Source organism: Miniopterus schreibersii (genome assembly GCF_964146895.1).
Source record: "Miniopterus schreibersii genome assembly, chromosome: X".
NCBI lineage: Eukaryota > Metazoa > Chordata > Mammalia > Chiroptera > Miniopteridae > Miniopterus > Miniopterus schreibersii.
In genome coordinates, this window is record NC_138104.1 from 18,697,788 (window position 1) to 18,769,876 (window position 72,089).

The window sequence follows — 72,089 nt, forward strand, 5'->3', positions numbered from 1 at the left end:
ATTTGTAGGAAAAAAGCTTTAAAATGCAAACAGATTATAAATAATTTATACTTTGAGGGGAAGTGGCATGAGAAAAAATTGCTATTCTGAAAACATAAAAATGAGCTAAATTTATCACATGCAGCATCAACATACAATATTTACAAGGGCTCTCTCCTTCACTTTCATCATTGGAAAATTAATAAACCCAGTTGAACTCATTCTTCTAATTTTCATTTATTTAGGTGCTATTTTATATTTATTACAAAATAATAACCTTTAAATCTCTGTGTGCATTTTCTCTAAAGAAACTAAGTTAAGCACATGTATCAAAAAGATTACATGTGAAAATATTAATTGGATCTTTTCTCAATTTTTGCTCAGAAGCTATTAAATGCTATACAAAATGGAAACCAACTGCAGTTACACATCCCTAGTATTCTCTGCTGTAGTTATAGAAAAGCAGAAGTATGTTCTCTGTCTCTATCCAATTGTTATAGGACAGGAGGGGCTCGTCTTTCCTGGTTGCTGCTGGGGTGGAGTTCTTGTGATATCCTGAGAAAAGGAATTTTCTGAGACTCACATGGGAGGATTCAATACAGTAGAAAGCTTTATTTCTGTGGAAGTACACCCCTGGATTTCCAAAGTCCCATTTCCCTTAGTCCAGTCATAGAAGAAATGTAGCTGTGGTTTCAGTAGAGCTAAAATCAGAACCAGTGTCTAGAGTTTCCTTTCAATGTTGGAGCCAGGTCCAGTCCAGCATCAAGCTAGCTTAGCTTGTGTTTCCCCACTGCAGTCCATTAGTCCATTGCATGTGGGGTCCATATAGCCATGGGCCATATAGGCAAATGCAAGAAAGCCAGGAGCCAAACATCCCATGAACATCAAGAGTCCCAAGAGAGAGTACATTTTTGTTTAAGGAATAATATATTCCCAAGTTTCATGGGCTTCAAATGGCCATGCCCATTCTGGGCAACCATCTCTGTCCCCGGGTTTGACTGACAGGCAGCACCTTCCCTAGTCCTCCCAACTTTACTTCCCTATGTGGTTCCCTGGGGAGTGTGAAATTGCAGTTTCCTGGTGAAGCTGCCTGAATGACATGCTTATAATGTCTGGCTTTCTCCCTTTGCTACTGTCCTACTATTAATTACTAGCTAATTACAATGGTATCACAATTTTTTTCAGTCTCCATTTCTCCACTGGTTCCTTACACCTTCAAACATATCTAAGTTTCCTCATTTTGTAATTTGTTTTAGTTGGCACTGATCTCCTATCTAGGAATTGCTCTAGTTTTCAGAATGATCAAATTTGCAGTATATGTGCTCTTTCCCCATTTCTTTGCAATCCATTTCTTTTAAAAAATTGAGATGCAATTCACATACTATAAAATTCACCATTTTAAAGTGTACAATTCAATGGTTTTTACTATATTCATAACCATCACCACTATCCAATCTCAAAACATTTTCATTACCTCAAAAAGGAACCGTATACCCATTAACAATCCCTACCCAATCTCTCCTCTCATCCTAAGCCTGGAAACCACTAATTGCCTATTCTCAACATTTTATATAAATGTAACCAGACAATATGTGGCCTTTTCTGTTTGGCTTCATTCAGCATAATGTTTTCAAGCTTTATTCATGCTGTAACACGAATAAGTACTTCATTTCTTTTTATAATCGAATATTCCATTTTATGGATGTACCATATATTGTTTATATGTTTATCAGTTAATGACACTGGGGATATTTCCACATTTTGGCTATTGTGTGGACATATGTTTTCAATTACCTTGGTTATACACCTAGGAGTGGAATTACTGTGTCATATGGTAATAATGTTTAAAATTTGAGAAACTGCCTGTTTTCCAAAGTGTCTGCACATTTTTACATCACTACCAGTGATATAAGAGAGTTCCATTTACTCCTTAGCCAATTTTTGTTATTATCTGCCATTTGGACAGACACACCTGGTAAGTGAGAAATGTATCTCGTAGGTTTGATTTTCACTTCTCCAGTGACTGATATTGAGCATCTTTTCATGTGCTTATTGGATATTTGTGTATCTGCTCTGGAGAAATGTCTATTTAAATCCTATGCCCATTTTTTTTTTAAATATATCTTTATTGATTTCAGAGAGAGGAAAGGAGAGGGAGAGAGAGAGACAGAAACATCAATGATGAGAGAGTCATTGATCAAGCCCACAACCGGGCACGTGCCCTGACAGGGAATCGAACCCTGATCGCCTGGATCCCAGGTCGACACTCAACTGCTGAGCCATGCCCGGCTGGGCAAATCCTATGCCCATTTTAAAATTGGATTATTTGTCTTTCATTATTAAGTTGTAAGAGTTCTTTATATATTCTCACACTAAATTCTTATCAGATATATGATTTGCAAATATTTTCTACCATTTTGTGGGTTGTTTTTCACTGTTTAAATAGTGTCTTTTGAAGCACAAATGTGTGAATTCTTATGAATTCTAATTTATTCAGTTTTTTTCTTTGGCTGTTTGCACTTCTAAAGTCATATCTAAAAAAAGTATTGCCAGCTCAGCCAGCATGGCCCAGTGGTTGAGCACTGACCTATTAACCAGGAGGTCACAGTTTGAGTCCCTGTCAGGGCACATGCCCGGGTTCCGGGCTTGATCCCCAGTAGGGGGTGTGCAAGAGGTGGCCCATCAATGACTATTTCATCATTGATGTTTAGCTCTCTCTCTCTTTCTCTTTCTCTCTCTGAAGTCAATAAAAACATTAGAAAAAAAATTTTTTTAAGTATTGCCAAATCAAAGGTCATGAAGATGTATGCCTATGTTTTCTTTTAAGAGTTTGATAGTTTTAACTCTTACATTTAGATCTTTAATGAAATTTGAGTAAAACTTTGTATATTGTGTGGTAAGCTTTCAAATTCATCCTTTTCCATGTTGTTGAAAAGACTATTTCTTCCTATTGAATTGACTTGGCATACTTGTGTAAAACTAATTAACCATAAGTATGTGGAGTTCTTTCTATACTTTCAATTCTATTATACATACATGCACACACACACACACACACACACACACATATATCTTAATGCCAGTACTAAACAATCTTGATTATAGGAGCTTAAGTTTTGATATTGGAAAGTGTGATTTCTCCTGATACCATTGCAATTAGCTATTTATTAATAATAGAAAAGGAGAAAAGGGGGAAGGCCAGAAATTATAGGATTGTCATTTGGGTAGCTTCACCAGGAAGCTGCAACTTTGCATTCCCCAGGGAACCACCAGCCTATTCCCTACAAAACACTGGGGGATGGGATCCAACAATGGGAAAATAGATGCATGCCCAGTAAAACTGAGGTGATATAGGGACGGTAGTTGCCTGTTAGTCACACCTGGGAACAGAAGTCATTGGCTAGAATGGGAGTGGCCACAGCAAGCACGTAAAAATTTGGGAATACATAATCTCCTAAACAAAGAAGTTTGTTCTTTCTTGTTGCATTTGACTCTTGGCTTGTGGGGCTCTATTGCTTTTGGCTTCTTTGTACTCAGTCATATGGTCCACGACCATGCAGACTCCACATTCAATGGACTAATGGATTGCAGTGGGAAACACAAGCTAAGTTAGCCTGATGATGGACTGGACTTGGCTCCAACTTGGAAAGAAAACTCTGGACATTGTCACTGATTTTAACTCTGCTAAAGCCCCAGCTGCACTTCTTCTTCTATGACTGGACTAAGGGAAATGGGACTTCAGAAACCCAGGGATTTAATTCTATACAAATAAAAATCACTTGTTCTCCTGGGCGAGTCTCAGAAAATTCCCTCTGTCATAATATTGCAAGAATTCTACCCTCACTAGCAACTGGGGAGATAAGAATCACTCCCCTCCATTAACACTCCTACTTGGTTCTTTTTTAAAATCGTTTTGAATATTTTTGGTCCCTTATCTTCTCATATGAATTTTAGGATTACAACAAAAGGTATCTGAGATTTCAGTAGGATTTGCTGTGAACTGGAACATAAATTTTGAGAGTATTTCCGTTTTAACAATAATAGACTTCCAGTCCATGAACACAGGCTGTCTTTACATTTACATACATCTTTAATTTGTTAAAATGATGGTCTTATAGTTTTTATGGTATAAGTCTTTCACTTCCTTGGTTAAATTTATTCCCAACTATTTCATACTTCTGCTAAATTTACATTGATTTTCAGATTGTTCATTATATAAGAATTGCATTGGAATACAATATAATTGTATACAATACAATTTATTTGTGTATATTGATCTTGTATTCTAAAACCTTGCTGAATTTGTTTATTAGTTCTAATAGGTTTTTTTGTTTTGTTTTGTTTTTTGTTGCTTTTTTATGGTGTTTTGTGTATGAGGTCAGTTTTCATTAAAGATAACTTTACTTCTTTTTTCCAATTTGAAGGCCTTTTATTTCTCTCCCCCCACATACACACACTCCCCAATTCTCTGGTTAGAACCTCTGGTACAATGTTGAATAGAAGTAGGAAGAGTGGGCATCCTTTTCTTGTTTCTGATCAGTCTTTCACCATTAATTGTGATGTTAGCTCTGAATTTTTCACCAATGGCCTTTATCAGGTTGAAGAACTTCCCTTTTGTTCTTAGTTAATTGAGTGATTTTATCACGAAAGGGTGTGGATTTTGGTTAAATGTTATTTCTGCTTCTACTGAGAAGATTGTGCTTAATGTTATTAATATAATGTATTGCATTGGTTGATTTATGTATGTTGAATCAACCTTGCATTACTGGGATAAATCTTGCTTGGTTGTGGCGTATACTCCTTTTTTGTTTTGTTGAATTTGGTTTTCTAGAATTTTGTTTAGAATTCTTGTGTCTATAGTCATAAAGGATATCAGCTTAAAGTATTCTTCTCTTTTTCTCTTGTGATGTCATTGTCTGAACTTGATATATTCATTTCCTTTTAACCTCCCATTGTTAAGTATCAAAGTTCATTCACCTTCCATTGAAATCGTTCTAAGAAAGAGGGCTAAATCCAATGTCCACATCTTTTTTCACTGTCTCTGAAACATTTGTCATTTTAAATTTCCACCTCTTCAAAATCTTGTCTTCTATCAGCATTTACCCTTTGAGAGCTTAGTACAGTAATACTTCTTATTTATTTCTTGTCACAAGGATAGGGAAGAGAAAAGTTGGCATTTATGATCAGAAAGGTTTTCTGAAGAGCTGTGGCCAAATCACAGAGAATCTCTGCAACTATTTTGTCCATAATAACTAAAAACAAACACACACATAAATGAAAAACCAGCTTCCATTAAACAGTAAATTTTGCTTCTTCTATGCTAGGCTCTGGAATCAGACTTCCTGGATTCACATTCCACTTCCCTATATCTGTGCCCTTTAGAAAGTCATTTAACCTCTGAATCTTAATATCTCATTTGTAAATAGAAATTACAATAATAGTGCATAGTTTGTAGGGCTGTTATAAATTTTATACATGATAATGCATACAAAGTCCTTGATGTACACCAAGTACTTCAGAATAATTACTAGCATTATCACAATCATACAATCTAAGAGATCCGTGCATGCATGGGCTATGCAAACAATGTGATTCAGATGTTAAGGCATTGCTTCCATTGCTTCTCCATTCCCAATTCCCTTTCAATCTTCTTGTTCTGACTTCATGACTCAGGCTTCTGAAAGATGAAGGCTCGCCCGCCAGGAGTGGCTCAGCGGTTGAGAGTTGACCTAGGATCCAGGCGATCGGGGTTCAATTCCTGGTCAGGGCACATGCCCGGGTTGCGGGCTCAACCAATGACTCATCATTGATGTTTCTATCTCTCTCTCTCCCTCTCCCTTCCTCTCTCTGAAATCAATAAAGATATTTTTTTTAAAAAAAAATATGAAGGCTCAGTGCAGTATGCCAGTCTTACTTGTATCTGGGCATGGAGAGGAAGACTGCATGCTTGAATGTGCTCAGGGGAACATGCATTCGCTTTTATTCGACCAATATTTACTGAGCACCGATACTGTACCAGACAACATGCTTGGGGAAGAAAATACAGTGATGAATAAGATATATATAGTCCATGCTGCCATGCAACTTACCTTTATCAAAGACAGAGCCTGAATATTATAATCTAGTGTGGGGTCGACAAACTTTTACTGTAAAGAAGAATATTCTCAGTTTTGCAGGCCAGACAGTCTCTACTGCAACAATTAAACCATGAGGTTGTGATGCAAAAGCCGCTAAAGAGAACACATAAGTGAATGGTATGGCTGTGTGCCGATAAAATTTTATCTACATAAACTGGTGGTGGGCCAGATTTTGCCTGGGTTATAGTTTATCAACCCTGGTTTAAATACACAATTATAAATAAAGGAGATGGAATGAAAAAAAAAAGCCCCCCCCCCTTTTGAAGGCAGGCCTACATTTACCTCAGCCTTCATTCTTTACTTCAAAACTAGAATGGACTTGTGAAGTTCAGTCTCCTTCATGGCTCTGAATTCTGCACAGTGGTGGTGGAAAGAAAACTGCATGTTCTTACAATAATTAGGGAATTGCTTGTGACTAAGGTACATAAGGCTTGCCACAAAATTCTCTTACCCCTTTTATGTTGTTAACAAATAAATTGGTCTCAAACCTATGATAATCTGAGTTACAATTTCTGTGACTTTTCAAGTTTGTCTCTATGTAGCACAACATTATGTCTATTCCCCACCCCAAAACTGGTCTCTGACAGTTTGTTTCTGAGGGAGCCAAAGTAGACAAAACACATGTTCTATTAGGTTTAGTTCCAAGAGTAGATAAAGTTTGTATTTGCTTTTTTTTTTTTTCATTGGCTATAAAATACATAATTTGAGCAAAGCCAGTAACAAATAAACTACTTGGCACTTCTAAAACATTTCTGAAACACTAAAAGTTACTTTTTACCCAGAACTGTTGAGAGAGATGTGGAACCTCTGAAAAGGGTCATTTTAAGCAGGGCACTGAAATAGTGACTATATAGGATCATTTCTTCTTTAAAAAATCCCTTTTAGATGCTATTGTTTTGAAGCAACATGCTTTGTACCCTGGCAACTCCTTTTGATACACAGGTCCTATTAGCATGCTGAAGTTTTGAAGCATTTTAGTTCATTTTTTGATACAGCATAAAAGTCTTTAGGACACGATCATCTTTGTTTATCTGTTCTGATTCTTGTTAAAAGGTTTGGTGATGCAGCTATATAATGAGATCTTTTTGTATCATTTTCTCTTTTCATTGTCATGTTTGAGATAAGCATAAAGTACCTGAATTTTCTTGCTTAATATACTCTGTGATACAGGGTGGTTTTCTGTAGTGGTTTGACCTTTTCAGGCTTATGCTTGTTAGCAAGATGGGAGTGCCTACTTTACAGGGTCCTGAGAAATTAGTTTGTGGAAAGGGTGCCACCTTCAGGTAACAGTAAGGAACAGGAAAAAAACCTTCACATACTAACAGCACACTAGAGGAGGTTTATATCTGCAGCAAACTTCTATATGCATTGTTTTGTTTTAAATAATTTTTGTGACCCTAGATTTCCCCATTCTCCAGACTGTAATTAAAACTTTGTTATTACTAAGAAAAGATTCCAGTTAATAAGTATTTGTGCATGTGCTTTACACTTGATGCAAATTCAGAACAGACAGTTACACCTACACCCACACCCACATAAGTTTAAATAATAAACCACTGAATTTTCTACTATCTGTTCACTAACCACATATTAAGAGAGGAAGAATTCAGAAAGTGATTTCAAATACTCCCGTCAACATCCTTTAATATTTACCCTCAGAAGAATCCTACTTAAAATATCTTATTTGAGACCAACAATCAGCAGAGAGATTTCTAAGGAGTCATGTACCATTAGTTTGATTAAAGAGAAAAAGTTCATATTGCATAAAACAAATGACAAAGAAAATATTAGAAAGGTGCTTGGGAAAATAATGGTGGGGACACTGCCTTTCCTTTCTGAGCAAGCATTTATAATACAGTACTGGCTGATTGTTTATTACCCAGAGATAGTGGATAGACTGAGGAGACAACTGAATGAGTCTAAGAGGGACCAGAAACTGAAGATGTTGAGAGTGTGGGCCATGGAAGCCAACTAGACAGTCCTCAGAAGTGCCGAGTGTATGTAAGGAAAAGCAGAAACAATTCATTTCCACTATAGGCCTCCCTGTAGACAGTTGCATTCAAAATGAAATTTCCCCTCAAACAACTTGTCCTTAATTTCTCTTGCTAAATCAGAAGTAATGGAGAAGTAGAGAAATAACCCTCTTTTAGGTCAAAGCAGTCAGAATATGAAATGAGTTGCTTATAAAGGCGGTTAAGTTATCTGTTATGAGTGGGTCCAGCTGTAGGTCAATTAGAAGCCCCTTGGGGGTAGTAAGAGCACATGGCCCAATCAAACTCACCTCTAGACTTTGTAGCAACTAAATGAGGGATAATGAACAAATAGGCTACAATAGGAAAGTAGTAGAAATAAAATATTTTCCTAATAGAGATAGGCACTGAATAAATTTAAGACTAAATTAAGTTAGTCTATCTCAAGTAATTCCCCTATCTTCTTTAAGATAGCAGATCATTAAAAACAAAGAAAAAAATATTCTGCTACATATAGATTCAGTCTTCTGGGATAAAAATGAATTTGATTTAGGAAACCAAACAGTTTTTTAAAATTAATTTGTAATTGAAATTCACAGCAACAACTAATGCACTTTCTAGTTCAAAATTCTAAAAATAAGAAAACTGATCCTGCTTTTTAATTTAGATAACATAAATGAAGAGATCTTAACATCAATAGACCTCTATAATTAGAAATGTATGATGAAAAATAGGACATTTTCTAACGATTTCACATGATGTCTTTGATAAGGTTTGCTCAGTATATGAAGAACTGCCGAACGCAATAAAAACAGGAAGATGTAATGCACTAAGCATTTTGTTTTTCAAATGTTTTCCAGATATCTTTTCACCCATGGCCATTGACAACAAATATAAATTTCAAAAATTACATCCTCTTAACACGAATAGACGTTTCTCCAGAGAAGATATATAAATGGCCAAGAAACACATGAAAAGACGCTCAACATCATTAGTCATCAGACAGATGCAAGTCAAAACTACAGTGAGATGTCACTTCACACCATTAGAATAGCTAGAATTTTTTTGAAAAAAGGAAAGAAAAATAAATGTGGGTGAAAAATAAATGTGAATAAATTAGAACTGTCTTGCATTGCTGGTAGAAATGTAAATTGGTGAAGCCACTGTGAAAAACAGTTTGGCAGTTCCTCAAAAAGTTAAACATAAAGTTTCCATATGATCCAGCAATTCCACTCCTAGGTATATACCCAAGAGAAATGAAAACATAGGTCTAAAACATACATAAATGTTCACAGCAACATTACTCATAATAGCCAAAAAGTGGACACAAACCAAATGTGTACCAACTGATAAATATTTTATGGCCATACAATAGAATGTTATTCTGCAGTAAAAAGAAAGTACTGATTCATGCTACTACAGGGACGAACCTTGAAAGCACTGTGCTAAATGAAAGCCAGACATAAAAGACCATATACTATGTGATTCAATTTATATGAAATGTCCAAAATAGGCAAATCCAGAGAGTGGATTAATGTTTGCCTAGGGCTCGGGTTGGAGGCTGGGAGTAAATAGGGAGTGACTGTTAAATGGAGGTATTTTTCTATCTAAATTATTTTAGACAGGTAAGGAGGAGGTAAAAGGCTCTTCTTGAGTCTTTTGTTTCTTAAAAAATAACCAGCTTAAAATAATCACTATCCCAAAAGGCATATTTTGGAGTGGCAAATTCTGTTTACCCTTAAATGTATGCTTATTTCTAATCTCTTTAATTTCAGAGAAGTGTAATGTCTGAGTGAAAGTTTTCCTTTTTGCCAAATATTTTAAAGGTTTTTCACACATATTATCTAATTGCTTTAGCTAATGGTTCTTGTAAGTTACAAGTTCACCGGCAAAGTATGAAAATTTCAATTCCTTGCCAGTACTGAATAGTGAATATAAGGAAATTTGAGCTAATTTGATAAAGAAGCAGTATTATCAGGGTTTTTTGTTTGTTTGTTTAAATTTATTCGATTGCTAATAATATGGAACTTATTCTCACAGGTTTACCTTTTGTATTTCTTCTTTTGCAAATTTCATATTCTTGTCTTTCAAACATTTTTTGTAATGGAATATTGTCAGTTCTCTCATTTATTTGTTAGAACTCTACATAGTAAGCTTATCCACCCTTACTCTATTATATGTTGGAGTGTTACCCATGTTTCACTAGCCTTTGAGTTTTGATTATAATTATTTGTGAGTTTTTTAGATACAGAATTTTTAAAAATGTAGTCAGTTCTCTTTGTCTAATCCCATAAGGTTCTTTCAACCTTGGTTACTATGATTTGGAATGAGTTGGCAACCAATTGCTCCGTCACTATTTTCTAGTTTGAAATGCCACCTTTACAACATATAAAGTTCATAGACACAGATTGTATAGACAGTATCTCTTTATTTTTGTATCAGTTGCACATTGATTTATTTCACAAAAATATTTTCAATCTGGCAATGCAAGGTCTCTTCATTACTATTTTCAAAATTATCTTAGCTATACCACTAAATTAGAACTTAGAGATGACATTTATAATCTATTTGTCAAATTCTCCTCCCATCTAATAATGTGGCTTATCTTTTTTATTTTATTTATTAAGGATTTTGTCTTTATTTACCAAAATAAAGTTTATAGTTCACATTTTCCAAAGTTATTATAAGATATTGTATATAGTTTTTGACAGCATAGAAGCTTTTTAAAGATAGTATATCTTTTTTGGTTGATATTTATTATTTGAATACAGTATGTATTTTCTTATACAATATTATATATTTTAGAACATGATGGTTAAATGAATTGTCTAAATTCACAAAATTGCTATGCATTTGGGGGGAAAAATCCATCCCTTCATGTAGATTTGTGTACTCTTTCTCCTTGCACATTCACTTGTGTTTCCTTTATATAATCTGAAGTATATTTTCTATCTAGAATGGCTATTTTATGAACATAAAATATTGGTTTTGGCCAAGTATACTATTTGACTTTTTCTGGATATTAACATTACAGCACCTGCTTTCTTAGTATTATCCCTTGATTAGTTTGTATTTCTCCCTTCTATTTATTTTTAAGCTTTTCATCAGGCTTTAAATATTTCTTCTTTGTTAAATAAGAGAAAGAGATGGATTCTCTGTGTCAGTAGTGGAAGAGATATTAATAAAAATAATTTTTGATTTATAGACTGAGTAACTGGGTGGATTGTAACACCATTTCCTAAGCTAGGAGACACTTAAGGAAACAATAGATTTGGGAGGTTTGGAAATAAAACAGTGTTGGACATATTAAGTTGGAGACAAAGATATTTGGGTAGGTAATTGGATATATAAAGTCTGGACATCAAGGTTAGAGGTTAGAGCTGGAGATATAATTTTGGAAGTAGCTAGCTTAGAGATGGTATTTAAATCCATGAAACTTGATATCGTCACCTAAGGATAGGGGTCTATAGATTAAGGTCTAAGGCACTCTAACATTTTCATGATGAAAATAAGAGGATCCAGCAAAGGAGATAAAGAATAGACAGCAGTAAAGAGGAAAAACAGGAGAGTGTGTTTTTATAGAAGCCAGGAGGAGAAATTTTCTTGAGAAAAAAGGAGTAGACACCTTTGTCAAAAGCTGCTGATACAGCACTGTCCAAATGAAGTTTCTGCAGTGACAAAAATGTTCTAGATCTGTGCAGTTCAACATAGTCGCCACTTGCCACCAGTGGCTTTTGAGCACTTGGAAGATGGCTATGGTGACAGAGGAATTGAATTTCTTTTAATTTAATTCTAAGAGCCAAATGTGGCTAGTGGCTGTCATATTGGACCATGCACTCTGAGTCTTTGAGAAAGATGAAGATAGAAATTGCTTATTTTGTACATCACTTTCACTAGAATGGTAAAAAGTTGGGTCAGAGTAGGCTGAAATGTGAATGAGAGGGAAGAAGTTAATTTGACTATTCCATGTTAAGAAAAAAAAACAAGTTGCAAACTTATGGGTGGAGAAAGATCTCTGTTTTATAATAGCATAGAAAAAGCATATAAAAACTGAAAAAAATATATACATACTAAAAATAACAATGGATTATCTCTGTGTAGTGGGATAATGCTTGATTTTTTCTTCACACAATTTTTATATTTTCTAAATTTTTACAATAGTTATGTATTTCTTATATAATTCTGAAAATGCAATAAATAGTATTTTAAATGCAAACATCAGACATTGAACAATTTGAAATAATTATTTTATGTTTGATAAAATTGAGGTATTTGAATAAGATTATCTTAATGATGTTAAACGTATCAGGCCAATACATTATATTTTTAGAAAATAGAACTAGAATTTGATCAATTCAAAGAAATGACAAGGTCTTTAACCTGCCATTAAATCATTAACTGTGTATAATACAAATCTTTCTGAAGTTAAAATGGTTATTTTAGTACATAGACTCAATGTGATTAAACTGTACAGTTCCTTCAACAATTTTAACTTTAAATCTAACTTTTAGTTTTTTACAAACATGGTGGTTTAGGGACTGATCTTTTGTCAGTATATAATTAAAACTTTAAATTTTTGAGAATTCTTGAACAGTCTTGAATATTAAATAAGATTCATATTGTCACAAATTATGGAATCTCTCTTTAAACAAAACTGCCGCTGATTAATAACTATCACCAGATACCAAAAAATCTCCAAATATCATAACATTGGTATTGTATGCACATACTTCATTGTTGATTAAACTCTAATCTTTTCCTAGAAGATTTTTAACTTCATATTTATTTTTCATTTCCCTGATCACTGATATACTTTTGTATGAAGTGTAATGTTGCTTTATTGCCTATTATATGAAAGGGAGAAATTATATTAAAATTTGATTAATTTTGTGGTCTTTTACTTTATTAATCTGCAAAATGAGTTTGTTCCGAGATTGTGGGCTAATGGAAGGTGTGTGGCTCATGAATATTCAAGATGATTTTGGTTACAAAGCTACTGAATTTATTCTCTGCTTATAATAGTTTTAAGCAGAAATGAGAGAATGTTATCAACTTGAGTACAATAAAGGAAAATTTTAAACCACTTCAAGGTGCTTCGCACAGCATCAAAAATGTAACTTAACTTTGTCTCTCCTCATCAATGTCCAGAATTCTCATACCTACACTGGCAGAAAACATAGAACCAAGGCTCAGCTTGATCCTGAAATACACAGGAAAGAGGATTGCTGTCCATGTCTTCTCTAGATAATTCTCCTAACAGATTGTTAACCCAGGTTCCACATCTGTTAGTCTCTTCCTAGTCACTTGATTGAGAGCAAGCTATTTAATTTCTCTAGACTCATGCATTCTGTAATAAGAAGATAATACTCTTATCTACCTTATGAGATTTTCATGAAGATTGTAGCATAGTATGGCCTAACAAATGTGAAGTTTTTCACAAGGCAATAAGTACAAAATATTATTAAGAGTGTATGTAGAGTTTCCTTTAAAGAAGTACCAACACTAATATATGCAGGATGTGAGCAACATGACTCTTACCATTCCCCCTTTCTTTCCCCAACAAACATTGTGAAGATACCTTTGGTCTTCCACCACCCAAACCCTCATGAAAAGGCAGGCTCAAAAGAGCTCTCATGATACATTAATTTGGGTGGGAAATGGACAATGTCTTGTAAATTATTGTCATGGTCAAAGGAAGATAAGAAACGGGAAATGAACCTCAAAAGGTTTGTGATAGAAAAATTAGTAAATATTTTACAAACCCTTTCCCTTCTTTTGAAAGATCAAATACATTCCACTTTTGTGATAAACTTGTCAGCTGCCTGATTAATTCATATTAAATGACAAAGTGTTTTTCGTGGAAAGATGGGTGCCCAAATTCACTTTCTAATGATGTTTATGAACACCCTCACGTATACAGCCAAGTGAAATGCTGAAGTACTTACATGGAGAATTTTGGTCTAATCTCTTATTTCATAAAAAAATAAATATAATAACTTACAGGGGAATTTTTCAACTTGAATTTTATAAAAACATCAATTTTTCATTTTAATTTGCATGTTCAGACACATGATGAAAAATAGATTTAAAATACTGATACTACATAATAATATAAACAATATACATTTTAAAGTGATTAGTCATTAGTCAGAGGGCCAAATGAGAAAAAAAATTCTTTTCTCCAGCTTTATTGAGTTATAATTGCTAAACATGGCATATATTTGAGGTATACGATGTGGTGGTTTGATATATGCATACAATGTAAAATGATTACTACAATCAAGTTAATTAACACATCCAACACCTCAGTTACTGTGTGTGTGTGTGTATCTAGTGAGAACATCTAAGGTCTACTCTCTTAGACAATTTTAAGTAAACAATAGAGTATTATTAACTATAGATTAGGTCCCCAGAACTGATTCACTTTGTAACTGAAAAATTTGAACCCTTTGACCACCATCTCCCCATCCCCACCCCCATCTCTGGTAACCACTGTTTTACTCTCCGATTCCATGGGTTTGACTTTTTCAAATTCCACCTATAAGTGAGATCATACAGTATTTGTCCTTTTCTGTCTGACATATCATTTAGCTTAATATCCTCCAGGTTTATCCATGTTGTCATAAATGACAGGATTTCCTTTTTATGGCTGAATAATATTCCATTATATATGCATGTGTATATGCATATATATAAATATACACACAGACATATATATCTCATTTTCTTTATCTAGTCATCTGTTGAGAGGCACAGGTTTATTTCATATCTTGGAAATTCTGACTAATGCTGCAGTGACCATGGGAAGGCAGATATCACTCTGAGATACTGGCTTTATTTTCTTTGGATAAATATCCAGAAGTGAGATTGCTGGATGATATGGTAGTTCTATTTTTAATTATCTAAGGAAACTCCATACTGTTCTACCTAATGGCTGTACCAATTTACATTCCCACAAACAGTGCACAAAGATTTCCTCTTATCCACATCATTTCCAACATTTCTTATCCTTTGTCTTTTTAAAAAATGTGCTTTTATTGATTTTTAGAGAGAGAGGAAGGGAGAAGGATAGAGAGATAGAATCATCAATGAGAGAGAAACATCACTGATCGGCTGCCTCTTGCACGCCCCCTACTGGGGATCGAGCCCGAAACCTGGGCATGTGCCCTGATCGGGAATCAAACTGACCTCTTGGTTCCTGGGTCAATGCTCAACCACTGAGCAACACTGGCCAGGATCCTTTGTTTTTATTATGATAGCCATCCTAACAGGTATGAGGTGATACCTCACTGTGGTTTTCATTTCATTTTACCTAATGATTATTCATGGACCTGCTCATCATTTGTAGATTATCTTTTAAAAATGTTCATTCTGGCTCTGGCCAGTTTGGCTCAGTGGTTAGAGCGTTGGCCTGTGTACTGAAGGGTCTCGGGTTCGATTCTGGTCAAGGGCAAATGCCTCAGTTGCAGGCTCGATCTCTGAAGAGACAGTCCTTTCTCTATTGTGTATTTTGGTGCCCTCATCATAGAGTAAGTGACTATATGTCCATGGGTTTATGTTTGTGTTCTCTACTGGTCTATGCATCTGTTTTTATGCCAGTACCATAATGTGTTGATTAGTGTTGTAATATAGCTTGAAATCAGACAGTTTAATGTCTCTAGCTTTGTTCTTCTTTCTGAAGATTGCTTTGTCTATTCAGGGTCTTTTGTGGTTCTATACAAAAATAAATAAATAATTTCAAACAAATTTGCCTTCTTTTACAATTTATACATGTTCAGACTAAATCAAAGGGAAATAAAAAGTGTAAAGGGGAAAGGTCACTGACAATTCAGTGATACCTACCATTAACATAAAATATATTTTTATAGAAAAACATTAATTTACATTTGTTGACAAGGCAACTATATAATTGTACTACTGATGATTTGACAAATTATTACAGAGAAATGATTCAAGTAAGAATTACTTTGCCATTTTGTGGCAAGGGTCTTATATAACTTCACTGGAAAGAAATTATTCCTGAAGTTTAAAAAAAAACACTTTAATATACTATTTCTGAGTAAAATAAATCCTGATTGGCATAGAAGAGGTTCATATGCTTTCAAAAATTAATCAACAAATGAAAGCATATGTCCACACTAAGACTTCTACATAAATGTTTATAGCAGCTTTGTTTGCAACAGCTAAAAACTTAAAACAACTCAAGTGTCCATCAACAAGTAAAACAATAAATAATTGTAGTATAGGCAATTAAAAGAATGAATTATTGATACATGTAGCAAAACATGAATCTCAAAATAATATAAGTAAAAGAAGCCAGAAAAGAAAGAGTAGATTCTGTAAGATTACATTAAGATAAAACTCCAGAAAATACAAAAATACCAAGTGACCTACAGTAACAAAATCCAGAATAGCAGTTGCTGTGTGGGAGAGAAAGGATAGGTTATAGATGTAAGGTGCTGTGGCTAGAGAGTGACAAGAATGAGGTATTACAAGAGGCACTAGAAAATTTCTGGAGATGTTGGATTTGTTTATTTATTACTTTTGTCTTGATTATGGTGATGGGTTTTTAGGTGTGAACATATGGCAATATATTTACCATATTGAACAGTTTAAATACAAATATTGCAGCTTATTACATATCAATCATACCTCAATAAAGATGTTAAAAACATGTTTTATGTCCTGTTCATCTTTGTTTTTAAAATTAGGGGAGGGGAGGAAATTATAAGCCATTGTGATTTCTGAAATTTTCTGATGTTTTTGTGCCTTTGTTATGTGATGCTCAACAATCAGTTTCTTTGGGAATATTATACAGGTTCCTCCAAAAGTGTAGAAATGAATATTTCAGGTCCTCTGATGTTACTTATATGCTACCCAAGTTATCTTTTTAAATTACCATTTTCTGAGTCTTGTGGCTTCAGCATTCCCTCCTTTGCCTTTGTGTGAACATGTGCACACAAGTTCACATGCGTGCACACATGCACACGTGGTACACCCCATTTAGTTTCCAGAGCACAGAAAAATCCTTGCATTTCTAAGAATTATTTTTTTTTCTTTCTTTCTCATAGTCTGCTTTCACGTTTGAAATTTCACAAAGCCAGCTGACTCAGGTAGTACTGAAATTTTCATTTTGAGACAAAGGATAAAAATATAAAAAGTTTCCTCTAAATGGATGCTGAAGTGTCCAATGATTGTTACTGCAGGTTATGTTACCAGACCCAACCACTTTAACATAGATGGGACCTTGGAACACAAGAAGTTAAATGAACAAGTTTGGTTTTTTCCATGGCTCATTACAAAACATTCTTGGTTTTTGCAGAGATAAAGCTTCTCATTTTCATTTCAGTTTTTGTAAGTGCCGAAATTTTTTCCCCTTGGTAATATGATAATGTGTTAGAAATATATATATAAATATTCCTTTGGAACAGATGGGTAAAAAGAAAACCTTGCAAATGTTTTGGACGAAGAAATGTTTATGAAAATTTGAGGATCCATTCTGAATGTATTACATTTCCTGGCAAGGTTTAGAGAGAGCCATCAAAATTTTAAATATCTTTATTGATATATAATTCATATTGCATACAACTTAACCTTTTAAAGAGCGGTTCAGTATTTTTTAGTAGATTCACAGTGTTCAAAAATCACCACTAATTCCAGGATATTTTAAACAACTTAAAAAGAAACTATTTACACATCATCAACCACTCTTTATTCCTCCCTTCCCTCCAGCACTTGGCAAACATTAATCTGCCTCTTGTTTCTATACATTTGTCTATTCTGGACATTTCATATAAATGGAATTATAAAATAAATGGTTTTTTGTGACTGACATTTTTCACTTATTTTTCACTTATAATGTTTCCAAGTTCCATCTGTGTTGAATCATGTATCACTATTTAATTTCCCTTATTTGCAATGTATGTATCAGTACTTTACTCCTTTTCATTGTCAAATAACATATCACATTTTATCCTTCAATTAATGGATATTGCTGAATAATAACGCACTGAATGGATATACCATTTGTGTTTGTTCATGAAAAATTGATGGACAGCCCTGTCGACTTGGCTCAGTGGTTGAGTGTCGACCCATGAACCAGGAGATCGGGGTTCGATTCCCAGTCAGGGCACAGGCCCGGGTTGTGGGTTCGATCCCCAGTCGGGAGCTTGCAGGAGGCAGCCGATCAATGACTCTCTCATCATTGATGTTTCCATCTCTCGCTCCCTCTCTCTTCTTCTCTCTGAAACCAATAAAACATTTAAAAAATAAATTTAAAAATAATGATATCTTTCCTTATTTTAAAAAAAAGTTGATGATCATTTAAGTCATTTCCAATTTATTGACTATTATAAATAAAGCTGTTAGAAACATTTGTTGTGAATGAAAGCCCTCTAATGAACGTATGTTTTCAGTTCTCTTGGGAATGGAATTGCTGGGTTATATGGTAACTCCATAACTTTTTCACCAATTGCAAAATTGTTTTCCAAAGCAATTGTACATTTTACATCCCCTCCAGCAATGTATGAGGGTTCCAATTTTTCCACATCCTCCCCAATGCATGTTGTTGTCCGTCTTTTTGTTGTAGTTGTTCTTGTCCATATTTTTTATTCTAGCCATCTTAATGGATGTAAAGTGGTATTTCATTGTAGTTTTGATTTGCATTTACCTAATTACTAACGATGTTCAGCATCCTTCGTGTGTTTATTGGCCATTTGTATATCATCTTTGGATAAATATCTACTTAAGTGATCTGCTCATGTTCCAGTTGGATTTTTTGTGTTCTTACTGTTGAGTTGTAAGACGTCTTTTTACATTTTGAATACTAGACTCTTATCAGGTATAGGATTTGCAAATGTTTTCTCCCATTCTGTGAGTTTTATTTTTACTTTATTTAGTATCTTCTGAAATACAATTTTAAAATATTTTTATGAAGTTCCACTTATCTATTTTTTTCCTTTGGTTGATTTTGGTGACATATTTTAAAAACCACAGCTTAATGTACATTCATAAAGATTTATACCTATGTTTTCTTCTAAGACTTTATAGTTTTAACCCTTATATTAAGATCTTCGATCAATTTTGAGTTAACTTTTGTGTGTGGTGTGGTAAGGGTCCAACTTCATTCTTTTGCTTGCGCATATCCAATTGTCTCAGCACCATATGGTAAAGAGACCATTGAGATGTTTTGGTACCCTTTTTGAAAATCTATTGGCCATAACTCTATGTGGTTATTTCATGACCCTCTATTTTGTCCCATTGATCTAAATATCTGTCTTTATACCTGTGCTGCACTCTTTATCAATATAGTTTCATATTAAAAATTATCAAATTTATGGTTTATTTTTAAAATAAAAAACTGTTTGCCAATGATTTGTTTCTATATTCAGATGAAAATTTTTCATAAATCTTCTTTAGCATACCTACTATATGAAAATTCAAAGTTTTAAATTTTCCCTCATCTTTTTCTTCCTTATAAGAAAATTTGAATGTGATCAATTATATTTTTATTTGTTATTCTCTGTCTCATTCCAGAAGAGATTTCAGGCAGCCTGGATAAGTTCTAATTCCTATGCCAGATATATTTGTTTATTTTTCTATTTGTGAATAAATAAAAGATCTACAATTCTTCATTTAAATACCAAACCAAACTGCTATCTTGTCCTTCCTCATGCACACCCTTATCATAAACATAAAAAAATGCCTGGACCTAGCTTCCCAAAGAGTCAATAACTAAGGAGAAAAGCCCTTGTACCTGTGAGATTTCTTAGGTTTACACTAGCGTAGCACCCTGGTCAGTGCCTGTCTTCTTTCCTCTTGCTTCTAACCTCCACAACTCCCCACAGTTTGGCCTACTAATTGACCATAACTGCAGGATCATTCTATCTTGGTTTCTGAGCCAATATTGACGGGGCACATCACAAGCCAATAGTACTCCATAACCCAGCTTGTTCCTCAATTCTCAACCTGAATTTTGTGGTTTGAAATGTAGTCAGAATATAAAATTGTGTTCCCATGGTCCTGTCACGACTGTTAAGGTCACTTGGTGCCTACCGAACTGACCCTCAACTCTCTGCTCCCATTCAAATTCAGAATTTGATGTTCCAGAATTATTCCTGGCTTTTATGTAGCCCCTAGGTTACAGAATTTTCCTTAGAGATAATAAGACAATGCCTCTTTTTCAAAGAGCTCATAATTCAATTTCCTCTAAAAAAAAAAAAAAGTATTAGCCTTGAATTCCAGTCCACTTGACCAGAGATTGACATCTTAATTGACCCTTGTCGGGCTGCTTCTCTGGGGTAAGAAAGTGTTCTAGTTCATTTGCAATAAGTGTCCAGTAGAGAAGGGAGTCACAGAACTGCAACAGAGCAGAGAGGTAGGAGAGGTAGATGGGAGTGCCTAGGGATGTTAGCCCTAAAGAGATAAGCCAGGAAGTTTTGATACAGTCCTGACTTTTGAATCTGTTATAGAGGAATATCTAAATATATTGGTGAATCACAACATGGACTCCAGATAGTATGGTTCAAACATGGAAGACAAGATCCCCTTGATGTTCCTTACAGTAAAGATACAAGAATTTTATTTTCAAGGAGGCATCATTTCAGAGTTCAATAACTTCTCCTGTTTCTTTTTTTCTTTCCAGTTTTATTAAGAAATAATTGACATACATTACTGTATAAGTTTAAGGCATACAGGATGATGGCTTGATTTACATATCATGTAAAATGATTAGAATAGGTTCAGCTAATATCTACATTCTCATATAGATACAATAAAAAGAAAAAATAATTTCCCCTTGTGATGAGACCTTTATAATTTACTCTCTTAACAACTTTCCTATATATCCTACAGCAGTGTTAGATATAGTCATCATGTTGTACATTACATCCCTAGTACTTATTTATCTTATAACTGGAAGTTTGTACCTTTTGACCACCTTCCTCCAATTCCCCCTACTCCGACTATCTGCCTCTGGTAACCACAGGTCTATCTCTTTTTCTATGAGTTTGGGTTTTTTTTAAAGATTACACATATAAGTGAGATCATGCAGTATTTCTCTTTCTCTGGTCTGATTTATTTCACTTAGCATAATGCCTTCAAGTCCATCCAAATAGTAGGATTTCCTCATTTCTAATGGCTGAATAATATTCCATTATATATATATATATTCATATATATATAATGAATAATATTCCATTATATATATTTATATTTATATATATAATGTACACACACACACACATATATACACACACACACAACTTCTTTATCCATTCATCCATCAGTGGACACTTTGGTTGTTTTCATGTGTTGGTTATTGTGAATAATGCTGCTATGAACATGGGGCTGCAGAATGGGGCTGCAGATATCTTTTCAAGTTAATGTTTTTGTTTCCTTTGGATATATTACCAGAAGTGGAATTCCTGGATCATATGATAGTTCTAGTTTTAATTTTTAGAGGATCCTCCATACTGTTTTCCATAGCAGCTCTACCAATTTACAGTCCCACCAGTAAACAGTGCACAAGGGTTTCCTTTTCTCCTCATCTATAGCAGCATTTGTTATCTTTTGTCCTTTTGATATGGCCATTCTAACAAGCATGAAGTGATATCTCTTGGTGGTTTTAATTTGCATTCCCCTAATGACTAGTGATGTTAGGCATCTTTTCATGTATTTGTTGGCCTTTTGTATATCTTCTTTAAAAAAATGTCTATTCAGGGCGTTTGCTCATTTTAAAATTATTTGGGGTGTTGTTGTTTTTTGCTGTTGAGTTGTATGAGTACTTTATATATTTTAGATATTAATCCCTTAGCAGATATATGGTTTGCAAATATTTTTTTTTCCATTCTGCAGGTTGTTTTTTCACTTTGTTGTTGTTTTCTCTTGCTGTGCAAGGAGCTTTATTCTTGTTTTCTTCTAGGAGTTTCATGGTTTCAGATCTTACATTTAAGTCTTTAATCCATTTTGAGTTAATTTTTGTGGGTGGTGTAAGATATGGGCCCAGTTTTATTCTTTTACATGTGAATATCCAATTATCTCAGCACCATTTAATGAAGAGACTGTCTTTTCTCCACTGAGTATTCTTGGCTCCCTTATAGAATATTAATTGGCTGTATGTGCTTATATTTAATTCGGGGCTCTCAATTCTGTTCCATTGGTCTTTTGTCTGTTTTATGTCACTACTATACTGTTTTGATGATTATAGCTTTATAGTATAGTTTGAAATTAGGAGATTTAATGCTTTCTGCTTTGTTCTTCTTTTTCAAGATTGCTTTGGCTATTCAGGGTCTTATGTGATTCCATATAAATTTTAGGAGTGTTTTTTTCTACTTCTGTAAAAAAAAAAAAAAAATGTCACTGGAATCTTGATAAGGATTGCATTGAGTATATAGATGGCATTTGGTAGTACTGATATTTTAACAAGATTAATTTTTCCAATCCTTGAACATGAGATACCTTTCCATTTGTTTATATCTTCTTCAATTTCTTTCATCACCTTATATTTTTTAGAATAAAGATATTTCACCCCCTTATTTAAATTTATTGTTTTTATGTTATTGTAAATGGGATCTATTTCTTTATTTTTTTCATAAATTGTGTTGTTAGTCTTCCCTGGCTCTTAACAAAGTCTAAGACTAGAAATATCTGGAGAACAAAGATATAATTTATAGAATAGGATTTCCAACTACTTGCATATCAAACCACCATTGGTGGCAATCTATGTATAAGAAACTTGTACATGTCTGGATGAGACAGACAGGAGTAAACATTAGTAGAAGTAAATGTACCTATTCATTAAGATTAAAGTATTAGTTACTCATTTAATACTGTTTGAACAAATATTTATCCAGCACTTACTATATGCCAGCCTGTTCAAAGCACTGGGGGTTGAACATTGTAAAAAATAGGCTAAAAAGTTACTTGATAATTGGGATTTGAAATGAACTCCTTTTTCCTTGGAATTTTATGCTGGGAGGAGTGAATGATAAACCAACCTTATAAGAGGTGAAGTTTTCAGGATAATCAATCAGAAAAGCAAGGGTTGCAGAGACAGAAAAAACCTTTCACAAGACATGTATTCTCTGAGTTTGTGCCTTTATTCACTACTTGGGTGACTTTGGACACGTTAGGTAACACATTTAAGTTAGGTGTTTTCTCTAAGTATCAATTCCCTTATGTATTAATCAGAAGTGGTAATAGCTACTTTGGAAGGTTATTGTTTACAACATATGTAAACGTACTACAATGACAAGATATACATCGTGTATGTTCCTTAGGAATATAGAAGAGGCATCCATACTTTTGTCCTTTTGGCACCAGGCACTCTTTCCCATCATCTTTAACTATTCTGAACTAGTAATATTGTTCCTTCTTATTTTGCTAAATTCATTGTAATTCTGTTTTTAAGACTCCAAATTCAGTTCAATTCAACAAGTATTTATTGAGCTTCTACTTTCTCCCAGAAAATATGCTATATTTTGGAAATACAAACATTAATAACTGATTTCTTCCCTCAAGTTTCTCACAGTTTAGGAGAAGAAACAGTCCCCAAGACCCCAATTCCATGCAATATGTTTACTGCTGTGATACATATGAAAACAGAGGGTAATGATAAGACATAAGAGAGAGGGAGGTTCAGCAAAGGCTTCCTGAAGCAGATGATACAATAAACAGCCAATAATTTTCTACAAATTATGGAGATTTCTGAAGACAGAATTCTTTTCAACTTAAACCAATGGCTGGGCACTTAAGTGTCTGGGGCAGCACCCCAACATTCTTTTATAACCACACCATTTGTGAAGTAAATCCTCCACTATAATTAATCAAGAGAAGGTCTTTATTAGATTCACTCAAGAGAGTAGGCATCTCCATTGTAGCCTCAAAGTCAATGATTTATGTTTATAGTTTTAGAGAAGAACCATGGATGTAGTTTGGTAGTTCTCATTCTTGGCTGCACAGTAAAATAGCTGGGGCATGGGGTAGGGGCTATAAACATACAGATTCCTTGCTTCACCCCAGATAAAAAAACAACAACACAAAAAACCCTTTGGACATGTGGCCCAGATGTCTGTATTTTTAAGAGCTCTCCAAGCAATTCAAATGAACAGTGAATGTTAAATGAGTGATATAGTAGGATAAACAGCTTTCACAGGACATATGTTCTCTTCATGGTTCAATCATGAACTTACCCTGTGACTTGAGTGACTCATTTCAACTTTCTTGTCCTTAATTTCATTGTCTGCAAGATGAAATGATCTCTAAGGTCTAGCATCTGCATACCATGGCTCTTTTATTAAATTCTGGACAATATTTCTTCTGCTCACTTACCAGAGTACAAACTGTAGTGTTTTGATTGCTGTACTATTTACTTTATTCAAGCACATGGTGATTCCAAACTGATTTATATTGTGGAAGAAAATTAACAACCTCAAGGAAAAGGTTTAGCCAAAGGAATATTTTCAAAGACTTATGAAACAAAATCAAATATAACAACACTTGAGAGAACATTTTTTCATGTAACAAGAGAATCCAGGTTGCCACATGTTAGAGAGGGTTAGTCTTTTAGAGGCAGTACAATGATAGATGGGGGAGAGTTAGGACAGCCAGGCTCACTACCCAGTTAGAACTCAGCCTAAAGAGAAACTGACCTGCTCAGGTCCTAAACATGCTTTATGTTTATATTTCTTGGAAGGTGAACTGTTTGACCCTGAGAGGACCTGCTGGTTAAGATCAATTTTAGGTTTTCTTTCCATAAGAAATAACTAAAATACAAGCATATATAATGTATCACATACAGGTCAATGTGCCTATAATGCTATAAAATAAATTAGAATTATTTTAAAACTATAACCTATGTGGCCTATGACAAGTGCTAGCAGCATTAAGAATATCATCGTCTGTGCTAAAAGTTTTGGGGGGAAAAACTAATGCCCTGAAATGGCCAGATAATATCTAATGTATTCCCTAAGAAAGAATATGGTTGATGAGTCAGACTGTTTGTCAGCTGTTCCAGTCCTTGAGCTCAGCAGTCAATGCTGTTCATAGCACTTTAATGATTGTGGGAGAAAAATCACTGATGAGTAATACAGCATGGTTGGAAAGAAAGCAAAAATCTTCAACCCCTTAATATGCTTTGGTCACCTCATTCAAGGTTATCAAAACTGGAAATAATAGAACAAACATAATAATAAACGAACCGAAATCCAAGGTAAGTGAGTAGAGAATACGTAGCTTCTTGAAGGGAGCTCACATTTCCAGGACCACATAAATTTGTTCCCAGACTGAGGGAATGGTCTATGGACTATGAAAGACAAGTTTAGGTGATGAAGGTCATGGAGAAATTTAGATAGCTGAGAAATAGTGAATACATTTTCTCATTCCCTCCTGCCAAGGAAAAAAATGTTCGAAGCTATATACACTTAGGGCAGGGTTGTCCAGTAGAGTGAGAATGGACTTTGGAATGACATAAACATGGCTTCATATCTCAGCTACACCACTGTAGCCTAGAGGAAATCACTTTACTCTCTGAGCTTCAGTTTTCTCAATTGCAAACTAAAAATAAAATATCAGTCTTGTGGTTTTGTTGTAATGGTAGAAGATAATATCTGAAAAGGCCCAGCAGAAACCTTGGTATATCATAGGCATTCAATAAATGACAGTTCCTCTATTATTAAAATAAATTGTGCCTTAAGCTTGATTATTTTTGTACTTGCTCTTGAGTTTCTGGGAATCCTAAAGAAAACCTTATAATGAAGATATATCATGAAATCACCAATGTTGATACACCCTGTGATTGAATTGAGTAATTGCCTTCTGAAGTTCCTTGGTAATGTAGTCACACTAGATTTTTATCTGTAGGGACAAATGTTTGGAAAGAGGTATTTTTTTAAAGTAGGGCTAAACTATTTAGTGTTTTGAATTCTCTCTGTAGTTAGAAAAACTCCCAGGCTGCTTGTTTGAAAAAAGTTGGTCTTTGCTTTGTTTCATTTTGTTTTGTTTTCTAGATGACATCACAACCTCTTTTGCCATCCTTTTTTGGTGGTGGTTATGGTGGTGATGGGCAAGAAGCATTACACCTGTGTGTCCTCTATCCCATGGGATGGTGTCCAACAGTGATGATATATGTGTGTATTTTGGAAAATGAATTGGGAGGGAATGTAAAATAAAGATGTAAAATATTGCTTGCAATAAACTCCTTTTGAAACTATACGGCACAAAGGTCTTGATGACATAAACAAGAAGAAGAGTGTTCACAACATAAAAATAGATGTGATTGAAAACGTATTGTGGTTTTTCTCTCTAAAGTTTAGCTCTATAATTTAGGAAATTTTATAATTCTGGAAATGTCCTTGCTTCTTAAATGTGTTTATCTTTTATTGTATAAAACTGGTGCTTAAAATAAATGTGCACTTAATAAATGAATGAATGAATGAACGAACGAACGAACGAATGAATGCATATATTTTATAATCTGGTGCAAAAATATGCAGTGAGTACAATTGTGTGGTAGATCATTGCTGCCTCAATTTGAAGCACTATTTAGTGACCAAAGCTAGTAAACTCTAAACATACCTTGAAATAAGGACGTTGGCAATGTAGATAAGTTGCCCCTGAATTAAGTAAACAAAACAAACTATTCAAAACATTTCTTAGAATACATTTAAATTCCAGACATGAAGATATGGCACTCATGTGTTCAAAAAGACAAACTAGTCCTAGCCTTGCCAACAACTGGTTTTGCAGCAATTCACTTAATATCTCTGAGCTTCAGTGTTCCTATCTATAAAATATATGTATTTTTTGGTAATATGGAGTCACACTAGATTTTTACATGCAGGGGCAGATGTTTTGAAAGAGATTTTTTTTAAAACAATAGTGCTAAACTATTTAATATGTTTAATTCTCTGTGTCATTAGAAAAACTCTCAGGCTGCTTGTGTTGTTTTTTTTAAAAAAAGTGTTTGCTTTGTTTCATACACACACACACACACAAATGTTATAATTCTATAATTCTACTAGGTAAGTGTTGTGTACTTGTTTATGTATTATTAAAAATCAGAGCTCAGGTTTCTGATGACTCTGGTCTGCCTGCTGAATTTCAGTGAGTATAGCTTACCTATAGTCATGGTTGTGTGGCTACATTGGCACCGAGAGTCTAAAAATTAATAAAGCCGAGAAACCTGATCTTTTTGCTTCTCCCAAACAAGGCTGAATTAGCTCTTTCATCTTACAACTCTAATGCGAAGAAGAAGCAGAAATGCATTCTGCTGTTCATGCATGCCTTCTCAAAACAAGGCAACAGACCAGAGTTAAGGATTCTGATGACTCTCAACAGCCTACCCTTTATAAAATTAGACAGGATATAAGTGGACATTCTTACGATAAATGAGTCCAGCAGTAAATCTGAACTTTTCCTTTTAAATAAAGTATAACAGACAGAGCATTTTTAAAAATATAGTTCCACAACAACATGCAGAAGTTTGATGAAAGGAGCTACAAACAATGCTGCTTCTGTAAAAGCCTTCTCTTTGTTGACTCAATATTGATATAAGTTGGGAAATAGTATTGGGCCCCTTTTGTTGAGTGTGATCTCTCACAACAGTACTAGGATCACAATAACAATGGTATCTTAATAGAACACTGGGCATATCCATTAGTTATAGAATATTTCTCTTTTAAAGAAAAAGTACTAAGATTAAAGAATCATATACTTTTTAAACATGAAAGTAGATTAAGGAAATACTTTTCAAATCCTCTCTTTTACAAAGGAGGGGACAGAATACTTTAGTATTATAATACTTTAGTATTAGTATATCTATGGAAATTTGAAAGAAAAAAAAATCATGTATGTAATGGGTATAGCTTTCATTTAAGGAAACATGTCATAAGTCATACATGGGGATCAGAAATACCTTAGAAGTCTGTACATTTTAATTTAACATGTAAAGGCATTAACCATACTTATGTTCCCAAATCTTTCATTTTTTGTTCTAATTTATTTATCATCTACAATTATTCCACTGTATATGCATTGATAATTGTTACAAAAATTCAAGCTCGCAACTTACTGAAGTCATTAGTAATGATCATGAGATCAGTTTGGTTGGCTAGAGGGAAAATTTTTCAAATTCTTGACTCTATCTAAAAACATGTATTCAGAAACATAATGGTTTAATTAGCTTACCAGATACTCTGAAAATGTGTAAGTATAGTTTCACATATAAAATAATTGTGAATACATGATTTATATCTATTTTTACCTATACTTTTATCTTTTACAATCCACAATTTCATATTTTTCCACATCAACAAGCCAACAATAAAAACAGATATTTTGAAGATGTGTTTTTCTATCTTATTTATATTACGTATTTCTAATTAAAGCATCTCTTTTTATTGACACATGCATTAACCTTACATATTAGCCAATAAAAAAAATTATGCCTATTGAGATGGTTCATGAAGAGAGGACTTTTCCCCTGAAATATACCTATGAAATATTCAGCCCTCTCTTATTTTTCTTTTAGAATCATATCAAAAACAGTCTTTTGGGAGAAGCAAATTAGCTCAGGTACTGAGAGTGAGCACCTCATTAAAATGTTCCTGGGTAATAAGCATACTGAAATGCCTCAAGTGTAAGTAGATGGTGCAGATGGGTAATTTGAATATGTATATATTCCTGCCTTTATGTTGCTCTGCCCTACTTAAACTACCATTCATTTGAGTTAATGCCACAGCATGTTGATACTTCTCTACATTGCTTCCAGAGTTCAGACTGAAATTATTCCTCTGTGCTGTATTATAGATGAAAGATTTGAGTAGGATTTTTTTTTTCAGTACTAGTCTTGAAGTATCCACATGAAACTGAAACATCCTCACTTACCATTACACCTAGGGAGTGTGGGCGTTCTCACTTAGCTAATCACACTCAACACTACATCTGGCCTGACTGTTGATTGCCATGGTTCGAAACTCACAAACAAATCTGATGAATTCTCTGCATGTTAGATCAGGTCAAATTTCAATAAATTATTATCTTGTGACATGTAGTCATCTCAGGCTACCCAATATCAATTAAATCCCAAACAAACTAGTGCACAAAGGAAATTAGCTTACCTCTTACAACATGCTGAATTCCTCAAAGTAGTGCAAAGCTCCTAAAACAAATAAACACAAGGTGATGACATGCATGTATGATAACATGAAACTTCATATGAATTTAAATCAATCTGCTCATTTAGTTCATTCCATATCTTTTTTCTTAATAAGAAATAAAAGAAATCGGAGCACATATCTCTATATAAGAAATTATGGTGTTCCTTTTATTTAATTTTTCTTCTCAGAACACAAAGAGAAAAGAAAATTATCTTAAGTCTTTTAAAATATGTTCTTCCTTGCAACCTTAGAATTCCTACTGTGAACAAAAATGGTGAAGAAATTAGCATGCGCATTTTTGTCATACATGGTCTCACATTTTATTAAATTAGTAAGTGTGTTTATTGGATTATTGTATGTCTCTCTGGAAAATTTATGTCTTTGCCTCCTCTCCATTTCTTTCCTTCCTTTATACTTTTCTAATGTTGATATACATTTATACTTAGACCTCGGGTTTTAACTCAAGGTTGAACAGATGTTAGCTAAGAATTTTATTTTATTTTTTCAAATTCTTGCAAGGAGCACTGGGGCATGAAGTGAAGGGGGGAGGCTTAGAATTGAAAAATGGAAGGAAAGAGGATTCAATTGCTGACAATTGCCTACTGAATTCCAAGTCTTGCATCAGTGTGATACTGATCCATAAATGCAATTATGGCTGTTAGTATGAAATTTATTAGAGAAATGCAAAGGAAATAGGGCTAACAAAAGAAGCAATATTTATGGTTATATAAGAAAGACACAACTTAAGCCTAGGAACAGATAAGGATAATTTTTCAGAGCTTTACATTCAAAGCAATTTGACCAGGTTCATCAAATGTGTTAATACAAAAGCTTTATATACTCCTGAAAAGTAAGGTCCAGGAATCTGTCTTTCCAAAATATAAACAAACAGTTTGCAAGTTAAAAGATTATCTATACCTAATAAGATGTTTAAAACTTGAAATTCATTTCCCAATAAAAATACTGTTTTAAGTAATTAAGATCTCATATCAAGTATTGAAGGCTGGTTTCATTGGGAAATAGACTTTGAGGCATAAATGGGCTGGTGGAAGTTTATTTAGGAATAGGATGAACATCTGTGGGAGAGGAGTGAAGGAAGCAGGACGAGGCATCTGGAGAAGTTGAATTGTGAGGTAGTCACAACAAAGGCCTCGGCTGATTCCATGGGGAGCTCTGAAGTTGGAATGGTTTTTCAGAATTATGTCCAATTGAGACAAAGAGGTAGGGCCTTTATAGCTCAGGCTGAGCAGTCATTACATGCAAGCTGATCTTGGGGAGAGGGCATAATTTGAGTGAAATAATCTTTGTTCAAGGCCAAATCCCAAAGAGGGGCTCAGTTGGAAGCCATCAGCTGGACAAGACTACCAGAAGCTGGGGAAGTGAGTGCTGCATTCCTGAAATGGAGAAAGAGGTGATCTGGCCCACTGACCACAACATCTGCTATACTAACCCACAAAAGCCGATTTTAATCCTTAATATAATTGAACTCTCATAGTAATGATACAATCCTTGATACAAATAGGCTATGTAATAAGACAAAGAACTAGAACTAAGCAAAATCTTACAGTAGACACAGGTTGTCATTGTCATCCTTCTACTTCCTTTTTGTACTCCTTTCTCATTAGCACCTACTGGGTCATTCCTCAGGCAGGAGGTACTCGTTGCCCCCCACTAATATTCCTCCACTCCCACCCTCCTATATACATTGCAGCATTCCACTCTTATTGACCCTATTTCATACTATGCTCTAGCTCTAAAATTACCAATTTCTGTTTTACACTCAAACTTGTTAAGTCTTTCATGTAACACAACTGAGATCTAAGTGGAAGCAATTGTATTAATGTTATCTACTGGAATGTATGAAAGCCTGATAGTCTTTCTTCCTTTCACAAGCATTTTCACTTTTAAAAAGAAGATGTGGGAAACCTGAATAAATCCCCAACTGGTAGAAATTCAGGTAGTATAACTAAGTGAAAGGAAGAGAATGAATTTAGGAGAAGTAATGTATCTGCCCTGGGTTAGCTTTCCTAAACTGATTCAATGTTTAGAAGTTCACTTAAAGATCTTCTAAGAAGACTTCCTTCAAATCACTTCAGAAATATGGCTGATCTTTTTCTCAAATTCTTAAGATAATCCTTTAGTCTATAAACGTATTGTTAAGAATCATAGTAGGTGTTGATAGAAGTTTAAGCTTCACTGAATCATCTTGATTTTTACACAAAGCTTAATGTTTCAGTTACAAAATATATTCCAGCAAGTTCAATATTAGACTGCAGTATACCAGCATTGGTAATTCATCTACAATGAGAAAGTAGATAACAATTCTGTTTGCTATGGACCTAATAAAAATATTGTTGAGGAAATTGATTTTTGAAAGCCTAACCTTCCTTGCCTCTTCAATTTTCAAATACATAAAAATATAAGAGATTAATTTCCAGTGTTCTGCATGTGTCATTTTGTTAATAAATTTAAATGAGAATATGATTCAATTTCATAGAAAAGAGAATTAAAAAATCAACAGAAGATAGCATGTTAGTGATTTAATTAATATTTACCCATAGAGTCCTTTATACTTACATCTTTTTTGTACCATCATGTATTTTTTGATTTAAAAATAATTGCACAACTTTATATTTTCAGGCTATTGCAAGAGTAGCAAAATCTCATCGTAAAATTATTTCATTGTTTCATGTTACACATCTACCAAGTGCTTATGTATTCTTTAGTTTTTTATTTCTTTTAATTATGTAAAAGTAACATTTTATTTTATTTTTATTTAAAATATTACAGATGTCCCTTTTTCTCCCCAATCACCCATTCTACCCCATCCCACCCCCCTACCCAGTCCCTCTCCCCACTATTGTCCGTGTCCTTGGGTTGTGCATATATGCATATAAATTCTTTGGTTAATCTCTCCCCCTCCACTCACCTACCCTCCTCCATCCCTCTGACATTTGTAAGTCTAATCTATGCTTCCATGTAATTGAATCTATTCTGTTCATCGGTTTATTAAGTTCTTTAGATTCCACATATAAGTGAGATCATGTGATGTCTGTCTTTCTCTGCCTGGCTTATTTCACTTAACATAATACTCTCCAGGTCCCTCCACGCTGTCCCAAAGGGTACAGATTCTTCTTTTTTACAGCTGTGTAGTATTCCATGGTGTGAATGTCCCACAGCTTTTTATCCACTCATCTACTGATGTGCACTTGGGCTGTTTCCAGATCTTAACTCTTGTAAACTGCACTGCTATGAACATAGGAGTGCATATATTCTTTCTGATTAGTGTTTCAGGGTTCTTAGGATATATTCCTAGAAGTGGGATCACTGGGTCAAAAGGCAGCTCCATTTTTAATTTTTTGAGGAACCTCCATACTGTTTTCCATAGTGGCTGCACCAGTCTGCATTCCCACCAGCAGTGTACTAGGGATCCCCTTTCTCCACATCCTTGCCAGCACATGTCATATGTATTCTTTTGGGAGGCTGCTAATACTAGAACACCTCTATACCAAACACAATTATAGCATCATCACGTTGGGTAACTGGGCTTACTAGGTAAAAATAACACTCAGCACTTTAGAAAAAAGAGAGAAAATATCCAAGAAAATCTGAGGCAATTCTCTAGGTAAACTATATACAAATTTTTATATTATAGTAAAAAGTAATTTAAAAGGTCTTCCATGAGTATGATCAGTAGAGATTACTTTTTCTCTACCATAAATGCTTACAGTCAAAATCATAAACCCATTTCTCTGTCACCTTTTCTTATTCCAGTTTATAAATATTTACTGAGTGCTTTGTATACAAGATAATTTTATTTACTAGTCACTATAAGCAAGGTGCCCAGGCCTATCATCTTTTCCAGGCACCCCCAAATTTGTTTGCAACATTAAAAATAAAAGTTCTTAGCACCCTATTAAGACAAAATTTTGCAAATCAAAATTATTTAATGTATAATTAAATGTCCACAAAATGCAGCATTAAGTCAACATCATTAATTGTTAGTTTAGTATGCATAAAATTTTAATTGCATTTCAAAAGGACTTTATGGGTTAGACCTTTTAATTTAGGAATAATTTCCAAGTATGCATAATGACAGCAGAGAAATCATGGTTGATCATAAATAAATGAATTATTGAGGAGAGAAAAAAAATGGCATAGAAGGTAACAGCTGTACCCGCTGCCTCTCACAACTACATCAAAATTACAACTAAAATACACAACAACCGTCACTCAGACCCTCCTGAAATCCAGCTGAACAGAAGCCCTACAACCAGGGAACTGAAGCAGCACCGAGACTGGTAGGAGGGGCACAGGCGGTGGTGGGTCGGGGCTGGATCATGGAGATGTGCCGCTGGTAAACCCGGAAGGGAATCTCAGTGGTGGAGGTTTCCCAGAGGAGTGAGGGTCCCAGCCCGATATCAGGCTCCCAGCCCAGGGCTCCAGGGCTGTGAAACCAGCAGGGTCTGTCCCTGAGGGTTTTGGAGGCTGCGGGAGCCCCAGCAGCTACTCTTAAAGCGCCCGTGCACGGACTCACTCAGACACGCTCCCTCTGAGCCCAGAGCCAGGCAGCAGCTTGAAAGGACCTGGGACACTCAGGGAGGAACTAACCTGCCTGAAGTCCAGGCGAGAGCTGAAGGGGCAGCTTTTTCCCAGGCAGAAGAGTTGGCAGAGGCCATTGCTCCTTTGGTGAGTCCTCCCCGACCAGCCAGCAGGCAGGCACCATATTTGAATCGCCAGCACCTGACTCACACCTTTGGCCCCGCCCCGTGATCCCCGGAGGCCCTGCCCCTCCCCACCTGCAGGCTCATCCAGGCCATTTCCAGGGGCTTTTCTGTGCAAGTGGCCTTTTGATCCTCATGCTTAGGACTTTCCTAAAATCTCTCCAACAAGCAGCAGCTGGCCTCAGCGTGCTCCATACCTCTTGATAAGTGGCCCCAGGCCTGGCACTCACAGCAGCCTGCATTGGTTCATAGCTTGGCCTCTCCTGGACACCTCCAAGCCCAGCACAAGTAGCAGGGAACTACAGTTTGCTGTGTAGCTCATGCTGGGTGGCCCTGGGCAAAGGCACTGGCACAGGCTGACTTTGCACCTCCCAGGAGGCCTCAGAGACAGTGCATCTGGTGGTCAAACTCGACCACACTGGATTACAACCCTACCACACCCACGAGTGACACACTCAAGGGCACACTTGGTGAACACCAAAACCCCACTGAAATAAATCCTGCTCCATAGAGGTGTCTCCAGCACAGAAGCTCTTTGGCTGTAGTTGCAGCTGGTCCTCATAGCTGATTGGCCTGGGGGTCAATTCCTCCCAGTGAAGTCAAGAGCAACCAAGGCTCAAATACAACAGGACAGTATACACAGCCCACACAGGGGAGCACCTAGAAGGCCCAGCTCAGGGGTCTGGGGAGGCTGAGCCACTGGATCCTACAGGACACCTACCAATTCCAGGAGACATAGCAGCTCTACCTAATACATAGAAACAAACACCTGGAAGCAGCCAAAATGTGGAGGCAAAGAAACATGTCACAAAGGATAGAACAGAAGAAATCTCCAGAAAAGGAACCAAATGAAATAGAACCAAGCAAGTTAACAGTTACAGAGTTCAGAATTTTGGTTATAAGGATGCTCAAGGATATTAGTAAGACTATTACAAAAACAAGTGAGACCATTGATGACCTAATAAAATACCTATCAGAGATGAAGACTACATGAACTGAAATGAAGAATAATTTACAGGGAATCAACAGTAAAGTAGAGGATGGTGGGAATCAAATCAGCAATTTGGAACATGAGGAAACAAAAAACACCCAACCAGAAGAGCAAAAAGAAAAAAGAATCCAGAAAAAGGAAGACAGTGTAAGGAGTCTCTGGGACAACTTTAAGAGGCCCACATTCATATTATTAGGGTTCCAGAAGGAGAGGAAAGAGAGCAAGAAATTGAAAACCTATTTGAAAAAATAATTACAGGAAACTTCCCCTCCCTGAGGAAAGAAATAGACTTACAAGTCCAGGAAGCACAGAGAGTCCCAAACAAGAGGAACCCAAAGAGGCCCACACCAAGACACATCATAATTAAAATGCCAAAGGTTAAAGACAAAGAGAGAATCTTAAAAGCAGCAAGAGAAAAGCAATTAGTTACCCACAAGGGAGCACCCATACAACTGTCAGCTGATTTCTCAACAGAAACTTTGCAGACCAGAAGGGAGTGGCAAGAAATACTCAAAGTGATGAAAAACATGGAATTACAACCAAGATTACTCTACCCAGCAAAGCTATCATTTAGAACTGAAGGTAAGATAAAGATTTTCTCAGACAAGGAAAAGCTAAAGGAGTTCATCACCACCAGACCAGTACTATGTGAAATGTTGAAGGATCTTCTTTAAGAAGAAGCTAATGAACAAAAGAATCTGACAGACTAAATGGATCCAGAGACAATGACACATTCAACAGATGATTATATTTCAGAGGAAAGAGGGAAGGGGGGTGGAGGTTGGGAGGAGATTAACCAAAGAAGCTACATGCATATATGCATAACCCATGGACATGGACAATAACGGGGTGAAGGCCTGGGGAAGGGGTGGGAGCGAGGTGGAGGGGGTCATTGGGGGGGGGGAATGAGCCACCTGTGGTGCTTTCAACAATAAAGATAAATTTGAAATAAATAAATAAATAAATTACTTGGAGACAAATAATTTTGAAGCAAAATTACTTAAAAATTATTTTTTACATTTAGGTGTTTGGGGCCCACAAGCGTATTAAAGTTATCCAGTGTGTATATGCAAGGGACTGTTCTAGATACCTTAGATGATCTAAACTGATTATAACCACTTCAATTTAATGAAATTCAAGGAAAGTTTTTTGAAAACCTACTAGAATTGCTAAACAAGTTCTTAAGGCATATACATTATCTAAATTGATCATCATTTCTTTTCGATTCAATTCAGCATCAATTTATTCATTATCTACTCTGTGTCTGGCACTTTGCTAGTTATTCTGGGTAGAGAAATAAGATATGCACACTCTGCTTTCAAGGAGCTAAAAGGAAATTCAGACAACTAAGTAAAGATATACAATATGTGAGAAAGTAGTAAGTGCTCTTATATAGGTAACCATGGTGGTCAGTGACATTACCTCGAGAGAAAACTTATTCCAGATTTGGAGAAATAGAATAGGCTTCATGGAAGAAGCTACCTCTAAAATTTAAACCAGTAGGATAAATCAAAGGTAGTCAAGGAAAGGATGAAGAAAGTTTTGAAAGTTCCAGGAAGGAAGAAGCACTTGTGACAATGACAATACAAGAAAATGGCACATGAAAATAATTGAATGATCAGTAATAAGGTGTCCTTCTGTGTCCACTAAATAGATACAAGCAGTATTGACCATGTGGCCAAAGGAAAACAAAAATCCCTGACAACTCTTCAAAAGACTTTTGCATCAAAATTTGCCTTTGATCCAGCAGAACAAAATCTGTTAAAAGAAAAGCTGTCAAAATCTGCATTAGGAAATGTATTTCTATATCAACAAACTAACATCTCCATTCATATTTCTAAATTTACATCTTCTCAAAATGTCAGCTATTGTGTAAACATGACCTTTGAAATAAGCGATTTGGCTAAGGATTTCAAAATCACTCAGTGAAACTGTGATGCAGCTGCATCATTGGAATGAAAGTGAATGGCCCATGCAGAGCCACTAATATAAGCCATTAGCCATATTGTGCCTTCAGGAGATTTATATGACCTTCCAAAGGCAATCCAAGTATTTAAATGTTGTAGGGACCCATTGTGTAAAGTGTAACTGACAAACAGCTTGTCTGAGGCATAAGTGCTCACATATTTTTTTAAAATTACTTAGGTGGTAAGATCTGATAAGAACCAAGTTATCTGCACTATAGTTTCAAGTTTTAAAATAGCAATTTGAAGTTAGTATGATTAATAAATGACTGCTGGGAAACAATTCTCCAAGGGTCTATTGCATTTATGTATGTCTTATGAACAGAAGAACTGATTGCCTTTGTTCTAAGCTATCCTCTCTGAGATCTTTGTACAGCAGATATCTTTGGAATATAAAGTAGTGTCTTTCTCCACAACAAAGGACAGGTTTGTTTATTGCCCAATATGACAAAAATGTCTTCCTCTAGAGCACAGGTGGGGAACATCCAGTCTGAGGGCAGTATCATTCGGTCTGGCCCTGCCAAGGCAACTGCAGGCGGGACTTGAAATTCAACAAATCTAGGAGCTTTTTTCATAGCTAATTTTTAAGTTGATAATTTTGTGTGGCCCATGAATGATGTTATAAATATCCAAATGACCCTTGGCAGAAAAAAGGTTCCCCACCCCTGTTCTGGAGCAAGTTGGAGAAAGGTTTGCTTGCAATTAATTGTAAAAGATTAGGGCTTCCTAAGCTTGGAGTTCCTCAAGTGTGATGTAAACCCACTATTTAGGTCACCCGGTGTTGCTCCTGTGGTGTTTGGGGGGAGGGCAAGGGGAACTAAGTGAACAGGATACTCATGCTGCTTGCTATACCATGAGTAACAGTCTTTTCTCTGTGACCCAGCAGTCTCAAGTCTCTTGTCAGCATCAGTGAAATTGTAGCAGGCTAACTTGTTAGCTTGTAAGTGTGCTAAAATCTTCCCCTTCACTATAACCACTCTTAAGAATAATCTTTTCAAAATCCTGTATTGATAGGATTCATATATATATATATTAATTTCTTTAAAACTTTTGCTCAATTTCAATAGGTTAAATCTTTATCTAAACTGAGCTCCATGACATCATAATTTGCAAGTAATATTTATCTGATAAGATTAGATATTTGTTATCATTAGATGAATTTATTTCTGCCTAGAGATAATTCATAATTAATAGCGATATTGTGAATTGGTGGTTTATCAAAGCCAAATTGTAATATGGAAAGGATATCTGCTCTCTCCTGTCCTAAAAGAAATTTTAGAGTCAGATATCAGAATGATCCATAAAATATTTCTTTAAATTTAATTTCCACTCTTAAGTGAGTAGAAATGGACTGTAATCAAGTTCTGAAATTTTATGAAATTTTTTCCTCTGGTAACTTATAGGTTTTTGCAAAAGAAACAAATTAACCCAGGCTCTTCGAGTATTTTTTTCCAAATTTGTAGTCACTAGAGTCAGTGAACTTATTTTCCAAATTGACTTTAACATCTTAAGTCCATACTTTATGGTGTGAAGTATTCTATTGCATTCTGAAGCATATATGCATACTTTAGTGGATCCCAGCAATGGTATCAGACTCCAGGTTATATCACAGAATGGCTTCACAGTGAAACTGCTGCATTGTAATCATCATTATATTAAGACTGATGAACAGCCACAGAAGGGCAGCCAATATCCTATGGTAGAATAAAACTCTAATAAAGGATTCAAAATATGTGTCTTTAAAAGCTACCAGCACTGTAGCTAACAGGTACCCGCACAACTTTGATTCTGATCTTCTTTCAGAGATTTGAGTTTAAATCTAATTTTGAAAATGACACAAAGTAGGCTAAGTACATAAAAATGTTAAAACTACCTAAAGCCAATGAGGTGTTCATTATTTCATATCCAAAAAGCTACTGGTGTGAAGAACTTCGATCCAGTCGCTTGGTGACGAAACCTGAAATGTTTAACATTCAATATTTTTACTACAAATATGCCTACCTTTCTTTTTTAATACTATTTTAAAAATATGTCTTTATTGATTTCAGAGAGAGGAAGGGAGAGGGAGAGAGAGAGATAAAAATATCAATGATGAGAGAGTCATTGACCAGCTGCCTCCTGCATGCCCCCTACTGGGGATCAAGCCCGAAACCTGGGTATATGCCCCAACCGTGAATCAAACAGCGATCATAGGTCTATGCTCAACTGCTGAGCCACCCTGGCTAGGCACAAATATGCCTACCTTTCTTTATCATATAGCAAATAGCTTTGTTTTAGTTACCTCCAAAAAAAAATCTATGTAGACTAAAGCTGAAATCATTTTTAAATAATACAATAAGGGTATTTTAAATTGAAGCAAAATTTCTCATCTCATTACCTTGATTTAAAAAAAATATTGTGGGATCTCTTGAAAAATAATTACTAAGTTTTGAGACAAGTAGCTTAAATTTAAAATTGGCTCAAAGGGTGTGGTAAAGTTTGAAGTTAGGTAAATGTATTAGATTTCTTGTCCAAACAAAATCATTCAATGTTTATATAAGCATACAAAATGTACAACTTTTAGGTCAGCAAACATATGCTCAGCTTTTGCAAATAAGTATATTGCAATAGTATAAATTAAAAATATAAAAAATACAACTCAAGTGGCTGAAGTCCATGAAATAATATATTTTATTTATAATACAAAATATATCTTTAATTCATTTACCAATAATTTATTGGGCCTCTACTGTATGCTAGAAACTATGCAGAGCTTTGGAGATACAGAGATGAGTAAGACACTCCCCTGCCCTCAAGGAGCTTGTAGAGATGAGAACAATGTTAGAGGTATAATAAAACATGTTGCAAACACATGAAATAAGAGCACCCAACTCAGTCTGGGGTAATCATGGCTGAGTCTTTAAGGATGAGTTGTAGTTGCCCAGGAGGTAGGAATGGTCTAGGATGCATAAAAGTGTACCCATGTAAGAAAGAAGCTGAATCTACTACCACTTGCTAGTCTAGCTTATCTAGGTAAAGGAGGGAGGGGTAAGGTTATATGTAGAGCAGGAGCAGCTTGTTATCTAGTGGGGCCCTCAGAAGAATGGTGTTAGCTAGGGACTTCAAAGAACTATTAATCTCTTATCAAAAGAGACTGTATCTCAGTCTGGAGGCTGCAATCATTTTCACAGAGTATATTTGTGAAGACTTGTTAGACTTCTCTTATCTGGTTCTGTTTTAAAATATAGTGCATTTAAAATAACGCCAAGAAGGAAGATGGTGGCACTGTGAAAAGCAGCAGAGGCCCCCGCTCCCAGCCACAGACTTGATTTACTCCTAAAATCCTATGTAGCCAGCTTGAAAATACCAGAGAAACATACCTGAGTAGACGGAGTGAGAATGGGGGGCACTGAAGAAACATCATGGAGTCCAGTAGGAGAGGGGGGGCATAGGAAGGGGGAGCTCCCCCTGAAGCCTGTGCTAGGCTCCAAACCCAGAGGCTTGGAGGCTGCAAAGCTCCAGCCCCTCGGGAGGGCATCCGAAAGCTGGGATCCCAGACCCAGAGTGATGAGAGGTGAAGGAGCGCCCCACACACAGGGCAGAGGGGCCCAGGGGAGCTGTGAATCCGGGAGGGGTCGGCGCCTTCCTAGGAAACAAACCCTCTAATGGCGGCTGTGACCAGCGTCTGGTGCTTGGGGTGCCGACCACAGGGAAGGCTGTCCCAAGGTCTGTGGCACCCAAGTGGTGAGGGACCAGAGGACTGTGCTGAGCACCCACACACAGGGACCCTCTGCCTCCCTGTGGGACATTGTGTTGAGCCCCAGAAAGCACTGAATCTGCATGGCATGGGGGAGGGGAAGAGCCCTCCCGCCCTGAGCTCCCGGTACAGAGAGGTTGAGATCCATGACCAGCCCTGAGGTGCACCATGGTGGCGAGTGAAGCCACCCCAGCTTTGCTGAGACCAGTGATGTGGGGAGCTACGTGGAGCTGACTTTGGGTCCCCCCCGGCTGGGTGCCATGGTGCGTGGGTGGCAGGACCTTGCAGGGTAGACTCTGCCTGTGTTGCTTTGTGAGTTTGTGAGTCTGATCGAGGAACTGGTTCCCACCTTCCCAGCGTGCACTAGGGGACAGACAAGAGGAGGCTGGGATTGGGGTCTGCACAGTAGACAGTCTGAGGGGCAGGCCTGGTGCGACCAGACAACCAGAGCTGAGCAGGGAGGGGCGGAGCCCACCTGCCTCTCCTGCAGCTGGGAGCACTGCCCCCAACAGGAAAGGGGCAGGTCCCACTCACTGAGGCCCCAGACACCCCCGAAGGGCACAGTCCTGAGGGGGAAGGGAGAGCAGCTCACAGGAGGACATTACAAAAATAAGACTCTCAGGTACTGTTGTTTGGAAGCTAGAGGAAAAGCTAAAATCCCTGCTGGGGGCTGGGCAGGCAAAGGGCTCACCAGAATGTGTTTTTAATTGAACCCACTGAGCCCAGGCTGCTGAAACAGCCCATACAGAAAAGGCAACAGGATACAATCAACCTGAAGCTGCAGCAGGCCAGAGCGTGGGGAACTAGAATCAGAGAACAGGGTAGGGACTGAGGAGCTGGCGGTGGAGCAGAGACTAACTTCCAGACAGTGAGCAGCTGACAGCAAAACCTCTAAGGGGAGTGATACCCTGGGCTACACTAGCCACCCTGCACCCTAAAGGCTCTACAGAAGACTCTGGAGTAAGACCAGGCAACTACAAGGTTGCAAAACAGCTGACAAGAGGAGGTGTTCCACAGAGAGCCTCAGATTAACCATCTACCTAAGGGCACCAGAGTCAAACCTAGATGCTCCTCACATTGGCTGATACACAAGCGCCTCCCAGGAGATCACCACACAAAACAGTGACCCTCAGACAACATAAGTTGCCCAGAAGAAAATCACCTAATTGACTACCTTTTTTTCTTCTGTATTTTTGTTTAGTTTGGTTTTGGGTTTTTTTGTTTTTGGTTTTTTTTGTTTGTTTTTTGTTTGTGTGTTTGTTTATTTTTTCTCTTTTTTCTATAGGGAGAAGAGAAAGGGGAGAAAATTTGTTGTTTTTTTCTTTTTAAAATTTTATAATAATTTTTTAAAACATTTTTTAACTAAATTTTTTCTTTTTTATAAAACAATTTGGTCTTGCTTAGCCTGTTTTTAGGGGTTTTTTTGGTTATTTGCTTTGTTTTGTTTTATCCTTGCTTCTGCTATCAAGACTTTCTTGATATCCCTGCTTAATGACTGGGACTTTATCATTACAACCAAGTTTACTGCTTTCCTCTATAGTTTCCACCAAATCGCTTACCGGACAGCCTCTCTGCCTGGGCTATATCTCTCTCTCTCCTCTCGATCCATTGGCATAAATTTTTTTCTTTTTCTTTTTTCTTTTTATGCTTTGCTTTCATTCTTTTGTTATCCTCCCTTCTGTCTTCCTGTCTTTTTGTTCGATTGTTAGTTTCTTATTCTCTTTATTGTATTTTTGTTTTCTCATTTTCAACTATTATCCTATTCCTATTCTCTCCCTTAATTTTTTGCTGGCCCTTCTTTCAGAATCTTTTCTCTGCTTCTGTTATCTCCCAGTAGCTTCTCTATTTTTTACATTTTAGTTTATTATTATTTTCTAAATTTTCACCAGTATTAACAACAATATACATCTCTCTCTCTCTCTAACTATTACTTTTCTTTCTCTCTTTCTTTTTTTTAAGCGTTTCTGTGTGTGTGTGTATTCTCCCTTCACTCTCCCAGTTCTATTTTCACATGGGTTGTTTTCATTGTGACTGTCAAGATATTTTGTAAGATACCTCTTAGTTCTTCGAAGTTTAGTTGTGTATTGTCCTGCCTTGCCAGCACCCATACAACAGCTTACACAATGAGTTTGGGGTTGAGACACAGTTAGCCAACCTGAGAAGAGGGTCCTCCCAAGGACCGATCAGTGATAATCTAGACCCAACCACAACAGTAGAACATAAAGAAACCACAAAAGGGACACCCACAAGAGGCACATGGCTACAGCAAAGAGCTCAGAAGTAGAAGGAAAATACACCTCTAGGCTCCACTGGACGCACAAGACAAAATCCCATCCCAGAAGACTGGGAGACAGTAAATATATCTAATATATAGGTACAAACACTAAGACCTACCAAAACGGGGAGACAAAGGAACCCCCAAATTAAAGAAAAGGGACAATTGCCAGAAAAAGACTTTGATGAGATGAACTTAAGCAAGTTATCAGAAACGGAGTTCAGAGTATTGATGATGAAGATGTTCAAGGAACTTAAGGAGAAAAACAAGGCAACAGAGGATAAGATCGAGGACTTTAGGGAAAACATGAAGAAAGCGATACATAACATAAACCAAACTCAGACAGAGATAAAGAATGCTGTATTTGATATTAAGATTATGCTGGAAGGAATTAAAAGCAGGCTCAATGAAGCAGAGGATAGAATAAGTGACTTAAAAGACAAGGTAGAAAAAAAAATCAATCAGAGCAGCAAAAAGAAAAAACACTTAAAAAGCATGAGGACAGTCTGAGGGAGCTTTGGGACAACATAAAGCAAAACAACATTTGCATTATAGGAGTGCCAGAGGGGGAGGAAACTGAGCAAGGGATAGAGAACTTGGTGGAGGAAATAATTATAGAAAACTTCCCTAGGCTAGCAAGGGAGAAAGCCACACAAGTTCAGGAAGCACAGAGGGTTCCAAACAAGAGGGACCCAAAGTGACCCACTCCAAGACACATCATAATTAAAATGGCAAATGTGAAGGACAAAGAGAAAATATTAAGGGCTGCAAGAGAGAGACAAGCAGTGACCTACAAGGGAACCCCCATAAGGCTGACAGCTGATTTCTCAACAGAAACTCTTCAGGCCAGAAGGGAGTGGCATGAAGTTCTCCAAGTAATGAAAACCAAGAGCATACAACCAAGATTGCTTTATCCAGCAAGGCTATCATTTAACATTGAAGGTGAAATAAAGAGCTTCCCAGACAAAAAAAAAGGCTAAAGGAGTTCAGTACCACCAAACCAGCATTGCAAGAAATGCTAAAAGGACTGCTGTAAGAAAAAGAAGGAATAGTGAGAGAAACGTACATCAACATAAAGGGGGAAAATGGCATTAAATAAGTTTATATCAACAGTAACATTAAATGTAAACAGAATAAATGGTCCAATCAAAAGATATAGGGTAGCTGGATGGATAAGAAAACAGGACCCAAATATATGCTCTCTACAAGAGACCCATCTGAGAGCAAAAGACTCACGCAGGCTAAAAGTAAAAAGATGGAGTAAAATATCCCATGCAAATGGAAAGGAAAAGAAAGCTGGAGTAGCAATTCTTATTTCTGACAAAACAGACTTCAAAATAAAGACCATAACAAATGACAAAGATGGTCACTACATATTACTAAAGGCATCAATCCAACAGGAGGAAATAACCCTTATAAACATTCATGCGCCCAATATAGGAGCACATAAATATAAAAAAAATTTCTTCGGAAACTTTAAATGGGAGACTGACAGCAACACAATCATAGTGGGGGACTTTAACACCCTACTGTCAGCACTGGACAGATCATCAAGACAAAAAATCAACAGGGAAACGCAGACCTTAAATGAATCACTAGACCTAATAGATTTAATTGATATTTACAGAACATTTCACCCCAAAGCAGCAGAATATATATTCTTCTCAAGTGCACATGGAACATTCTCAAAAATAGACCACATGTTAGGGCACAAGGCAAGTCTCTACAAATATAAGAAGATTTAAATCATATCAAGCATCTTCTCGGATCACAATGCCATGAAACTACAAATCAACCACTATAAAAAAAAAAACTCAAAAATATTCAAACACATGGAGGCTAAATAGCATGTTATTAAACAATGAATGGGTTACCAATGAGATCAAGGAAGAAACCAAACACTTCATGGAAAGTAAAGAAAATCAACAGACAACAACTCAAAATCTATGGGTCACGGCAAAAGCAATCCTGAGAGGAAAATTCATAGCATTACAGGTCTATCTCAAGAAACAAGAAAAAGATCTAATGAACCACCTGACACAACTAAAAGAACTAGAATGAGAACAGCAAGAAAAGCCCCCGAGGAAGTAGAAGGAAGGAAATAATAAAAACTGAGTAGAAATTAATGACATAGAGACTAAAAAAAAAAAAAAAAAATACAAAAAATAAATGAAACCAAGAGCTGGTTCTTGGAAAAGGTAAAGAAGATTGATGCACCTTTAGCCAGACTCACTAAGACACAAAGGGAGAGGACCCAAATAAATAAAATCAGAAATGAAAGAGACAATATAACAGACCCAACAGAAATACAAAAGATTATAAGAAAATATTATGAGCAACTAAATGCCAACAAATTGGACAATCTGGGGGAAATGGATAAATTCCTAGAAGCATACAACCTTCCAAAGCTGAATTAAGAAGAGGCTGATCCGAGAAGATGCTTGATATGATTTCAATCTTCTTATATTTGTAGAGACTTGCCTTGTGCCCTAACATGTGGTCTGTTTTTGAGAATGTTCCATGTGCACTTGAGAAAAATATGTATTCTGCTGCTTTGGGGTGAAATGTTCTGTAAACTCTCAGCAAAGTGGGAGTAGAGGGATCATACCTCAACATAATAAAGGCCATATATGACAAACCTGAATAGGCTGATAACAACTAATGAAATTGAAGTAGTAATCAAAAAACTCCCCGCAAACAAAAGTCCTGGACCAGATGGATTTACAGGCGAGTTTTACCAAACATTCAAAGAAGAATTAACACTTATTCTAGTCAAACTATTCCAGAAAATTCAAGAGGAGGGAAAACTCCCAAACTCTTTATGAGGCCAGCATCATTCTAATCCCAAAACCAGATAAAGATACTACAAAGAAAGAAAATTACAGGCCAGTATCCCTGATGAACACAGAAGCTAAAATCCTCACTAAAATACTAGCAAACTGGAACCAGCAATACATTAAAAAGATCCTACATCATGACCAAGTGGGACTTATTCTGGGGATGCAAGGCTGGTACAACATCCACAAATCAATAAATGTGATACATCACATCAACAAAATGAAGGGTAAAAATCATGATCATATCAATAGACGTAGAAAAAGCATTTGACAAAATCCAGCACCCATTTCTGATAAAACTCTCAGCAAAGTGGGAATAGAGGGATCATACCTCAACATAATAAAGGCCATATATGACACACCTACAGCCAACATCATATTCAATGGGCAAAAACTAAAACCATTTCCATTAAAAACCAGAACAAGACAGGGATGTCCACTTTCACCACTCTTATTCAACATAGTACTGGAAGGCCTCGCCATAGCTATCAGACAGGAAGAAAACATAAAAGGTATCCAAATTGGTAAGGAGGAAGAAAACTGTCATTATTTGCAGATGACATGATATTGTACATAGAAAACACTAAAGACTCCGTCAAAGTACTACTAGATTTGATAAACGATTTTGGCGAGGTAGCTGGATACAAAATCAACATCCAGAAATCAATGGCATTCTTATACACCAACGATGAACTTTCAGAGAGATAAACTAAAAAAGCAATGCCATTTACCATTGCAACTAAAAAAATAACATACCTAAGAATAAACTTAACCAAGGATATAAAAGACCTATACTGGAAAACTACGTGACACTGAAAAAAGAAATAGAGGAAGATTTAAACAAGTGGAAGAATATACCATGCTCATGGATTAGAAGAATTAATATCATTAAAATGTCCATACTAACCAAAGCAATTTATATATTCAGTGCAATTCCTATTAAAATGCCAACAGCATATTTCACACATCTAGAACAAACATTTTGAAAATTTATATGGAACCAAAAAATACCCTGAATAGCTGCAGCCATCTTGAGAAAAAAGAATAGAGTGGGAGGGATCACATTACTGGACTTCAAACTGTATTACAAAGCCACTATAACCAAAACAGCCTGGTATTGGTACAACAACAGGCTTATAGATCAATGGAACAGAACAGAGACCCCAGAAATAGACCCATGGCATTATGGAAAGTCAATATTTGACAAGGGAGGCAAGAGCATCCAATGGAGTAAAGACATTCTCTTCAATAAGTGGTGCTGGGAAAATTGGACAGATACCTGCAAAAAAATGAAACTAGACCACCAACTTTCACCATACACAAAAATAAACTCAAAATGGATTAAAGACTTAAATGTAAGTCACGAAACCATAAAAATCCTGGAAGAAAACATAGGCAGTGAAGTCACAGACATCCCACATAGTAGAATATTCACTGATACATCTAGGGCAAGAGAAACAAAAGAAAAAATAAACATATGGGACTACATCAAACTAAAAAGCTTCTGCACAGCAAAAGAAAAGAGTCTCAAAATACAAAGGAACCCCATGGTCTGGAAAAACATATTTGCCATGGAAGTATCTGATAAGGGGCTAATTTCCAAAGTGTACAAAGAACTCATAGTACTCAGCAAGAGGAAGACAAACAACACAATTTAAAAATGGGCAAAGGACTTGAATAGACACTTCACCAAAGAGGACATACAGATGGCCAAGAGACACATGAGAAAATGCTCAACGTCGCTAATCATCAGAGAGATGCAAATTAAAACCACAATGAGGTAGCACTTCACACCTGTCAGAATGGCTACCATCAACAAGTCAACAAATGACATGTGCTGGCCAGGGTGTGGAGAAAGGGGATCCCTAGTACACTGCTGGTGGGAATGCAGACTGGTGCAGCCACTATGGAAAACAGTATGGAGGTTCCTCAAAAAATTAAAAATGGAGCTGCCTTTTGACCCAGTGATTCCACGCCTAGGAATGTATCCTAAGAATCCTGAAACATTCATCAGAAAGAATATATGCACCCCGATGTTCATAGCAGCACAGTTTACAATGGTCAAGATCTGGAAACAGCCCAAGTGCCCATCAGTAGATGAGTGGATAAAAAAGCTGTGGGACATTTACATCATGGGATACCACGCAGCTGTAAAGAAGAAGAATCTCGTACCCTTTGGGACAGTATGAATGGACCTGGAGAATATTATGCTAAGTGAAATAAGCCAGGCAGAGAAAGACAAACATCACGTGATCTCACTTATGTGGAATCTAAAGAACTTAATAAACTGATGAACAGAATAGATTCAATGACATGGAAGCATAGATGAGACTGACGAATGTCAGAGGGATGGAGGAGGGCGGATGGGTGGAGGGAGGGAGAGTAACCAAAGAATTTATATGCATGTATGCATAGCCCAAGGACACGGACAATGGTGGGCAGAGGGACTGGGGAGATGGATGGGACGGGGTGGAACTGGTCATTGGGGAGAAAAAGCGACATCTGTAATATTTTGAACAAAAATAAAATTTTTTTTAAAAAGTTGTGGGACGGTTACACCAGGGAATTCTATGCAGCTGTAAAGAAGAATCCCGTACCCTTTGGGACAGTATGGATGGACTTGGAGAAAATTATGCTAAGTGAAATAAGCCAGGCCGAGAAAGACAAACATCACATGATCTCACTTATACGTGGAATCTAAAGAACTTAATAAGCTGATGAACAGAACAGATTCAATGACATGGAAGCATAGATGAGACTGATGAATGTCAGAGGGATGGAGGAGGGCGGTTGGGTGGAGGGGGAGAGAGTAACCAAAGAATTTATATGCATATATGCACAACCCAAGGACACGGACATTGGTGGGCAGAGGGACTGGGGAGGGGCATGGGACGGGGTGGAATGAGTCATTGGGGAGAAAAAGGAACATCTGTAATATTTTAAACAAAAATAAAATTTAAAAATTAAAAAAAAATAAAATAAAATAAAGCTGAAAAAATAAATAAATAAAATAAAGCCGATCCAGCTCATAGAGTTGTAAGGAAAGAAGGGATATTACAATGTTAAGTAACTATAATGCCCATAATGTTTCCAGGCTTGCTACCATCTAAATTGATACGTGACCTTGCACAGATCATTTAACCTCTCTGCTGCAGATGTCATCGGTAATTTGGGAGTAATATCACAAATGTTACAAAAATGTGAGGCTTCATAAAGCACTCTGAGAGACTGCAATGAGGGGATCATATAGGCATAAAGTGCATTATGTTTATGAGAACTAATAATAAATTGTTTCTTAGCACTTTGCACACTAATTACAAGTGCAACCTGTTCTGGAGCATTAGAGCAGTTGAAACTAAGTTGAGAATTCTGTTTCTCATCCCATTGTGGTTTATAAAAAGGATGATCATATAATTTTTTGTCCAAATTGGGACATTATTGACAGTGAAAGAGTGCACAAACCAGATGGGACATTCAAGCAATAGGCATATGTTAGGAGCGTTCTATGCAAATCAGAATGTAGAGTCACCCTACTTATACATTTATTCCTTTGCTGTTTGTATATCTGTAGCATCTTCTATAAAACTCAGGGTCTTCTGGAACATTCAAAATGTGATGGTTGCCATTTGTGGCAGAGCTCATGACAGTATCAAAGCAAGTGTAAGGCAACTATAGGCATTTTAACAGGGGCACAAAGAACAGAGTAATTTTACTACACTTCTCACCTTCAACCCAAACTTTGAAATGCAGCTCTTGTAACTCTTTACTCTCTCGTCATGTATTCATCTTGCCTTCATTCTCAGAAAAGTCCCTTGACCTAAAATATGCATTCACCACATTAATGTAATACATTCACTGTGCCCTCTGTATATAAAACTGTGGCATGTTGAACTCTGGCTTATGAAAGTCCCTTCACATTTCTGAGCCTCAGTTACCTCATGTCAGAATCCAAATGTTCTCCAAGCTTCCTTAGGCTATGATAATGCTGGATTTTATGTCCTCTTTGTGTGCAACAATGAGAAATTATATGTATTCTGTCTTTGCTTGTATATTCGTATTTATTGAAGACATTGATTTTCTCACTGTTTTCCCTCTCCCAACACACACAAACACATGCACACATGTACGCATACATGTACACATACAATCATTCATATTGAGAATCAGCAACAAGGAGAAAAGGCAAGGCATCAAGAAGTGATGCTAGGGATGTAAAGGTGCTGCATAAAAATGGAAGGAGGAAGGAGAAGAAGGCTAGGGGTGGGGAGCAGAGCCTGGCATCCTGAAGTGAACAGCCTGCATTGTCATGCACTTTCATGATTGCTAGTCTTGACCCTGGGATGTGAAGGCAAGAAAAAAGAAATGCCTTTTAAACTTTATTTCCATTTTACATTTTCAATCTGTAAAAAAAGTTTAATAATCTGCAATAGGTCAATAATTTGCAAGATCATTAAACTCTTACAATAGAAGGAAAGAAGTCATTAGGTCTCACAGACCTTCTTAGTGGCAAGTATCAAAAGAAAATGTAATAGATGTTAGTTACTACGTGCAGAAATCTCTGAACTCAAATTCAGAAGACAACTCTCACCAATATTCTCCCAGGCTAACAAATGAGCTGGAGTAATTTGAGTCATGGACTTATTCAACCCAGAATGATCTTATTTCTGTTCCAAAGCACAGTTTTCACATAGTCCTAAATCATAAGACATAGAAAATAATATAAAATTATTTGATCAAAGAGATAAGCTTGTTTCATTACTTGTTTCCAGGCTAACCCTTCACTATTGTTTTAATAGAGCTGATAAATGCAGGCTAATGAGCCTAGAACTAAAGACCCAAAGGTAGAGAACTATTTTTGGTGTTGAAGCATGCCAATTAGGAAGCAGCAAAGTGGACACAGAGCAGAGAAGAAAAGGAAAAATATGTAAAATCTTAGGTCTGCTCTGTATAATTGCCAGGATAACTTAGCAAAAAATGCTTTGAACTAAGTGTCAGGATACTTATGCATTACACTTGGTTTCTTAATTTAATCAAGAAGCATTTATTAAACACCTAATATGTGCTAGACATTTGGACTAGGGAAATAAAAAGTAATAGAGTTTTCCCTGGCTGGTGTGGCTTAGTGATTAGAATATTGGCCCATGCACAAAAGGGTCACAGATTTGATTCCCGATCAAGGGCATGTACCTAGGTTGTAGGTTCCATCTCCAACCCTGGTCAGGTGTGTGTGGAAGGCAACCAATCAATGTGTCTCTCTCATCAATGTTTCTCTTTCTCTCTCTCTCTCCTCCCTCTCTTCCACTCTCTCTGTGAAAATCAATGAAAAAACTATTCTCTGGTGAGGATTAACACAAAAAAAGTAATAGAGTTTGAATAAAGCATAGGAAATATAGAATGGGGTGAGGAAGGGATTTAAAAACTGGCAAGGTAAGTACCAGTAGATGATACAGGCCTTTGTAAAGTCATTTAAGGAGTTGAGAGTTTATCGAGAGAAGCAGGGTGTTACTGAATGATTTTAAGCAGATAAGTGATAATTAGTTTTGTGTATTTGAAGTTATCACTCTAGCTAGAGTATAGAGGATTTATGGGGGAAGGGTCTAATATGTATATCAGGAGACCAATTAGTAGGTGATTGCAGAGACAGAGGCAAGAGATGATAATGGCCTACACTAGTCCTCACAGATCTTGGGGACCAATTAGATGTTGGAAAGGGGGTAGTAAGGGAAAAGAAAGGGTCAAGAATAATTTTCAGGTTTCTGGTTTGGTCAACTGGGTTCAGTATGTGGTGCCACATACTAAAATAAGGTGCATAGAAGAGTAGCCTCTTGGTAGAATGATGAGTTCAGTATTTGTTAGCTTGACATACTTGGACATAAGGAAAAAGTTTACAATTTAAAATGTAGATTTGGAAGTCATCAGTAGAGGGACAATAATTTAAGCCAAAAGAGTAGTTAAGATTACCAAAAAATGGCGTGTAGATTGAGAAAAGGGCCTGAGTCAGAATCCTGAGGAACACCAGCATTTAATAGATAGACAGAGGAAAATATACCCGCAAAGTAAACTGAGAAGCTAGGAGAACCAGGTGAGTGTCATGTTAAAGAAATCCAGAGAAAGGAGTGCTTCAAAAAGGAGATAATCCAACACTTCTATGTAGTTGGATAGGTCAATTTCCCTTTTTTTACCTCACCATTACCTCTGGACAATAAGCAGATTGAACTGGATGATCTTTATAAGTTCTCCCAGCCCAGCCGGGCATGGCTCAGCAGTTGAGCATTGACTTATGAAACAGGTGGTCATGGTTCGATTCCCGGTCAGGGCACACGACCAGGTTGCGGGCTCCATCCCCAATTGGGGGCATGCAGGAGACAGCTGATCAATGACTCTCTCATCATTGATGTTTCTCTCTCTCTCTCTCTCTCTCTCTCTCTCTCTCTCTCTCCCTTCCTCTCTCTGAAATCAATAAAAATATATTTTTAAAAAAAAAGTCCTCCCAGTTCTGATGTCCTACTATTTCACAGGAGATTTGAAATGCCTCTCCTTATTTTAGCTGATGAGAAGAAAGGCATTCTTTCCAAGTTAAGACTTCAAGAAAGAGTTCTTAACCTTTGCCATCAATCTAATCAAAGCTTTTACATCAAATGACAATGCCTACAATACAATAATACTATTAAAGAAAACCTAATAATTTTTTTTTAAAATATATCTTTATTGATTTCAGAGAGAGGAAGGGAGAGGGAGAGACAGAGATAGAAACATCAATGATGAAAGAGTCATTGATCGAGCCCACAACTCGGGCATGTGCCCTGACCGGGAATCAAACCCCGATCGCCTGGATCCTAGGTCGATGCTCAACCGCTGAGCCACGCCCGGCCGGGCAAAAACCTAATAAATTAATACCAAATACAAACAATGTATAAATAGTGGTACATTTTTGAGCACTTAGTAAGTGACAAGTACACCCTGTTTTTTGTTTTGTTTTGTTTTGAGTTTTTTGTATTTTAACTCACTCAATGCTCATAACAAATTACTCTGTATATTTTACAGATGTTAAAACCAAATCCTAGACAAATTTTTACCAAAAATTCACAGTGTTACTTTCTGGTAGAGGTGAAATTTGAAACTAGGTCTATCTGATGCCAGCTATTTCCATAATGTGAGATGTCCCACAGAAAGCATCTTATAACTTCCTCTGTCTCTACCTCTCATATGGAAACTATAAATTCATTTCCCTTTTATTCTATTGTCTGGTCACAGCCAGTCAAAATTTTTAATAAAAAAACCTAAGCCAATCAAAACAATTAATCTCACCTTAATATAAGGCTCTGTTCATTTGTAGGCAAATTGTCCTTTTATAAGATCCACAGTAGTTGGTATCCTGACAAAAGTGGGCACAACAATAAGAGAGGTATCATCTTCCAATCTTTCAATGGCCAAGGGTTACTTGCCTTTTTCAAAGCATACTTTACATTCATTCAAGGCTCTTGCCTCTCCCCTAATCCCTCCATAATATGGATTTCTTCCTAGATGCCTGTATAGTTGGGCTCATTTTGAACGTGCAGTAAAGCACCAAGGATGGGTCTGAATAAAGGAAGAAAAGGGCAAAACAAATAAATATGCCCTATAAAAGGCACCCTCACATAGAAACACTATGGAAAATTATGCATAAAACTACTATTCAATGTTCTGTGTAATGCACACACACTTGTGTATGTATGTAGGTGTCTGTGTTTTGGCATAGGAGATGTATTGGAATGATAGAAGTGACTTTTATTTATTATTTAATGCATTTCCAAAAATGGTGGAATTTTTTTGTGCTTTTACATTTTTTGTGTTTTTAATGTGTGTTTTTTATTTAAAAAGCTTTCAAAACAATAACAACACTACCAAAAGGTCACCGTTAGCCACTTCAACACTCTGTTCCTCCAACACCATTTTCATTGTGTCATTAGCCTACTGAGTGCCTGAAATGAAACTCCGATCTCAATTTTGTGTGTGTATGTAACAGGCATTTCTGGGTGTGTCAACCTCTCTCCTCTGCTAACTGTCCTTCCACATGGGAGAGGGAGAATCTTTGCTATTTCCACTATGTTACCCTGTCCTCCCCCACCCCAGACCATAGCAATTAATTAAAAGTGGACACATAACCCAGGGGGTAGAAATAAATTTCTCACTCCTGAGTATTTGAAATTGGTATTCAGAGATATTCATGCCTACTGAGGATATGCTAACCTAGAAGCTGTAAGTTGGCTATCTTTGCAGGAAGATGGAGAAAAAGTCAGTCTGCAAAAACATGAAACAGGCACAAAGACAGAATTTAAAAAGAATCAATGAGACAGGAGAAGATGGCTCAAAGAGAGAAAGCAGCCTGAGAGCTAGCACGAGGGAAATTACTTTGATTCTTCATTTCCTATCCCTCATACAAGCCAGGATTCATCCTTGCTTATAATAATGTTCCTTATTTTTGCTTATGCTAATTTGAGTTGGCTACCATCACTTTTAGTCTGAAGCTCACTGCCTAAGTTAATGAATTAAAACTTTGCTGCCTGGAGTACACGGAAACAGCATTAATGTGACTTAAAACGAAGGCTAACATAAAAAGGATATCTTGAAGGTAGAACTGAAGAAGTTGATCTCAGATTTGTAATATCCTCAGCAACCAGTATTCCTTTCACAATATATCTAACTATACTGAGTGTTTAACAGTGGTCTTTGGCTATTTTCCCCTTTGACTTGTTGAGGTGAATGATTAAGTTTGTGCACTATTTTCTACATATAAACATACCTGTTTGGTATTTTTGTTCCAACAAAGCTGGGAACTCTATTTTATGGCCATTTCAGAATATCTTAGAGGAGACAAGAAACAGAATCTCCTCCCTTTATGACCAAGCAAACCCAGGAAATCACAATAGCCAAAAATTTAAAAAAGAAAAAAGAAGCCTCACTGAAATCTGTTGCCTAGGTCAGTGCTTAAATACATGTATGGTCTTCATCATTTAAAATAAATTTTGATCCAGTGACTATGGTGGCTATGTGATAAGTGCTCCCCAAAATGATGTGTCTGCCTATGTGTGAAACATAACCTGTTTAGCCCTTTAGAAAGAGAAGAATAATTTTCTTAAATATAAATACTAGTGGAAGTATTTCCTCCCAATTTGTTCATTCATTTTAGATGCTGCTTTGTGATAACTAGGCTTTCAATGAAGCTATATACACTGTGCCATGATGCTGATTTTCTGTTTGTAGTTATATCTCCCTTCTATGTAAAACAACAAAATTAAAGAAAGGGAAGTGAAAAAATGCCTCACAATAAAATAAAATAAAAAATGGAGCAACGAAGTAATAAAGCTTACTATATCCCAACACCAAAATTCACTTTGGACTTCCTGCCCTTCAAATCCTTTTCATCCCCATGTGCCTACACTGAACATAAAAGCCATTAATCAGACCTTAGCTCTTGGGTGCCAGAGACAATGCAGTTCTGCCCCCAAGCCAAACACAATACAATCTGACCTATACTGACTGATTGGTCTATTTGCCACTCCATATGGTAGAAATAATGGTGACAAGCTTGACCGGTGACACTTGAGGTGACCCATTGAAATTGGCAATGGGGGGAAAAGGAGCCACTTCTTCCTCCTTTGCTTTCTCCAGAAGCCTTCAAGTGGGGCACAAAGGATAAAACTGAAGGAATTCAAGGTAGCAAGAAGAAACAGAAGAGACAAGACAATGTCTGCAGGAGGCTTTCTCTTTCATGTCAGTCTGTCAGATGTGTTAGAAGCAAGTGTCTGAACTAATAATTCATTTCATCTTTTTGTCTCCCCCTCTATGGGAGATTATCCTAAGTTTGCCATATCCCCCAACCTTTATTTCCACAGGCACATCCTTCAGTCAAGCTGTTGTCATTCCCTGCCTACATTATTCCAGACATGATGTCTAGAATAATCTGTGCCTTCTGTTGGATCTCCCTGTCTAGTGTCTCTCCCTCTGCCCCAGTCAATCTTGCTTTCTATTCTTATATTTAACCTTCCCAAATGTAATTTTCTTTACGTTTATCCCCTCCTAAATAACCTACAAGAGATTCTTTTCATCCATTGAATCAAATTGAAATTCTTTCCTCTGCTTCCTTTTCCTATGCCCCCAGCCAATCCCTACCTCATAACTTTTTTCATTTCATCTTTTATGATTCCACAATCAGCCTTTCCCTTACAGTTGAACAGTTACCCTGCTTAGAGTAGAAATAATACAGTTGTGTATGATAAGACCATATCTGAGGTATTTCCACTTTTTAAAAAATTGCTGTATTTAAAATAGAGGTTGACTGGAAAGAATGTATAAGGACAAGGAACACAGAAGGAGGCAAAACACCAAAGACAAATTCTAATTCATCTTAATCCAGGTTCCAGACTTCCTATTGCTATGAGGAGATTGTTTACCACCACTCACCGTGTTGTTATGGCCATTAAGCAAAAAAAGCAGTGTTTCTTAAATGCCAAGTGTATGCCAGGCCCTTTCAGATGTGTCATCTCATTGAAGCCTAATGGCCCCTGAGGCAGGTACTGGAGATCTTACCTTATAGACGAGGGAACTAAGACACAGAAAGGTGATAAAAATCAAGTGAATCAGTATTATCTGTCTCCAATGTAATTGCCTCCCTTCCAAAAGTGCATATAGAGGTCCTTCCATGGATCCAAAACCAGAAAACAAATGAACTGACAAATTCTTAACAGTAGCAATTTGGATTCCACAAATATGCCTACAAGTAAAACCTAAATACAATAATTACTTTTTAAATCTAAAATGTAAATATTTTTTTATTAAATAGAATTATTTTAAATCTAAAATGTAATGCATTCATAGAAATAAAACTTAAAAGGGCTATTAAAGATTATTTGATCTTTAATGCCCTGTAAAATATTCCTGTCATTTCGTGCATGGTGAGTAAGCATGGCTTCTCTCTTCTACAGCAATTCCTACTTCCTGGCAATATTATTCAAGTGTGGCATCAAAAACAGATTGAACCTATCAACTCCTCTAGATTTTTTTCTGTTGATGCAGCTTAAGGAAGTATTACCTTCTCCAGTAGCTACATCAAACTACTGGTGTATACTGAATTTAAAAATCAGCTAAAAGCATTAAAGTGATTGTCATGTACTGCTGCTAAGTCATACTTCCTGCAATGAGCCCTCCTATATATATTTGGGTTTCTTTTTTGGGTAGGGTTTAGGAATCTCAGTGGAGTAACTTATACATATCTCTGCTACAAATGTTTCTTGTTGGATTCAGTCTGTCAAGAGACTAGACAAGGATGATGCCCAGTTTCCTGACTTTGGTAACTGGACAATGAAGTTCATAGAGACAGGAAACTCAGGAAGGACAGCAGATGTAGGGTAAAAGAATTGAGTTTATTTTGGATGTGTTGAGCTTGAGCTCCCTGTGCAAATCCAAATGGAGATGTCTGGGACTCAGATATAGTTCTGGAACTCATTAGCTAATTGGTAGGAATTTAAGCAACCAACATAGTGAAATCATCCAGAGGCTCAAATGCTTAGGAATACTATCATTTCAGGGTATAATTTAGGTATATGAAACTGTAAAAGTTGCAAGAAGCAGTCAGATGCAGGAAAATTTCTGTAGAATTATGGAGCAAGAATATTTCAAGTAGTAATCAAAGAGTAATCAATTGTGTCAAATGCCACAAAAGGATGTCTGAAAGGAGAAGTGAAATACTGCAGTCTGGTAGTCTGTGCCTATATAATTTCCATTATCTCTCATCACAGAGAGAAATGATATGACCTTTTTTGGTAACCTCATGGTGGAGTCGAAGGATCATGGCTTACAAACTGCCCCTTGTATAACTCTTCTCAATTCATGTACATCTTTAAACACATATCCGCTGGCCTGTAAAGAATCCATTTTCTTTTCCTTTTTGACTATTGGCATGACATTTCCCTGTTCTCATCTCTTGGTATGTTTCCCCATTCTCAATAATCAACAGACTTGTTGAACGGCCTTATCTATAACATCTCTCAGAACCCTAGTATGTGATGTTTCTGGATCAGGAGCTGTACATTTATTTAGAAGATAGAAGTGTGATTTAAAATTTTTTCTATATATCTTGGACTTCTAAGTCCCCCTTCCCCATTTTCATAAAAAGATTATTCCTTTCCACTAAGAGACATAAGCAAAAGTGTTTGGCTTTAAGAAAACCAAATGCCTTAATGATAAGTTAATTTGTCAACAGAATAATGGCACTGGGTTTCAAAAATTTTAAAGTAAGATATATTCAAGTTCATTCCTAATAGCCTTCAAAGAACTGTGGATACCCACATTTTATTAGCTATAACAAGGATGCACACCTAATTCCCTTCAAATTACATTGAAACTTTACTGCATTATATCTTGAGATTACAGATTTTTATGATTTTACTTAATGGAATTAAATCTTTCAGCATTCTCATAAATTACAAAATGGGTGACATTGCCTATGCTGGTTTAGCCAGAAGTAGAAATATGAAGCATTTTAATTATAGATATAAATAGTACTGAAGTTATAGAAATACCTTTATCTTATAATAAATACAAAAGCAGATTGCACCTTTACATAGCCTTAAAAACAACAATCTTATTTTAAAGGAAATTTGCAGATTAATAGAGAACTCACAAATATGACTAAAAAGAGTAGCTTTCTTACCAGTTCTTCTGGCTCTTAGCTATGCCGCTTCTGAGAACTCACTCCCTACTTCATACCCATCTGCGTGTACCAGAAAAACTCTCCCTTTCATACCAGAATTTTCTTCCATTTCAGGGATCTAAAGTCATAATTTTGGTTTTTCCTATTTTCAATTTTGGCTTTAAAAAATCCCCAAGATCCTCCCCCTCCCACCCACCCCCTACTTGACCAATATCTACTCATCACTTGCTCCCTTCCCCTTCCCTCCTCCCTTAGGTATGATTTTCTGGGAAAATCACCACAAAGAGATCCAGCTGGATGATTCATCCTTCAGCCACGCAATTCTTTTCAGAGGCACAAATCTTTTGAAAGCTGATGGGGACATCTTTCTCAACAGCAACCCAGGAGTTAATCTTCAACCAAACAACCTTATTAAGTAATTCAGAAATACGGGGGGGGGGGGGGGTTGTTTTTGTTTTTGATTTTTGGTTTTTCAAAAATTATAGGGAAAATATAGAGCACAATATCTATATATCACTATATTGAAAACTCCAGAGATCCCTCTGCTTTCCAAGCAGACGGAGATCTCACTCTATCAAAGGTTTTGTCTGTTGGCTTTTTTAATGAGGTTGATGCTGCTGACTCTTGGAGACTACCAAGGAGAAAGGTAAGGGTTTTGCTGATTCACAGCTTTCTAGTATTTCTGCTGCTCTGGGTCTTTTTTAGGGACTCATATTTTGTTCAGTTTTATTTCATTAATCCCAAATGTAATTAAAGTTGTATTCTCTGAAGTTTAATGTACCATTCTCAGATGACTAATTCTTTGAAAGTCACTTTCAGGATTTTGAATGGTAAAATGCCTAACTCTCATGATGGTACCAAATCCCAGAAACATCTAAAACAGTTGAAAAAGAGTTATATATCATTACAGATTCTATGAAAGACAAATAATTAAAGGTTTTAAGTTATTCTCGGTAGGGGATTTAAATGGTGCTTTAAAATTAATCACAGAATATTGTTTAAAATCTCATTCAGATTTTTAAAAGTCAAAAAAGAACTAAATGTTACACAAGTAATAAAGGATTCATGATTTTAATTCTAACTTTTTAATATTTGTAGGAAAGAAGGTCCCAGACCAACCATTATATAAACATATTCACCATGACTAATATTTCTGGTCATCAAAGATCAAAACTATTTATATTTTAAAATCTCTTAAAAATATTTCCAGTTTTGACCCTGGATCATTCTGTATAATAATAAAACCAACCTGAATGTGTCCAGCATTTTTAAAAAGCTTTCTTTTTCTTTTGTGAGTAGGTACAGATAGGGAAATGAAAGCAGAGAGGTTATGTGAATTTGCTTAAGGTCACAAAACAAATTCATAATAAGGCAAGTTAACAATTCTTACTGTTTGATTATTCACAGCTTTTTCTCTCACGCTACCTTTAAAAAAAAGAATATGCTTCTTAGTCTCTTCTGTTTTTACACCTTCAAAGGTGTTTCCAGCCTTGCCAAATGGATTTTACACTTTAGCAATGGGGAATGAGAAGTAAAGGAAAATAAAAGAACTATAACTGGTATTTAGGACTGAAAGATGATGGAGATTTTCATAGAGTGAAGCAGTTGAGAGGAAATAGTGTGAGAATAGTTGAGATGTAAGAAAAGTGTATAGGAGAGAGAAAAACATAATTTTAAGATACATTTCTGGAGACTATGTGTCCTCTTCATAAGATTCAGGAAATACAAGTGAAGAAATGAATTATTATAAAGTTACTCTTGGGTGAATGGACTGTGTTCCCTATGCCTGCACCATTGCTCCAAAACTATATCATGTGGATCTATGTCTTCAAAAGCCTTTTAGTAATATGTCTTTGACCCCCACAATATTTTTCATTTTATCATAATAACTATATAATAAAAAATATCTAAGAATTTCAGTATAAATGCAGGAAATGTTTACTATTCTTTGCTGTTACAAAATAATGACAGACATATTTTATATTAGAGGTGACTGATTAATTAGTGGTCCAATAAGTGGAGATAAGAATCAGACTGGGAAGAGGGAAACATTAAATTTATACTAGATATTTTAGTACCTCTGAAAAATCCAAAATACCTGTCAGACACAAGTAGTAAATTGGTTCATGAAGCACTACCATTGGTTACTACTGCCACTGATCAATCAATTAATTAATGCATTAAATTATTTATACGGTCTACTAACTTTTAAGATAAAAATTCAGATAGAGATGATATTTGCCTTTAGGAATTCCAAGTTAAAGGAGAAGAAGATAAATAGAGAGATATACATATATAATTACCCTAATGCAATCTAATATATTTTATAGTAGAAAAATATACATATACAGTGTGCTATAAGAGTTCAAAGCATAGAGACCTAACTAAGTCAAAGAAGGGATGACCAATGATGTATAAGCTGGCTCTTCAAAAGTAAGTAGATAAAATGATGGAGAGAGCATATTAGATACAATAAAGACTGCACAAATATGCTGCCATGGTGTGTTCATTAAAAAATTGTATGTGACTAGAGAGTATATATGTGTTGTGGAGAAGGGTGGTAGAAGCAAGAATAGTGTTAAGAATTTGCAAGATATAAGGTTGGAAAGGTGGGCTGAGAAGAGTTGCAACATTTTGTGAACATATACATATGTACATTTCCCTGAGAAAGGATTTATTGCTTTCATAAATTCTCAAAGAACTTGTGACCACCCAAAAAGTTTAAGTATCACTGCTAAAGAAAAAGGAAAGTATATCTATTCTGTTTTAAAATGTATATTTGTAAATACCTTGTATCAATGAATACACCATAAATATCTTCTCAAATTATTCCATATACTTTCTCAAAAAAAATTTCACATGCTTAGAATATGCATATGCATGTCATAGGTTATTCAATCTCTTAATGTTGAACATTATTATTCCCATTTTTCTGTAAATGTAAACATCAACTGTGATAAACATCTTTTTTTCACTTCAGTTAATTTTTTTTATTGTTCAAAATATTACAGATGTTCCCTTTTTTCCCCATTGACAGATCTATTAGTCTTACACTTTATAAATTACAGCTGTGATGTAATGCTTAGAAAGTCTAGGCTCATCTTATGATAATTTAAATATTTACTTATATTTTCTTCTACAATATAAATAAATATGTAATTATTGTAGAATTAGTCTCACCACCTTAAAATACAACCCTATCTCTCAAATTTCTCTCTTACTACTTTTTCTCTTGCTAGCCACACTGGCATTCTCCCTTATCTTTGAACATGCCAAGTTTATTCCCATGTAAGGACCTTAATGTTTGCTATTACTTAGACATTAATGTTTGCTATTACTTGGCTCACTCCTTTTCTTAGGTCAGATCTCCATTTAAAGGTTACACACTCATGGAACCTTTCCCAGACACTCTGTCTAAATTAAAATACCACTCTAACCATCACACTCTGTCTCCTTAGATTGATTTTTTTCATAGCACTTAATTTTGCCTGAAATGATAGATTTGTTTATATACTTGTTTATTGCCCTGTTTATCATCATATGCTTAATGCAAGGAGGAATTTTGTCTTCTTTTTCAACCTCTACACCCTCAGGACCTAAAGAATGATGGGTAAACAGGAAGCATTCAATAAATACTTGATACATAAAGAAATACCAAATGTTCACACCTATCTGTCTCTTTATGAAATGTCTAGGATGTTCCTCTGATTTACCCACCTATTTCAACATCAATTCCAAAATATGTTGTTTTATATTATATTTTAAAATCTAAAATGATATCCTTCCTTATTCTTCATTTGTAAATATGTCCATGTCTAGTCTTCTGCATATATTCTTCCAAATGAACTTTTTCTCAAAAGTTTACATTTTAATTAGACTCCCATAAAATTATGAATTAATATGGAAAAATTTGACAGCTAATATTTCTAACAAGGAACAATTTCACATTTATTTAGTTGGTTCTTCTTTTATGTCCCTCAGTAAAGTGTTAGAGTGTCCTTCACGGAAGTTCTGTTAAACAGCTAGTGAAGACTGGAAAGGCAATGAAGAACTATTATTTGAATCTGAGAAAAATAGAACCCATGTTGTGTAGTAGCAGAACAATTAGCAAAATGTCACCTGAGTAAACTTGAAAAATAGAAAATATACAATGAACTTATAGCTCTGGCTAAGGACAAGACTCTGCAGAATGTTGAACATGACAATTGGCTTCTTCTAGCTATGTATGACAAAGTACAGGAAATGAATGATGAATTCATTGATTAATTCCAACATTTTGGGATGGAGTCTTTAGGGTTTTCTATATATAATATTATGTCATCTACAAATAAAGACAATTTTATTTCTTCCTTTCTAATTTGGGTACCTTTTATTTCTTTTTCTTGCCTAATTGCTCTGTCTAGGATTTCCAGTAGTATGTTGAATAAAAGTGACAAGAGTGAGCATCCTCATCTTGTTCCTTATCTCAGAGAAAAATCTTTCATCTTTTTACCATTGAGTATGACATTACCTGTGGGCTTGTTATAGATGGTCTTTATTATGTTGTGGCACTTTCCTTCTATAGCCACTTCATTGAGAGTTTTTATCATGAATACATATTGAATTTTGTCAAAGGCCTTTTCTGCATCTATTGAGATGACTGTTTGATTTTTACCTTTCATTTTGTTAAATGGTATATTATATTGACTGATTTGCAGATGTTGAACTGTCCTTGCACCCTTGGAATAAATCCCACTTGATCATGGTGTATGATCCTTTTAATGTACTGTTGAATTCAATTTGCTAATCTTTTGTTGAGAATTTTTATATCTGTGTTCATCAGGGATACTGGCCAGTAATTTTCTTTTCTCGTAGCATTGTTATCTGGCTTTAGTAGAAGGGTTATGCTGGTCTACAAGTGTTCCCTCCTCTTCTATTTTTGGAAGAATTTTAGAAGGAATGGTATTCTTTTTTTAAATGTTTGGAAAAATTCACCAGTGAAGCCTGTACTTTTGTTTGCTGGAGGTTTTTGATTACAGGTTCAATCTCTTTATTAGTAATTGGTCTGTTCTAATTTTCTATCTCCTCATGATTTAGTCTTGGCAGGTTATATGTTTCTAGGCATTTGTACATTTCTTCTAAGTTATCCAATTTGTTGGTGTATAATGGTTTATAGTAGTCTCTATGATCCTTTGTATTTGTGTGGTATCAATTGTAATGCCTCTTCTTTTACTTATCATTTTATTTCTTTGTATACACTCTCTTTTTTATGGGTAAGAGTAGCTAAAGATTTTTCTATTTTATCCTTGAACCCCTCTTTTTGAAATGGAATTATCTATTGTAGTTATCCTGTCCTGTCTAACTTCTGAGCATATCTGAGGAAGGCAGATAACATTTCTTTTATTTGACAGGTCTCAAGATCAAGAAGATCTGTACCTTCAGAGATGTACTAGATGAACTATATCTACTGAGTTTAATCTAAATCTAGATCAGATTTAGATAATGAAATTAGGACTTTGAGCCTGAGCCCAATGTCATAATGAGATTTGAAGTTTGGAGAAAGGATAAACTATTTTACACAAGGAAGAAATGCAAATAATTGTGCCTAGAAGAGAACCGGGATAGATTGAAAAACATGCCCACAACATATTACATTTCTTATTATCCAGAGGTGGCATATTTTCCCCCACTCCTTGAATTTGTTCTTTGTGAGTTATTTTGACTTATAAGACATAATAAAAAGTGATGTATGTATTCCAGAGCCTGAGCCTAAAGAGAAAACCTTAAAAATTTTCCTTTCAATCACTTAAAAATGCTGCCCTGAAATTGACATGCTGCTGAATAAGACCAGGATTAAAGTCTATTTGAAGAGAAAGATCCAGCCATCCTAGATGTTCCCAATGAATAAAGTTCCCTAACAACTTGTTGGCTGAATGCAGCCACATGAGTAAGCCTAGGCAAGATCAGTAGGACAGCTTAGTCACTCCACAACAAAAAATAATAAACAGCCCTGGCCAGTGTGGCTCAGTTGGCTGGAGCATCGTCCTGTACACTGAAAGGTTGCAGGTTTGATCCCTGGTCAGGGCACATACCTAGGTTGTGGGTTCAATCCCTGGTCAGGGTGCACATGTGGGAGGCAACAGATTGCTGTTTCTCACATCGATTTTCTCTCTCTCTCTTTCCTGCTTCCCTCCTCTCTATAATCAATAAAAACATATCCTTGGGTGAGAATTTTAAAAATAATAACAAACAAAGCTTTCTTGTTTTAAGCCACTAAGTTTTGGGATACTGTTATACAGTGTATTGGTTTTCTAGTGTTATTTTTAAATTACCCAAAAATTTAGCATCTTAAAACAGCAAACATTTATTACATTACACAGTTTCTGAGATTCTGGAGTCTTGGAGCAGCTTAGCTAAGTGTTTTTGGCCAAAGATCTCTCATGAGGTTGGAGTCAAGCTGTTAGCCAGGGCTATAGTCATTTCAGAACTTGGCTGGGGTTGGAAAATCTGCTTCCAAACTCACTCACATGATTGTTGGCAGGCCCCTGCTCCTTTCTGGCTGTTAGCCAGAGGTTTTAGTTCCTCATTATGTGAGCCTCTCTATAGGCCAAGTCACAGCATGGCAGTTTGTTTTCCTCAGAGAGAGTGATTCAGGAGGGAAAGAGTACACAAGATGGAAGCCATAGTCTTTTTTAAACCTAATCACAGAATTGACATATTGACATATCACTTCTGCTGTATGCTTTTGGTCACACAGATTAACTTCAGTACAATGTAGCAGGGTATCATACAAGAGTTTGAATACCAGAAGATGGAGATCATGTAGGGTCATCTTGGAGGCTGACTACCACACACAGCAGGAAAGAAATGAAATAAATATCAAGAAATCATTATTAGTTTTGAAAGCTATGACAATTACATTACGATTCCCTTATAAAATGTTCATAATGTTAGAAACTCATACTGAAGATAGGGACGTGTAACAACATAGGTCATAAGATTTATTTTAAATACTTCAGCAACAACAATAATAACCAAAAAGGATAGATAAAACAAATGTGGAATTATCTTTAAAATTGTTGACTATGGATGATGGGCATAGGGAGTGCATTATCTAATGAGTGGAGGCTTGAAATTTTTCTTTAAAATTTTTAAAATCAACATTTATTATGTACAAGAAATGGAACCATTTGTGACTTTGTAGGCTTGGGGTAAACTTTAGATATCAACTTTAATATGTGCGAGAAAGTACTTACTTTATAAAATTTCATTTAAGGGTTATGCAAGCAAAATATAAACAAAGACCTCTGATATCAGAGGATATTGAGAGTGACTTTTCTTTTTGCCTTTGAATTAGTATCTGCAGGCAAAGCTGAGAACTAAGAATGGTTAAACTCTCCATATTTTCAAGAGGGCCTCTAAGGCCCAATCAATAATTGGGGCCAGATATTTCCCTCGGCTATTATAAAGAAGCTGCTGAACTGACTCTGTTAGCCTCAAATATCTCTGCAAGACACTCTTTAAGTCCTATAAAAGCAAAAGACTAATGAGAGGAAAGGTAAGTCAGCACTTAGTAAGCTCCTTAATGGCAAGTTATAGCAGCTTTTCTCTCCTTCCCCTGCAGGAATAATAGAGAAATAGCTCACTCCTTGGCATGATACTTGTTAAAGCCTGTCTGCGGTGCTGTAATAGTATAGTGAAAGTTAGTGAGGGAGATTTTTGGAAGAGCTTGACGTATACCTCCTGGAGTTTGTGCGGTATATGTAAACATAGCTACCATTGCCAACTTCTCTACTAGAAATGTGTGAAGGCTGGGAGTTTGCTGGTAACAGCCAGTGGAAGCAGAGCAAGGAGGAACTGTAGTGTGGTGTTCTTGGTATGGACCTCAGCAGTTCCCTTGAATCCACATAAAGGAGTATGTGGTATAGGAGGGTCTGATGCAGTGGGGCTACAAAGACAGCCAAAATTTGAGGAAACTTTTCACCCAGAGAAGGGGTCAGGGTGTGACTCTAATATATCATCAGCTAAATAAGAGAAGCACTGAGATTGCACTGTACACTGCCACCCCAAACAAAAAAAAATCTGTGGTAGGCATTACTATTATTCATCAATATACAAATTCTTTTCTACCTCTGGACACATGGAACAGCCACCCATTGAAGGTATGTGATGTGACCACGGGATATGAACTGCATTGGCTAATGAACTGTGGGCAGAAGTAGCATGTATCACTTGTATGTTGAAGTATTTAATTGTCAGTACTTGGTGCTACAGCCTACGTTTTTCCCACTGCAGTGATTATAGAAGCTTTTATTGATGGAGATGCCATATTGATTGAAGCATCCTGGAATGCTGAGCCAATATATGGATACATATGAACTGAAGAATCACCTAGAACCCAGAATACAGTATAAGGTTAATTTTTAAAGTTCTTTTTGTAAGCCACTGAAATTTTGGAGTTGATTTGGCTATGACAGAGCCAAAAAAATCTAACTGTTACTCCATCAACGAGGACATCTTAAGAAGTCACCAGCTGACAGGAGACTAGGTATGTAAAATAATCCCTACCATCCCTCTTAACTTCCTATCTCCCAATCCTATAAGGAGTTTTGCTTGAAAAAGGTAGAGGAAGAGGTTGGGTGTGCTGTAAATGGTGGAGGGATATCTCCTAATATCACTCTAAGGAAAGCTTTAAATCCAACATGAGGTTGAATGTTGGAGTTTTAAAAACTAGATGACTTTTTTAATAACTAAAAGTGAACAATGACCAGAAAGATGTGGCATCTATTCAGGATAGTTTTAAGATATTTGTTACTGTCCAGCTGGCATGGCTCAGGGGTTGAGCATCGACCTATGATCCAGGAGATAGAAGATCAATGTCCAGGTTGGGGGCTCAATCCCCAGTGGGGGTTGTGCAGGAAGCAGTCGATCAATGACTGTCTCATTATTGATGTTTCTATCTCTCTCCCTGTCCCTTCCTTTCTCTGACATCAATAAAGATATATTTTTTAAAAGATATTTGTTAATGTGGAAGGGATATAAGAAGTAGCAGAGTTGGGAGCACTGATGAGAGAGAACAAAGGTTTTGTAATTGTAGCCCACCAATATCAGACTGATCAAGATCATTAAACCAGTCACATCTATAAAATTCAAGAATACATTAGAGCCACAGCAATCTTAAGAAAGAAGAACAAAGTTGGAGGAATCACACTACCTGATATCAAACTATACTACAAGGCCATAGTAATCAAAACAATATGGTACTGGTATAAAAACAGACATATAGATCAATGGAACAGAATAGAAAGCCCAGGAATAAACCCACTCCTTTATGGTCAATATCTGATCAAATCCTAATCTAAATGTTGCTGTAAAGGTAATTTTTAGATGAGATTCACATTTAAATAAGTAGGCTTTGATTAAAGCAAATTATCCCCCATAGTGTAAATGGGTGAGTGAACCTCATCCAGATAGTTGAAGACCTTAACAGCAAAAAGACTGAAATCCCTTGAGAAAGGGGAAATTCTGCCAGCAGACTGCCTTTGGAATTGAGTTGCAACATCAATTCTTTCTTGAGTCTACAGCTTGCCAGCCTATCCTACAGATTTGACTTGCTAAACTTTATATTCTTATGAGCCCAATTCTTTTATATAGATAGATGATAGATATAGATGATGATAGATGATAGATGATAGATGATAGATGATAGATAGATTAGATAGATAGATAGATAGATAGATAGATGATAGATAGATAGATAGATAGATGATAGATAGATAGATAGATAGATAGATAGATAGATGATAGATAGATAGATGATAGATAGATAGATAGATAGATAGATAGATAGATAGATAGATAGATAGATAGATAGAGATAGATAGATAGATAGATAGATAGATAGATAGATAGATAGATAGATGATAGATAGATAGATAGATGATAGATAGATAGAGATAGATAGATAGATAGATAGATAGATAGATAGATAGATGATAGATAGATGATAGATGATGATAGATAGATGATAGATAGATAGATAGATGATAGATAGATAGATAGATGATAGATGATAGATAGATAGATAGATGATAGATAGATAGATGATAGATAGATAGATAGATAGATAGATAGATAGATAGATAGATGATAGATAGATAGATAGATAGATAGATAGATAGATAGATAGATAGATAGATGATAGATAGATGATAGATAGATAGATAGATGATAGATAGATGATAGATAGATTAGATAGATAGATGATAGATTAGATACATAGATAATATAGATATAGGTGATATAGATATGATTAAAGATAGATAGATGATTATGGTGATATAGATAAAGATATATAGAGATATGTATATCCTATTGGTTCTGTTCCATTTCATCATATAGACTGATGTTATTTAAAAGTAGTTATAATAATCACTTACTTTGGACATAGTCAGTTGAAATTCAATTTGGAAAATAAAAACTAAAGGATCACACAGTTTGTCATTACTTCATAGCACTGATTAGCAAGACACTTTCTGTGATTAGCAAGTTCCTATCATAGTTTCCTGAGCCTACTTCTACCAGCTCCCATAGTAGGTAAGGAATATATGATCTTAGATTCATGTTTTGGCAGGTAAGTATCATGCCAGCTCAAGTACTACCAATATTATGGAAGTGTACTCTGCTTCCCATAGACTCAGTGTTTGCTGTACTACACAGCACCAAGTTCTCCCTTTGTGATTCAGTTCTTGAATTTGGGTCACGGTCTTGATTTTCAAGAGTCCATGCATCATAAATTTCAATTTCTCTTGTGTTTTTCCCCCCAGATACTAAATTTTAACTTTGAATCTTTGTCTTCTGCCAATCTTTTCTGAGACTATAGGTTCTTACCTGGCAATATATCTTCCTGATGTCTATCTCTGGACCTCTTTGATGCCAGTTCTCTTGAACTTTGTACTTCCTTGCCCAGTATGTCCTACCCTCGTGAATTTACCTCCTCTCACTGTTCTGGCAGGAAGTATCATTGATGCAATTCAAAGAGCTGCCACCAGGTGTATGGCTGCACTATTAGGTGAACTTGGCCCAAGAGGTTAGGCTATTTTGTCATGTGTGAGAGAAGGAAATTAATACAAAAATCCAGATTATAATGTTTTAAAATATAGTTTATATATTAACTCAAAAGATGTTAATGTACAAATTATATCTTTATCTAAGAGCTGGAGAAAATCAGCTGATTTTTCTGGAAAATTGACCTCAGAAAAAATAAATGAGTTGAGTGAAAACAATAAGGTAAAATATATGATTTTACAAAGGTGCTATAGTAGATAAATTTACGTATATTTTCAGTAATGCACCAGAAGGCACTGCTTCAAAAAAAAGTAGGATAATTAAACTATAATTCTAGGTTTTCTTTGAGTCATCTGGCACACATAAGGTTGTATTAAAAACACTGAAGATTTTTTAGAATAAGAAAAATGAAAGAAACTGAAAAAGCTGAAAGCTGAAAAGTTTTAAATGGGCCATTGAGAATTCACAATCCTACACCATGTTTTCATTCTCTTAATATTAAAATGTCCTTTCACGGAACAACTTTAAACCTCATTTTTTTTCTAGAGAAACAAAATAGTACCAGTGATTTAGAATACTAATCTTTAAACATGTTTGATCATGTACTCATATCCATTAAAAATAGTACACTTAATATACGTATTAATATTTGTAAGTCAAAAGATGAGCTGAGGCTGGAGTTGGAGGTATAGTTGTTAGGTGAGGTGAGGCCAGGGCAAATGAGGCCAGCCAGGCATTTGACATACATGCTGGTCTTGGGCTTGGGTTGATGGAGACACCCCACAATCTGGTCTCCACTCATCTTAGGCCAGGGTCTCCTGCCACAGGCACAGACTAATGCCCAGGCTTTTATTTTTGTATTTTAAAATCTTGTAAGAGTAATTATTATTATCCCCACTTTTTTTCAAAGATGAGGAAATGGGATCCTAGAGAACTGTAGTAAATTACCCACAGTGACACAATTGATAAATACCAGAGTATCAAAGTCTTTTCCTTTATGACAAAGTACATCCCCAAGTCTCCTGATTTTTTCTTTAAAATATACAGTGCAGTTTGCTCTTGCTGAGGGAAGGGGTTATGTGGAAGCAAGTCAGGAGATATTATAAGTTGATTTGGAAATTTCTGTATAACTATAGAATCTTGGAAAACTTATTTGACTTCCCTGGATCTCACATTAATTTTTCCCCCATCTTTGAAATGTAACTGGATCAGCCCTAGCTGGTTTGGCTCAGTGGTTAGAGCATCAGCCTGTAGACTGAAGGGACCCAGCTTCAATTCCAGCCAAGGGCACATACCTCGGTTGCAGCCTCAATCCCTGGCCCCAGTCAGGGCACATGTGGGAGGCAACCAATCCAAGTGTCTCTCTCACATCAATGTTTCTCTCTCACTCTCTCTCACTTCACTCTCTCTGAAAAGCAATGGAAAAAATATCTTCCTGTGAGGATTTAAATAAATAAACTGTAACTGAATCAGAAGACTTATACTTTAAGTTCTTGTTGAGGAGACCCTATGAAGAACTGTGTTGAAACTTACTCCCCCAAGGCTGTTTTCTTCTACCTGTTGCTCCTTCCCAATCCTACACAGTCTATACCTCTACACTGTGAAAGAATAGTTACTAATTATCTTAGACTAGGCCTAAAAATTTTGAACAATCTCTGACAGAACTCATTCAGTTCTCATTATGTGACAGACACTTGCCACCAAAAGGTTAAGCAGATGTAGAAAGTCAGTAGGATACAGGAAAAGCTGTAATGATTCAAAAGTAGGGGAGTGGGGAGAGGAAAAAGGTGGCAGCATAGGTAACAGCTGCATCTACCGCCTCCCGCAACCACATCAAAATTACAACTAAAATACAAAACAACCATCACTCAGAGCCTCCTAAAATCTGGCTGAACAGAAGCCCCACAACCAGGGAACTGGAAAAGCACCGAGACCTGTAGGAAGGGCGGAGACGCTGGTGGATTGGGGCTGGATCCCGGAGACTTGGCCGCAGGCCAACACCCGGTGCCGCGGTTTAAACCCAGAAGGGACTCTTGGCAGTGGCGGTTTCCTGGAGGAGGGAGGGGTCCCAGCCCCACAGCAAGCGCCCAGCCCAGGGCCCCAGGGCTGGAAAGAAACGTCCCCACAACTCTGGGATGTGAAACCAGCGGGGACTGTCTCTGAGGGCTGCAGAGGCTGCGGGAGCCTCAGAAGCTCCTCTTAAAGGGCCCGCGCATGGACTCACTCAGACGCGCTCCCTCTGAGCCCAGCACCAGGCAGCAGCTTGAAAGAAGCCTGGGACACTTGGGGAGGAACTAACCTGTCTGAAATTGGGGCGAGAGCTGTGGTGGCGGCTTTCTCCCGAGCGGAGAGGCTGGTGGAGGCCATTGCTCCTTTGGCGAGTCCTCCCTGCACACAGCCAGCAGGCAGCCACCATATTTGAATCGCCAGCACCTGCCTCACACCTTTGGCCCTGCCCCCTGATCCCCGGAGGCCCCGCCCCTCCCCACCTGCAGCTCATCCAGGCCATTTCCAGGGGCTTTTCTGTGCAAGTGGCCTCCCAAGCCTCATGCTTAGGACTTTCCTAGAATCTCTCAAACAAGCA